Source organism: Bombina bombina, chromosome 10 (genome assembly GCF_027579735.1).
Source record: "Bombina bombina isolate aBomBom1 chromosome 10, aBomBom1.pri, whole genome shotgun sequence".
NCBI lineage: Eukaryota > Metazoa > Chordata > Amphibia > Anura > Bombinatoridae > Bombina > Bombina bombina.
Window position 1 is genome coordinate 216,627,362 of NC_069508.1, and position 72,089 is coordinate 216,699,450.

Here is a 72,089-nt window from a genome sequence, read left to right on the forward strand (position 1 = left end):
TATTCATGAAATAGAATCCCTTCCTACCATCACATTGTGCAATCACATCCTAATAATCCTGCTTACTGTGGATATATCACAAGTGCTAATGTACCTCATGATTTCTATATACATACCAAGGCTGATGGTAACTTATTGTCGTTCTGGAGCGCAGATCCTGCGTTCCATTGTGTGTGTTAACCGGAAGTTACTGAAAATACCTCACTTCTGGCATCACCGTGCCTGAAGAAATAAATACTTTAACATACCGGCAAACCACTCAATGTGCCATACTTTGTGTCTTACCATATATAATGTATGTGGCCTTAGCCAAAAGCACTACACTGTGGTAAAAATAAACTTTCTTTTAGATCTTAAGGTGGTAAACAGAAATGTTACTGACCACCAATAACTGCTAAATACTACCTAATAGGCATATTAAGAAAAATAAACTAAAGCAAGAATTGCAATAGCATGGTCTAAAATCAGTAAGGGTCAGCAAACCTGCAATCAATGTACTGATTGTTAAAAACAATAATAATAAAAATAAAACAAGGTATTACTGTTGCAGCATTATTACTCAAATGGTTGTGTACCAATAGAGCTCAAACCTATACTTGTGTGTATTCTTATCCTAACTTAGTATATATATTTGTACATAACTATAGAGTATTACATGTGTTGGTTAGGTTATGCACATCACATCTAGCTTATAGTACCAAACATGACATATCTGACATACACTGGACCCTCATGTAATGCAGGTAAAGCAATTATTGAATAGGTCCAGATAGTCCAAACCTGTATGTACCCTGTTGGTTTCTGCACATATATTGAGTGACCTATTCACATGTTCTTTAAGTATATCAAAACAATCATATATTAGTGTATCCACAGACTCATGATTATCATATCACCATTAAAGACCACCATGAATGCACTCCAGGTATGTGGTTCTAAGTCCATTGTAGGAACATGGCCATAGTTCCTGATAGATGAACACTACCACAGGGAACACCACCCATACATTTCAAATGCACATTGTATCTTCTAGAAACCGGAGTGTTGTTAGTATATGGTAACCCTCGCGGTGCGGCGTGTTCCACCTGACAAGTGTGGATCCTAACGATAAGTCCAACTCCTGTACAGGTTGAGGGTACCTAGTGGGAAAGATTATCCCCACTGGGGACAAGACCCCCACCTACCCTTATCACATGGTTCACGACGCCCGTGATTGTACCCCAGGATTGTAACCCCAGCCTAGATAAGTGTCTTAAAATCAGGTGGTGAATTTAGACCTCCCAGGTGTACAGTTCCAAGTTGATACATCTATTCCGCCTCACGTCTGAGTAATGCTTTATTTCTGTCACCTCCCCTATCCAATCTTGGGATGTGGTCAATCAGAATATATCTGATGGATGAAACCTGATGGGACTTCTGGGCACAATGTCTTGCGACAGGTTGATCTGATTCGCTTTTATCCAGGGCTTGCCGTATAGCCCGTCTGTGATTTGCCATCCTCTCACGCAATGTTCCAATGGTTTTGCCCACATATAACTGGGAGCGCGGACACAATAATAAATAAACCACATACGTGGTGTTACAGGATAGTGAATGGCCGATGGTATAGCTCCAGTTTGTGTGCGGATGGTGAAAAGTCTTAGTGACTATAAGTCCTTTGCAAGTGGTGCATCCTAGGCAACGGTACGATCCTCTGATGTTCACCTTGGTTGCAGATATGCAACAGGACTTAGGGTCTGTCTGGACCAACAGGTCTCTCAGGTTTGTTCCCCTTCGATAGGCAATCATTGGAGAAAGATTCTGTGCAAAGGGAAGCCTTGGGTCTGATGTAACCACAGGCCAATGCGTTCTCAGAATTTGGCCTGCATCCATTGTATTAGGTGCAAAAGTGGTAGCCATAATTAGTTTCTTCTGTTCTGAAGATTTTGCCTCCTTATGAATAAGGGTTTCTTGAGTAAGTGTTAAAACCTCTTCAAGGATGTCATTCACAACGTGTGGTTTATAACCCCATTGTAAAAATGTATCTCTCATTAGTTGTAATTGGAAGACCCCTGTGGGACTGTCAAAGTTGTTATCATCTGTGATTTTATTATACCTCTAAGAAGAGCAGGAGTCCTTAGCAAGTGGTGCATCCTAGGCAACAGTACAATCCTCTGATGTTCACCTTGGTTGCAGATATGTAACAGGACTTAGGGTCTGTCTGGACCAACAGGTCTCTCAGGTTTGTTCCCCTTCGATAGGCAATCATTGGAGAAAGATTCTGTGCAAAGGGAAGCCTTGGGTCTGATGTAACCACAGGCCAATGCGTTCTCAGAATTTTGCCTGCATCCATTGTATTAGGTGCAAAAGTGGTAGCCATAATTAGTTTCTTATGTTCTGAAGATTTTGCCTCCTTATGAATAAGGGTTTCTTGTGTAAGTGTTAAAACCTCTTCAAGGATGTCATTCACAATGTGTGGTTTATAACCCCATTGTAAAAATGTATCTCTCATTAGTTGTAATTGGAAGACCCCTGTGGGACTGTCAGAGTTGTTATCATCTGTGATTTTATTATACCTCTAAGAAGAGCAGGAGGGTGGCAACTTTCTGCACTGAGAATAGAGTTCCTGTCTGTGGGCTTGCTATATAGAGTAGTGCCCAATGCGTGCCTCTGGATAAAAAAATTCAGATCTAAGAAATGGATTTCTTTAACATCATAAGTTAATTTAAATCTAACCGAATTATCAGTCGTGTGAAACTCGTCAAACCATTCCATGAGTGTCTGCTGTCCCCCATGCCACACCAAAAGACATCATCAATATATCTTGCGTAGAAGACAATCGAGGAAAGGACTTTGTTCCAAAGATACTCATTCTCGAATTGAGACATGAAGATATTGGCATAGGATGGGGCCATATTAGACCCCATCGCTGTACCTGCCACTTGGAGATACAATCCCTTCTCAAAACGAAAATAGTTCTTATGCAAACAGAATTCCAAGAGGTTCAGCAAAAACTCAATAGGTGTTCCATCATTGTATACTCCCTCTGTAAGATGTTTTTTTACTGCTAATAATCCGGCTGTGTGGGGGATAATGGTATATAGACTGTTGACATCCAAAGTGGTAAGGATGTCTCCAGTCTCTATCCTAACTCCCTTCATTTTTCTAATAAGGTCCTTAGTGTCTAAAATGTATGACCTAATATTCTTGACTGTAGGTTGTAACAGTATGTCAATGTACTGTGCAATAGGCTGGGATAGTGATTGGACTGCTGAGACAATTGGACGTCCCGGTGGGTTATCCAGTGTTTTGTGTATCTTCAGTGTGGTGTATAACACTGACAGCCTGGGGAATTGTGTCAAACAGAAATCATATATCTGTTGTGTCAGATAGCCCTGTTCAAAGCCAAGTTTAAGAATACTGTCCAATTCTTTTTTGAAAATTGTGGTGGGGTCACTCGGAAAACTCCTATATATGTCAACATCAGCCAATTGTTGCATGATGTCCGATCTATAGTCACTATAATTAAGCAACACAATTGCTCCTCCCTTGTCGGCAGGACGAATGACTATAGATCAGTCATCCTGCAAAGATTTTATGGCTTTTTTCTCTGTCACATAAAGGTTATGTTTCCAGGCATGATTTACTCTTTCATGGTCCAAGTCCTGTGTGACAAGTCTAATGTAAGTCTTAGTGCTAGGACTATAGTTGTGAGGTTCAAAGGTGCTTGGTTTTTTGCACTTGTGTGTAAGGGTTTGTTGGTCAAAGTCAGTATGGGAATATTGGAAATGTTCATTAATTTTCATGTTCCTATTCAGTTTGTATATATCCAATTTGAGATCAAGTTCAGATATACTGTGGCTGGGCACAAAAGACAGCCCTCTGTTGAGTACTTGTCATTCAGCTCTAGTCAGAACATGCGTGCTCAAATTCACCACTATAACCTCTGTCTGCCGCGGCGTGAGGGTATGTATCTGCCCCCTCACCCACCTGATGTGTGGTCTATTGTGCCTGGACTGTTGGTATATATATATACACACACACACACACACATACACTGGCAGTGTACAGGCTATGGTGATTGTTTAAAATAAAGTGATACTGCAGACTTTTTACATAAAATACAAAATACTCAGATATCCTTCACTTTTCACCTCTAAATACCAACAATATGTACAGCTGTATTTTACACAGAAACAGATAGTATCACTCAGCAACACATAAATAACAGTCAATGACCCATTTGCTTAACACACCAGCCTCTCAAATAAACATTGTTTAAATAACAACCTGTATATACAAGAAGATATATTTTTGAGCATAAGATTTATATACATGGGGCTTATTTTACTGGGAGTTGTATCCCCACTATTAGAGAACTGTACTTTAGTCAATGAGCTTTTCTCTGATCCTCTTATGCGACAGAAGATTCAGACTGTTCCTTTATAGTATTGGGCACTGTTGCTTTGTGTTACATGGGAACATGGCATCAAAACACATTCAGGAGGACCAGAAAACAGAAAAGTACAAATGAAGAGACTGAATACATCACATGGACTTAATGTTAACCAGCTGCAGTTTACATACATAGACATTGTTTCACGTTATACAAATAAAGTTATAACATGCACAGATGAAATATCAACTAGATTGTGATTACATAACTATGTACATGGTTGTCAAAAATAACTATTTTTTTACACAAACTATTAAAAAAAACACAAATAAGGATGAAAGAAATCTGAAATGTGCAAAAAAAATTAAAAAAGTGTTACTATATTACAAATACATACATATTTATTTAAGAAGAATTATTTGTATAACATGTTTAAAATTAATAAAAACACATTTAAATTTAAAAATATGCTTTGACACTTCAGCTTTACTTTCTTCTTAGATGTGTGACTCATTGTTAACATTGTGATGAGAGTGGGAGGTGACGTCAGCGGATGGGGGCGTGGCCTGGGGCCGTAAGTGTCTATGTCGCAGTTACTAAGTGAGATGTATTGTACCAGATGTATACTTCCATGCTCTGCAATAAAATTGTGTTGTACCATCTTTGCTGTGTCCTGCATCTCATGACATGGTGTCAGAAGTTCTTGCCTGCGCTTCTGTTTCCTGATTGATGACGATGTTGAAGTTTACCCCACCTGAGCCTTTTGATTTCTCTCAGCCTGCAGCTTGGCCCACATGGCGTCAGCAGTTTCAGCGCTTCAGGATTGCTTCCAAGCTGGACAAGGAGAGCGGTGAAGTACAAGTTAATTCTCTTTTATACTCTATGGGGAAAAATGTGGAGCCAGTGTTCAATGCCTTTACTTTCAAAGAAGGGGACGAATTTGACTTTGACATATTTATGAACAAACTCAGTGCCCACTTTGTGCCCAAAAGAAATGTGATTCATGAGAGAGCTTGTTTTCACAAACGTGCCCAGCGTATGGGAGAATCTGTGGAGTCATTTGTGCGCAGCCTGTATGAACTAGCTGAATTCTGTGAGTTTGGTGTTGCTAAAGAGGAGCAAATCAGAGACAGAATAGTCATAGGAATTGCAGATGCTGAAGTCTCACTGAAGCTACAGTTGGAGGCTGAATTAACATTAGATGGGGCTATTAGGATGGCCCGCCAGAGTGAACTGGTGAAAAAGCAAAGTGCTGATCTGAGGTCTGAGAGTATTGTGGATGAAGTGCAGCAGTTCAGGAGAGCTGCTAGTGAAAGGCACAGTGTTAGCGGTAGACCAAGGGCAGCAGATAGGCCCAGAAGCGGATGGGTGCAGTAGGCTCGCTGTACACGGTGTAACCGTACCCATGATCAGAGTGTCGTATGCCCTGCTAAAGACAAAAGATGTAGAAAATGTAACCGAATGGGCCATTTTTAAGTGGTGTGTAAAACTGAATACATTAAGGAGATGCAGGTGGATAGTAACCAGGAGGGTCATGAAGTGTCCTTTGTAGGGTCTGCTGTTGAACGGCCAGGTTCAGAAGATGATTGGAGGGTTACTCTTACTGTAATGGGAGCCAAAGTTGCCTTTAAGATTGACACTGGAGCAGACATCACTGTTATGTCCCTTGCAGCATACCCCCCAACTGTCCCGATTTTCACGGGACAGTCCCGATTTTAGGTGTCTGTCCCGCTGTCCAGGGTTGCTAGCCATATGTCCCGCATTGCCCCATTTTTTTTTTAATTCTATTGGGCCCATACTCAGAAGCAGCTGGCTTTTCTCTCCCAGGGTTATTTACCTGTTAGATTCCTTGTGGAAAAGTAATGGTGTGTGGGTTAAGCAGGAGTAGGAAGGCTGTATACCCTCTGGCCTCAGGTAATGGTGACCTCTAACCCCTGGTAGTGATGACATCTAACCCCTGGTGATAATACTAGCATGCCTTCAGTTTTATACAATGAGCAGTGCTAACACCAGGGTAATAAACAGTGGCAGCCTCAGACTGCCAGCTAATGTGCTTGCCAACCCCAGGACCCCATACAATGAGTTACAGATACCCAAATATGATGTAGTGTGTGTGTCTATCTGTATCTATAAGTGTGTATGTGTGTGTATCTGCATGTATAAGTGTATACTACGTAGTGTGTGTGTATCTGCATGTATAAGTGTATACTACGTAGTGTGTGTGTATCTGCATGTGTAAGTTTATACTATGTAGTGTGTGTGTATCTGTATGTATAATAAGTGTATGCTATGTAGTGTGTGTGTGTCTGCCTATATAAGTGTATGCTATGTAGTGTGTATCTGCATGTGTAAGTGTATGCTATGTAGTGTGTGTGTATGTATCTGCATGTATAAGTGTATGCTATGTAGTGCATGTGTATGTGCATGTGTAAGTGTATGGTATGTAGTGTGTGTGTATGTGCATGTGTAAGTGTATGCTATGTAGTGTGTGTTTATCTGTATGTATAAGTGTATGCTATGTAGTGTGTGTATCTGCATGTATAAGTGTATGCTATGTAGTGTGTATCTGCATGTGTAAGTGTATGCTATGTAGTGTGTGTGTATGTATCTGCATGTATAAGTGTATGCTATGTAGTGTGTGTGTATCTGCGTGTGTAAGTGTATGCTATGTAGTGTGTGTTTATCTGTATGTATAAGTGTATGCTATATAGTGTATGTATCTCCATGTATAAGTGTATGATATGTAGTGTGTGTCTGCATGTATAAGTGTATGCTATGTAATGTGTGTGTATCTGCATGTGTAAGTGTATGCTATGTAGTGTGTTACTGTGCATGTTTGCTAACTTTAAAGGCCAGAATCTAGAATATTAATGAGGAAAGCAAAGAGCAGTTTTAAAGAATCTATTATTAAATGTCCAATTAAGATAAAAAATATTTAGCACTGTCTCTGCAAAGGTTAATTAAATACAGAGCTCACATAGCTATACCAGTGGTTTGAGCTTGTGTTTGATTTGCTGCCTAAGAGTATTAAAAGTAATGACTTTATTTAGAATTTTATTTATATTACTTTGGTCTTATGATTTTTTTCAAGCCCCTGCTCCTGCCCACCACATTTATTTATTTTTGCCGCGGGGGGGTCCCTCTTTTGAGTTTTGAAATGTTGGGAGGTATGCTTGCAGCATTTATAAAACTGCCTCGACAGCCTCAGCTGGCGAAAGTTACAACAAAAGTCCATAGTCCTGGTGGCCGCATTGATTGTGCGGGGAAATTTCTTGCCAGCTGCGAGTACAAGCAGAGGAAATTCACCATGTAGGTGCATGTGATTAGAGGGCAGTGTGTTAACAACCTATTGAGCAGAAAAGCAGCCTGTGGTTTGGACCTCGTCGCCAGAGTGAATGAGATTTCAGAAGATATGTTTGGTGAATTGGGCCTACTGAATTGCAACCCAGTCCGAATATCACTTAAAAGTGACGCAGTATTACCACTCCACGTAGAATTCCGTTCCCACTCATGCCTCAAGTGGAGAAGGAACTTCTGCGTATGAAGAATATGGGAGTTATTGAAGAGGTTGTTGAAGCAACTGACTGGTGTGCCCCCATTGTGCCTGTTGCAAAGAAAAACGGGAAGGTACGCATCTGCGTAGACTTGAAAAGGCTGAATGAGGCAGTAAAGAGAGAGAGATATGTGATGCCAACACTTGAAGACATAGCTCCGAAATTGGCTGAGGCAAAGTTCTTCTCTACACTGGATGCTTCCAGCGGCTTCTGGCAGATACCTCTAGATCCAAAGTGCCGCAAACTGACTACCTTCATTACACCAGTAGGTCGGTTTTGCTTCTGCAGACTCCCCTTCGGGATATCCTCTGCTCCTGAAATCTTTCAAAGAGAGATGAGTTCTCTCCTAAGGGACCACGAGGGCATAGCAGTCGTCATGGACGACATCTTAGTGTATGGGTCTTCATTGGAAGAACATGATCAGCGAATGAGCTGTGTGCTGCAGACCATTAGAGAGTCCTGGCTGAAATTTAATAAGGAGAAATGCCATTTTAGGAAGGCTGAGTTATGCTACTTTGGGCATATTAGCAATGGGGATGGCATCAAGCCGGACCCTGACAAAATCCTTGCTATTGAACAGATGAAAAGTTCTTCTGATCTAGCTGAGACAAATATTGGGCCTTGTGAATTATGTGGGCAGGTTCCTTCCAGATTTATCCACAATACTACACCCTATTACAGAGTTGTTAAAGAAAGATGTTGCTTGGGCCTGGGGACCAACACAGGAAGAATATTTTGTGCAGGTCAAGTCCCTGCTGGGGTCTGCCCCAGTGTTGGGGTTCTACGACCCTTCTAAAAAGACTGTGGTCAGTGCTGATGCGAGCAGTTATGGGTTAGGGGCCGCCCTCCTGCAATTGAATGAGAACAAACTACAGCCCATTGCCTACTGTTCCCGTACACTGACGGCTGCTGAGTCAAAATACGCCCAAATTGAGAAAGAGTGCCTGGCTGCAGTCTGGAGACTGACCATAAACCGCTAGTCCCTCTAATCAACTACTATGATATTTACAAAACACCCCTAAGATGCCACAGACTTCTGATGAGTCTGCTCAGGTTCAACGTTAAGGCAGTGCATGTGCCGGTGAAACAACTGGTAGTGGCAGATACACTTTCCAGGACTCTGCTGGCTGCTGCTGAAGAATCTTCAACGGAATCAGATGTGAAAGTATATGTAGATTCAGATCTGGCATCCAAATCCATTTCGTCAGGGAAGATAGAGCAAATAAGAAATGAGACATATTTAGATACTGATCTTCAAGAAGTTATTAAGTACATAAAAGAAGGTTGGCCCGAGAGCCGGGCAGCCTGGATGTCTTTAAGTTCTTACCAGTCAGAAAGGTCGCAGCTCACAGAGCTGGATGGGTTGGTGTTATTCCTGTTAGTATGCGGCAGGAGATGTTAAGCAGGATTCATGATAGCCACTTGGGCATTGCAGAGAAAGGGCAGCTACGGCAGTATGGTGGCCTGGGATCAGTTCCAACATTGCAAGCCATGTGTCAAAATGTGACTTTTGCTGGGAACGCCGGCCTACTCAGAGGAGGGAGCCCTTGATTTCTACTCCCCTGCCTGCAGGCCCATGGCAGAAAATAGTTGCTGATTTGTGCGAACTGCATGGGAAAAAGTACCTAGTCGTGATTGACTACTATTCCAGGTATTTGGAGATTGCACCCAAGCCGTTATCACTCGTCTCAAGAGCTTGTTCACCCAGTGGGGCATACCAATGGAGTTGGTGAGTGATAACAGAAAGCAAAGAGGCTAAAAGGGGCTATCAATTCTTCTACGACTTGCAGCAGACTCTCAATCACCTTCTTCTGTATCAGAGGACAGTTTGTGTAAAATGACATCAAGTGCAAGGGATTAGCTTTAGTTAGAGCAGTATGGGCAGAATAATCCCATGGTCACTGTGGACTAGGGTAGTCTATCCCGATGTTCAAGTCAGGATTGCATTTCATGTTGTTTATATATATATATATATATTCTCTTTAACTTGTTCTTTGTTGTATACCTTGTTATTTGATGGATTCAGAAAAAAAAAAGTATGCTTTATCCTTTGAAAAGGGGGAAGATGTGATGAGAGTGGCAGGTGACGTCACCGGATGGGGGCGTGGCCTGGGGCCGTTAGTGTATATGTCGCAGTTACTAAGTGAGATGTATTGTACCAGATGTATACTTCTATTCTCTGCAATAAAATAGCGTTGTACCTTTTATTCTGTGTCCTGCATCTCATGATGACAAACATGTTGTCTACTATTTTAATGGTTTATTTTGGGGTTTCCAGTAATCCAGTTACTCTGGCTGGCTGGATGCTAACATGAAAGTGGTGATCTATATACTGTATATTAGACTACTGGAGATCTATATACTGTTTAATAGTCTACTGGAGATTTATATACTGTTTATTAGTCTACTGGTGATTTATATACTGTTTATTAGTCTACTGGAGATCTATATATTGTTTATTAGTCTACCGGAGATCTATATGCTGTTTATTAGTCTACTGTTGATTTATATACTGTTTATTAGTCTGCCGGTGATCTATATACTGTTTATTAGTCTACTGGTGATTTATATACTGTTTATTAGACTACCGGAGATCTATATACTGTTTATTAGACTACTGGAGATCTATTTACTGTTTATTAGTCTACTGGAGTTCTATTTACTATTTATTAGTCTACTGGTGATTTATATACTGTTTATTAGTCTACTGGAGATCATACTGTTTATAAGTCTACTGGTGATTTATATAATATTTATTAGACTACCGGAGATCTATATAATGTTTATTAGTCTACTGGAGATCTATATACTGTTTATTAGTCTATTGGTGATTTATATACTGTTTATTAGACTACCGGAGATCTCTATACTGTTTATTAGTCTACTGGAGATCATACTGTTTATAAGTCTACTGGTGATTTATATACTGTTTATTAGACTACCGGAGATCTATATACTTTTTATTAGACTACCGGAGATCTATATACTGTTTATTAGTTTACTGGAGATCTATAGACTGTTTATTAGTCTACTGGAGATATATATATTATTTATTAGTTTACTGGTAATTTATACACTGTTTATTAGACTACCGGAGATCTACATATTGTTTATTCGTCTACTGGAGATCCATATACTGTTTATTATTCTATTGGTGATTTATATACTGTTTATTAGAGTACCGGAGATCTATATACTGTTTATTATTCTACTGGAGATCTATATTCTATTTATTAGACTACCGGAGATCTATATACTGTTTATTAATCTACCAGAGATCTATATACTGTTTATTAGACTACCGGAGATCTATATACTGTTTATTAGTCTACTGGAGATCTATATACTGTTTATTAGTCTACTGGTGATTTATATACTGTTTATTAGTCTGCTGGAGATCTATATACTGTTTATTAGTCTAATGGAGATCTATATACTGTTTGTAAGACTACTGGAGATCTATATACTGTCTATTAGTCTACTGGTGATTTATATACTGTTTCTTAGTCTACTGGAGATCTATATACTGTTTATTAGTCTAATGGAGATCTATATACTGTTTATAAGACTACTGGTGATCAATATACTGTCTATTAGTCTACTAGTGATTTCTATGCTGTTTATCAGTCTACCGGAGATCTATATACTGTTTATAAGACTACCGGACATCTATATACTGTTTATTAGTCTACTGATAATTTATATACTGTTTATACGTCTACTGGTGATTTATATAATGTTTATTAGACTACCGAAGATCTATATAATGTTTATTAGTCTACTGGAGATCATACTGTTTATAAGTCTTCTGGTGATTTATATACTGTTTATTAGACTTCCGGAGATCTATATACTTTTTATTAGACTACCGGAGATCTATATACTGTTTATTAGTCTACTGGAGATCATACTGTTTATATGTCTTCTGGTGATTTATATACTGTTTATTAGACTACCAGAGATCTATATACTGTTTATTAGTCTACTGGAGATTATACTGTTTATAAGTCTACTGGTGATTTATATACTGTTTGTTAGTTTACTGGAGATCTATAGACTGTTTATTAGACTACCGGAGATCTATATATTGTTTATTCATCTACTGGAGATCTATATACTGTTTATTATTCTATTGGTGATTTATATACTGTTTATTAGACTTCCGGGGATCTATACACTGTTTATTAGTCTACTGGTGATTTATATACTGTTTATTAGACTACTGGTGATTTATATACTGTTTATTAGACTACCGGAGATCTATATATTGTTTATTCATCTACTGGAGATCTATATACTGTTTATTATTCTATTGGTGATTTATATACTGCTTATTAGACTACCGGAGATCTATATACTGTTTATTAGTCTACTGGTGATTTATATACTGTTTATTAGACTACCGGAGATCTATATACTGTTTATTATTCTACTGGAGATCTATATACTATTTATTAGACTACCGGAGATCTATATACTGTTTATTAGTCTAATGGAGATCTATATACTGTTTATAAGACTACTGGAGATCTATATACTGTCTATTAGTCTACTGGTGATTTCTATACTGTTTATTAGTCTACCGGAGATCTATATACTGTTTATAAGACTACCAGACATCTATATACTGTTTATTAGTCTACTGGTGATTTATATACTGTTTATTAGTCTACTGGAGATCTATATACTGTTTATGAGTCTACTGATAATTTATATACTGTTTATAAGTCTACTGGTGATTTTTATACTGTTTATTAGACTACCGGAGATCTATATAATGTTTATTAGTCTACTGTAGATCTATTTACTGTTTATTAGTCTATTGGTGATTTATATACTGTTAATTAGACTAGATTAGTCTACTGGATTAGATTAGATTAGATTAGTCTACTGGACATCATACTGCTTATAAGTCTACTGGTGATTTATATACTGTTTGTTAGTTTACTGGAGATCTATATACTGTTTATTAGACTACCGGAGATCTATATATTGTTTATTCGTCTACTGGAGATCTATATACTGTTTATTATTCTATTGGTGATTTATATACTGTTTATTAGACTACCGGAGATCTATATACTGTTTGTTAGTCTTGTAGCAAGAAAAGAGAAAAGTGCAACCCCACATCAAGGTAGACGTTTTTCAAGCATTTATTTTACACACAGTTAATATTGCACTTACAAATTGAACGTTAAAATCAAGCCTTTATCCCACTTAGGGGAAGGAGATAGCGAGTCCCAGTCGACTGTTAATCTCTTAAAAAGTCATCAGCTTTGTAGACGCTCGTTTACTCCTTGTAGAAATGTCCCTTTGTTAAGGAGCTGTCCGAAGCTCCGCCCCCAACGCGTTTCGTCTGCACTCTGCAAACTTTCACAAGAGGAAATGACATTATGGTGCACGCTTCTGGACGTGTTTTTAAACACCCGATGCTTCACTCTCATTTGTTGAAAACCGGCCAATCCAGTAACTGTATACGGACCTGCCTTTTTTCCTTTGTCATGTATACCACTATTGCAGCAACTTAACTCATTACTTGCTACTACTATAAGAAATTCATACTGTTATATTTCACCCAAACATGGCTTATAATTCTGCTAGCAGGTTAACAGGTATATACTGCCTCATGGTACCGGACAGATAAACAATATGTTCAAGTTATCTATATCCGTTACACCATATTTCATATTTTTACATGTAACTTCATGCTGAATTATCTGTTTAGAAATTCATTTAATCTATTATCAAGTAGATGGAAACCATACCACAATCAGTGGGTAATGAACAACAAAGACTAATGCACCTTAGGCAGTGTTAAACAAAATGGATCCATGTAGTTGATTGTAGGGCTCCTAAGGGGTTAAATGTAGACATAGATTTGCAGGCTTTATGACATGAGTTTAGTGCATTTTATCAGCTTTAATATGAATTATTTCTTTTTAATTTTAATATTCTATTTTAATAATTTATTATTGTTCATTTTGGTCTCTTGTTTGTTTATTTCTAATAAGTATAAATATCTTGAGTTTGTAGTGCACTTAGGTCTATTTTATTTAAAAAAAAATGTTTACATGTAAATAATGATAATATTGTTTTTATAATAGATGAAATGAATTTTTAAATGATGATAATAATGTTTTTTATAATAGATGAAATTAATTTCTAAACAGATAATTCAGCATGAAGTTACATGTAAAAATATGAAATATGGTGTAACGGATATAGATAACTTGCACATATTGTTTATCTGTCCGGTACTATAAGGCAGTATATACCTGTTAACCTGCTAGCAGAATTATAAGCCATGTTTGGGTGAAATATAACAGTATGAATTTCTTATAGTAGTAGCGAGTAATGAGTTAAGTTGCTGCAATAGCTGTATACATGACAAAGGAAAAAAGGCAGGTCCGTATACAGTTACTGGATTGGCCGGTTTTCAACAAATGAGAGTGGATCAGACTGGCTTTATGACCTCTAGAAACTCGTCGCAGAATATACGCAAGGTTATTACGTTTTTAGATTTTATGTCGAATTTGGCACCAGAGCCTAGTAACGACGGAATTCTTGATTCAGCAGTCTTAACCCTCGACGCAGTCAAGGCTTTTGACTCTATTGTCTGGGAGCATTTATTCTGCTCACTGCAGAAATTCGGCTTTTCTGGTAACTTTAATCTCTTCATTCATAAGATTTATTGCAAACCGATTTCTTTTCTTTTGGTTAATGGGATACGCTCACAGGGGATTGTTTTACAGCGTGGCACCAGGCAGGGGTGTCCATTATCCCCCCTCTTGTTTAACGTGGCTTTAGAACCCTTAGCGGTCAGATTCCGTGAGGTTTTAACAGGAATTTCTCTGGGTCCTCACCGTTTAAAAACTCTTCTCTATGCGGATGATATGTTGATTTTTGTAGATAAGCCTTTGCAATCGATTCAAGTTATTCTCCAACTCCTGGCACAGTTTAGTTCCTTCTCCGGTTATCAGGTGAATCTGGAGAAGAGTGAACTCATGTATATGGGTAATAACTCACTTTGCCTGGGAAAATTCCCTTTCAAAGCTGTTAATGTAATTAATTATTTGGGGCTTGAGTTGCATAAAAATCCGAAATTATGGTATATTGCGAATGTTGTCCCTTTGCTGAAAAAAATTAAAATAGATCTGCAATTATGGGCTTCATTTCCTTTATCAATTTCGGCAAAGGTAAATCTAATAAAAACGATTGTTTTTCCCCGTCTTCTGTATGTGCTTCAGAATCTTCCTCTCTTCATTTCCAATGCAGATATTAGGAATTTATATAGTTGTTTTTCCAAATTTATATGGAAAGATAAGAGACCCAGGATAGCATTAGCTAAGCTTATGCAGAAATCAAACCGCGCCGGGTTGGCTCTGCCCGATGTCAGGCTTTATAACACGGCGGCGTTGGTGAAATTCGCCTTGGATTGGGTAGCGGATTTCGACAGGTTAGCAGTTAGTCAAGAGGAAGCCTTTTATACTCGCCCATTTGCGCTTAGAGCACTGTTACATTGTAATACAAAACAGCTGCCCTCTAACATCAGTAGAATGATATCTTTTAAAAATGTCGTAGTTGCGTGGCGGAAGTTTTGTATTTGTCTTGGAGTAGATCCCTCTGTCTCAGAATACCTTCCGATTCAGGGTAATCCGAACTTCATCCCGGGCTTATATCATAAGGTGTTTAAAGCATGGGGAAATAAAGGCTTGTTGTTGGTTAAGCAATTATTGGGGGCTGATAATCTGATCCAGTCTGCTGAGTCTTTGTTTCAAACTTATGATCTTCCGAGGTCCGATTTATTTGCCTATTTCCAGATCCGCCATTTCATGCGTGAGCAAAACTGGGAGAATAGTGTGCCACTAGAATGGTCTCTCATCAGAGCTTTAATTAAGAAATTTAGTATGGGAAGCTCCTCTATCTCTTTAATGTATGATATTATGCTTTCTAAACAAAGTGATAAGTATCTGCACAATATAAGTAATTGGTTGCTTCCGGTTATTACTGATATTACCGAGGAGAGGATCATACAGAGTTGTAACATGGCGCATAAATGTAGGGTCTCGATGTCCTGGAAGGAATCGCACACGAAGCTCTTGAATAATTTTTATTTGCATCCCCTGAAACTACAAAAATTTTCTGATATTGGAACAAATAACTGTCCCAGATGCTCAAATTCTAGGGCTGATTTATTTCTTATGTTTTGGTCCTGTCCCAAAATTAATCAGTTGTGGCATAAATTGGGTCACTGGTTTAATACATTATATGGGGTAAATTTTGTTCTCACACTTCAAGACGTGATTCTACTAATTACAGAAACACACAGAAACTTGGGGTCATTGACTTGTATTTTGAATACGATTATTTTAGCCGTGCGTCATCTTGTCTTATTAAATTGGAAAGCGAAGAGAGCACCGAGCCTTGAGAGGTCTTTTAAAGAAATCCAAGGTCAAATTATATTTGAGTCATATCATCTTTTGGAAGCATCTGAGAAGAGAACCAAGGAGTTCTTGCAGGGATGGTTACCAATTATCTTGTCATATCCGCTTCGGATACAAAGGCAGATTCTCGCCCCGGTGCGATCAACGGCCTGCTTTGCTGAATTAGTGTTACTAGGGAAATTCCCGGCATCCTGGTTAGACTCGGCGGTATAATAGGGCGTATATTTGTAGTTGTATTTTGGCTGGGGAGCTGGGTGCAAGGTATTATCTCGTCCGTGGGGCGCGTGGAGGAGGGATTTAGGGGCTTTTTTCCCTTTTTTTTTTTTTTTGTGTGTTTCATGTACACTTTCATATTGCAGGTGTAATGTTTAATTTAAAAAAAAAAAAAAAAAAGACAGGCTGATGATATATAATGCAACGGTGTATGTATTATTTGGTGATACAGAGTGAACATGTTTTTGACAAAAGAAATACCAGAAAATGGAGCTTGTGTTATTGATTGATTCGTTTCACTGCTATTGTATTAATGTGTTTTTTTTTTTTTGTTTGTTTTTTGCTGTTTTGTTTTTTTTTGTTTTGTTTTGTTTGTATCTGTACACTTCAGCCTTGTTTTTCTTTGTTATTCTTTGTATAATAAGAATTGATAAATCAATAAAAAGAATTATAAAAAAAAAAACAAAAAAAACAAATGAGAGTGAAGCATTGGGTGTTTAAAGACACATCCAGAAGTGTGCACCATAACGTCATTTCCTCTTGAGAAAGTTTGCAGAGTGCATACGAAACACGTTGGGGGCGGAGCTTCAGATGGCTCCTTAACAAAGGGACATTTCTACAAGGAGTAAACGAGCGTCTACAAAGCTGATGACTTTTTAAGAGATTAACAGTCGATTGGGACTCGCTATCTCCTTCCCCTAAGCGGGATAAAGGCTTGATTTTAACGTTCAATTTGTAAGTGCAATATTGACTGTATGTGAAATAAATGCTTGAAAAACGTCTACCTTGATGTGGGGTTGCGCTTTTTTCTTTTCTTGCTACAGGATTCACATTTGAGAGAGTGTTCAGGGACACACCTCTGAGAACAGCTGCATCCCACATTTCAAGGACTTTATGAAGCTATACCTGTGATTTATCCCAACAGTTATTCTTTGAACTGGGAGTTCCAAAGGACTTTTCCCTTTATGGGGTAATATTTATTACGTATAATATGAATTGTGTATTTTAATCTATTGATTTTAGTAGTCTAGCATTTTTTCCCATCATTATTACAATTGATTGTTTTTTATTTGCAGTGTATTTATATTTACTTTATAATATTTATTTAGACCTAATAGGTCCATATCTACTACCTTCCTAGTTGCGCTGTTAATACTTTAGATTGTTTTAGACTGTTTATTAGTCTACTGGTGATTTATATACTGTTTATTAGACTACTGGAGATCTATATACTGTTTATTATTCTACTGGAGATCTATATACTATTTATTAGACTACCAGAGATCTATATACTGTTTATTAATCTACCGGAGATCTATATACTGTTTATTAGACTACCGGAGATCTATATACTGTTTATTAGTCTACTGGAGATCTATATATTGTTTATTAGTCTACTGGTGATTTATATACTGTTTATTAGTCTACTGGAGATCTACATACTGTTTATTAGTCTAATGGAGATCTATATACTCTTTATAAGACTACTGGAGATCTAAAAACGGTCTATTAGTCTACTGGTGATATACTGTTTCTTAGTCTACTGGAGATCTATATACTGTTTTTTAATCTAATGGAGATCTATATACTGTTTATAAGACAAATGGAGATCTATATACTGTCTATTAGTCTACTGGTGATTTATATATTGTTAATTAGTCTACCAGAGATCTATATACTGTTTATAAGACTACCGGAGATCTATATACTGTTGATTAGTCTACTGGTGATTTATATACTGTTTATTAGTCTACTGGAGATCTAAATACTGTTTATTAGTCTACTGATAATTTATATACTGTTTATTAGTCTACTGGAGATCTATATACTGTTTATTAGTCTACTGATAATTTATATACTGTTTATTAGTCTACTGGAGATCTATATACTGCTTATTAGACTACCGGAAATCTATCTACTGTTTATTAGTCTACTGGAGATCTATAAAATGTTTATTAGTAAACTGGTGATTTAGATACTGTTTATTAGACTACCGGAGATCTATATACTTTATATTGGACTACCGGAGATAAATATACTGGAGATCATACTGTTTATAAGTCTACTAGTGATTTATATACTGTTTATTAGTCTACTGGAGATCTATATACTGTTTATTAGACTACCGGAAATCTATATACTGTTTATTAGTCTACTGGAGATCTATAAACTATTTATTAGTAACCTGGTGATTTAGAAACTGTTTATTAGACTACCGGAGATCTATATACTGTTTATTGAACTACCGGAGCTCTATATACTGTATATTAGACTATTGGAGATCTATATACTGTTTATTAGTCTACTGGAGATCTATATACTGTTTATTATTCAACTGGTGATTTATATACTGTTTATTATTCAACTGGTGATTTATATACTGTTTATTAGTCTACTGGAGATATATATAGTGTTTATTGGACTACTGCAGTGCTATATACTGATTATTAGACTACCAGAGAATTATATACTTTATATTAGACTACCGGAGATCTATATATTGTATATTAGTCTACCGGAGATCTATAAACTGTTTACTAGTCTACTGGTGATTTATATACTGTTTATTAGTCTACCGGAGATCTATTTACTGTTTATTAGTCTATTAGTGATTTATATACTGTTCATTAGACTACCAGAGATCTATATACTGTTTATTAGTCTATTGGAGATCATACTGTGTATAAGTCTACTGGTGATTTATATACTGTTTATTAGACTACCGGAGATCTATATACTTTTTATTAGACTAGCGAAGATCTATATACTGTTTTATTAGTCTACTGGTGATTTATATACTGTTTATTAGACTACCAGACATCTATATACTGTTTATTAGACTACCGGAGATCTATATACTGTTTATTAGTCTACTGGAGATCTATATACTGTTTATTAGTCTACTGATGATTTATATACTGTTTATTAGACTACCGGAGATCTATATACTTTTTATTAGTCTAATGAAGATTTATATACTGTTTATTAGTCTACCGGAAATATATATACTGTTTATTAGTCTACTGGTGATTTATATACTGTTTATTAGACTACTGGAGATCTATAAACTTTGTATTATTCTACTGGAGATCTATATACTATTTATTAGACTACCGGAGATCTATATACTGTTTATTAATCTACCGGAGATCTATATACTGTTTATTAGTCTAATGGAGATCTATATACTGTTTATAAGACTAATGGAGATCTATATACTGTCTATTATTCTACTGGTGATTTATATACTGTTTATTGATCTACTGGAGATCCATATACTGTTAATTAGTCTAATGGAGATCTATATACTGTTTATAAGACTACCAGAGATCTATATACTGTTTATTAGTCTACTGGTTATTTATATACTGTTTATTAGTCTACTGGTGATTTATATACTTTTTATTAGTCTACTGGAGATCTATATACTGTTTATTAGACTACTGGAGATCTATATACTGTTTATTAGTCTACTGGAGATCTATATACTGTTTATTATTCAACTGGTGATTTATATACTGTTTATTAGTCTACTGAAGATATATATACTGTTTATTGGACTACTGCAGTGCTATTTACTGATTATTAGACTACCAGAGATTTATATACTTTATATTAGACTACCGGAGATCTATATATTGTATATTAGTCTACCGGAGATCTATAAACTGTTTACTAGTCTACTGGTGATTTATATACTGTTTATTAGTCTATTGGTGATTTATATACTGTTTATTAGACTACCGGAGATCTATATACTGTTTATTAGTCTATTGGAGATCATACTGTGTATAAGTCTACTTGTGATTTATATACTGTTTATTAGACTACTGGAGATCTATATACTTTTTATTAGACTACCGAAGATCTATATACTGTTTATTAGTCTACTGGGGATTTATATACTGTTTATTAGACTACCGGAGATCTATATACTGTTTATTAGTCTACTGCAGATCTATACACTGTTTATTAGTCTACTGGTGATTTATATACTGTTTATTAGACTACAGGAAATCTATATACTTTTTATTAGTCTAATGGAGATTTATATACTGTTTATTTGTCTACTGGAAATCTATATACTGTTTATTAGTCTACTGGTGATTTATATACTGTTTATTAGACTACTGGAGATCTATATACTTTGTATTATTCTACTGGAGATCTATATACTATTTATTAGACTACCAGAGATCTATATACTGTTTATTAATCTACCGCCGGAGATCTACATACTGTTTATAAGTCTAATAGAGATCTATATACTGTTTATAAGACTAATGGAGATCTATATACTGTCTATTATTCTACTGGTGATTTATATACTGTTTATTAATCTACTGGAGATCCATATACTGTTTATTAGTCTAATGGAGATATATACACTGTTTATAAGACTACTAGAGATCTATATACTGTCTATTAGTCTACTGGTGATTTATATACTGTTTATTAGTCTACCAGAGATCTATATACTGTTTATTAGTCTACTGGAGATCTATATACTGTTTATAAGACTACCAGAGATCTATATACTGTTTATTATTCTACTGGTTATTTATATACTGTTTATTAGTCTACTGGTGATTTATATACTTTTTATTAGTCTACTGGAGATCTATATACTGTTTATTAGACTACTGGAGATCTATATACTGTTTATTAGTCTACTGGTGATCTATATACTTTTTATTAGTCTACTGGTGATCTATATATTGTTTATTAGCCTACTGGTGATCTATATACTGTTTATTAGTCTACTGGAGATATATATACTATTTATTAGTCTACTGATGTTTCATATACTCTTTATTAGTCTATTGGTAAAGTATATACTGTTTATTAGACTACTGGAGGTCTAAATACTGTTTATTAGTCTAATGGAGATCATACTGTTTATAAGCCTACTGTTTATTAGACTACCGGAGATCTATATAATGTTATTTAGACTACCGGAGATCTATATACTGTTTATTAGTCTACTGGTGATTTATATACTGTTTATTAGACTACCGGAGATCTATATACTGTTTATTAGTCTACTGGAAATCTATATTCTGTTTATTAAACTACCGGAGATCTATATACTGTTTATTAGTATACTGGGGATCATACTGTTTATAAGCCTACTGGTGATTTATATACTGTTTATTAGACTACCGGAGATCGATATACTGTTTATTAGACTACCGGAGATCTATATACTGTTTATTAGTCTACTGGAAATCTATATACTGTTTATTAGTCTACTAGTGATTTAGATACTGTTTATTTGACTACCGGAGATCTATATACTGTTTATTAGTCTACCGGAGATCTATAAACTGTTTATTAATCTACTGGTGATTTATATACTGTTTATTAGTCTACCGAAGATCTATATACTGTTTATTAGTCAACCTGATATCTATATACTGTTTAATAGTCTATTGGTGATTTATTTACTGTTTATTAGACTACCGGAGATCTATATACTATTTATTATTCTACTGGAGATCTATATAATATTTATTAGACTACCGGAGATCTATATACTGTTTTTTAATCTACTGGAAATCGTTATACTGTTTATTAGCCTACTGGAGATCTATATACTGTTTATTAGTCTACTGGTGATTTATATACTGTTTCTTAGTCTACTGGAGATCTGTATACTATTGATTAGTCTAATGGAGATCTATATACTGTTTATAAGACTACTGGAGATCTATATACTGTCTATTAGTCTACTGGGGATTTATATATTGTTTATTAGTCTACCGGAGATCTATAAACTGTTTATAAGACTACCGGAGATCTATATACTGTTTATTAGTCTTCTGGTGATTTATATACTGTTTATTAATCTACTGGAGATCTATATACTGTTTATTAGTTTACTGGTGATTTATATACTGTTTTTTAGTCTACTGGAGATCTTTATACTGTTTTTTAGTCTACTGGAGATCATACTGTTTATAAGTCTACTGGTGATTTATATACTGTTTATTAGACTACCAGAGATCTATATACTGTTTATTAGACTACCGGAGCTCTATATACTCTATATTAGATGACCGGAGATCTATATACTGTATATTAGTCTACTGGTTATTTTTATACTGTATATTAGACTATCGGAGATCTATGTACTGTTTATTAGTCTACTAGAGATCTATATACTGTTTATTAGTCTACTGGTGATTTATATACTGTTTATTAGTCTACTGGTGATTTATATACTGCTCATAAGACTACCGGAGATCTATATACTGTTGATTAGTCTACTGGATATCTATATACTGTTTATTAGTCTACTGGGGATTTATATGCTGTTTTTTAGTCTACTGGAGATCTATATACTGTTTATTAGTCTAATGGAGATCTATAAACTGTTTATAAGACTACTGGATATCTATATAATGTCTATTAGTCTACTGGTGATTTTTATACTGTATATTAGACTACCGGAGATCTAAATACTGTTTATTAGTCTACTGAAGATCTATATACTGCTTATTAGTATACTGGAGATCTATATACTGTTTATTAGTTTACTGGAGATCTATGTACTCTTTGCAAGTCAATTGGAGATTTAAATATTGTATATTAGACTTCCAGAGATCTATATACTGTTTATTAGTCTAGTGGAGATCTATATATTGTTTATTAATTTACTGGAGATCTATATACTGTATATTAGTCTTCTGGTGATTTATATACTGTTTATTCATCTATTGTTGATCTATATACTCTTTATTAGTCTACTGGTGATTTATATACTGTTTATTAGACTATGAGAGAACTATATACTGTTTATTAGTTTACTGGTGATTTATATACTGTTTATTATTCAAACCGGAGAGCTATATACTGTTTATTAGTCTCCTGGAGATCTATATACTGTTTATTAGTCTACTGGAGATAATACTGTTTATTAGTCTACTCGAAATCATACTATTTATTAGTCTACTGGAGATCATACTGTTTATTAGTCTACTGGTGATTTATATACTGTTTATTAGTCTACTGGAGATCTATATACTGTTTATTAGTCTACTGGAGATCATACTGTTTATTAATCTACTGGTGATTTCAGGGCCGGATTTCCCATTAGGCACAGTAGGCATGTGCCTACAGGCGCATTGCAGTGAGGGGCGCCTGTCTGTAGTCAGAGGGCATTAATCCTGCTGCTTACAGAGTCGAGTGTTTCATTGGGAATATGAATTATTTGTCCAAGGGGCCATAAAGGGGGGTGACTGAGGGGTACAAAATGTAACCCCAGGAGGCTAAAGAAGTCATGTTGAGCCTCTGTCAATAAATACACAAAATAAATTACCAGAGATATCTGCAATACATTTCATAGGTGTATGTTCCATCCATTTTTGATAACGGTCGGTTTAAATTGTATGGCCATTTGAGTTAAGTGAATATTGCTTTTTGGTGTAGCTTCCATTACAACACATATTGCAATTGGTGTATGTATTTGTGTATCTCCATAAAAGGGAAAATGTAATTACCTTAAGCTTTAATGTTTTACGTCTAATATTTATTTTTAGTTGTCCTAAATAATAATAATAATAAAAAAATCCTCTGTTTTTTTCACCTTTTTTTTTTTGGAGGGGGGGTTGGGGGCGCTTCAGGTTTTTGTGCCTACAGGCACCTGACATGTAAATCCGGCCCTGCAAGTAGACTAATAAACAGTATAATCTTCAGTAGACTAATAAACAGTATATAGATCTGCAGTAGACTAATAGTATATAGATCTCCGGTAGACTAAAAAACAATATATAGATCTCCAGTAAACTAATAAACAGTATATAGATCTCCAGTAGACTAATAAACAGTATATAGCTCTCTGGAAGTTTAATTAACAGTATATAAATCACAAGTAGACTTATAAACAGTATATAGATCTCCAGTAGACTAATAGAGGCCGAATTATGAAAGGACTTGCGGACCTGATCCGACAGTGCGCATCAGGTCCTCAAGACCTCACTGAATACGGGGAGCAATATGCCGCCCCCTGCTGACTCGCGGCCAATCAGCTGCCAGCAGGGAGGTGTCAATCAACCCGATCGTATTCCTATCTGCCTCATCAGAGCAGGCGGACATTAATGCTGTTTCTGGTGAGTCTGAAGACTTGCCAGAAACACGGCCCTTCAAGCTCCATACGGAGCTTGATAAATGGGCCTCATAAACAGTACATAGATATCCAATCATCCTATAAACAGTATATAAATAACCAGTTGACTAATAAACAGTATATAGATCTCAAGTAGACTAATAAACAGTATATAAATCACCAGTAGAATAATAAACAGTATGATCTCCAGTAGACTAATAAACAGTATATTGATCTCATGTAGACTAATAAACAGTATATAAATCACCAGTAAACTAATAAACAGTATATAGGTCTCCAGTAGACTATTAAACAGTATATAGATATCTGCTAAACTAATAAACAGTATATAAATCACCAGTAGACTAATATACAGTATGATCTCCAGTAGACTAATAAACTGTATATTGTTCTCCAGTAGACTAATAAACAGTATATATATCTCTGTTAGACTAATAAACAGTATATAGATCTCCAGTTCTCTAATAAACAGTATATAAATCAGCAGTTGACTAATAAACAGCATATAAATCACCAGTAGTCTAAAAAACAGTATATAGATCTCTGGAAGAATAATACAAATTGTATAAATTACCAGTAAATTAATAAATAGTAAATAAATCTCCAGTAGATTAATAAACAGTATATAAATCATTAGTAGACTAATATACAGAATATAAATCACCAGTAGCCTAATAAACAGTATATAGATCTCCAGTAGTCTAATAAACAGTATATAAATTACCAGTTGACTAACAAACAGCATATAAATCACCGGTAGACTAAAAAACAGTATATAGATCTCCAGAATACTAATAAACAATATGATCTCCAGTAGACTTATAAACAGTAGGATCTCCGGTAGACTAATAAAAAGTGTATAAATTACCAGTTAACTAATAAATAGTAAAGAGATCTCCAGTAGATTAATAAACAGTATACAAATCATTAGTAGACTAATATACAGTATATAAATCACCAGTAGACTAATATACAGTATATAAATCACCAGTAGACTAATAAATAGTATATAGATCTCCAGTAGACTAATAAACAGTATATAAATCACCAGTTGACTAATAAACAGCATATAAATCACTGGTAGACTAAAAAACAGTATATAGATCTCCAGTAGACTAATAAACAGTATATAAATCACCAGTTCACTAATAAACAGTATATAAATCACCAGTAGACTAAAAAACAGTATATAGATCTCCAGTAGACTAATAAACAGTATGATCTCCAGTGGACTTATAAACAGTATGATCTCCAGTAGACTAATAAACAGTATATAAATAACCAGTAAATTAAAAAAAAGTATATATATATATATATCTGGTAGTCTAATAAACTGTATATAAATCACCAGTAGACTAAGAAACAGTAAATAGATCAACAATAGATTAATAAACAGTATATAAATCACCAGAAGACTAATATAAAGTATATAAATCACCAGTAGACTAATAAACAGTATATAAATCTCCATTAGACTAATAAACACTATATAAATCTCCAGTAAACTAATAAACAGTATATAGATCTCCAGAAGACTAATAAACCATATATAGATCTCTGTAAGTCTATTATACAGTATATAAATCACCAGTAGACTAATACACAGTATATAGATCTCCAGTTGACTAATAAACAGTACATAGATCTCCAGTAAACTAATAAACAGTATATAGATCTCAAGTAGACTAATAGACAGCATATAGATCTCTGCTAGTCTAATTAACAGTATATAAATCACTAGTAGACTATTAAACGGGATGATCTCAAGTAGACTAATAAACAGTATATAGATCTCTAGTAGTCTAATAAACAGTATATAAATCACCAGTAGACTAATAAACAGTATGATCACCAGTAGACTAATAAACAATATATAAATCACCAGTAAATTAAAAAACAGTATATAGATCTCCAGTAGTCTAATAAACAGTATATAAAACCGCAGTTGACTAATAAACAGCATATAAATCACCAGTAGACTAATAATCTTATGATCTCGAGTAGACTAATAAACAGTATATAGATCTCCAGTAGACTAATAAACAGTATATAGATCACCAGTAGACTAATATACAGTATATAAATCACCAGTAGACTAATAAATAGTATATAGATCTCCAGTAGACTAATAAACAGTATATAAATCACCAGTTGACTAATAAACAGCATATAAATCACTGGTAGACTAAAAAACAGTATATAGATCTCCAGTAGACTAATAAACAGTATATAAATCACCAGTTCACTAATAAACAGTATATAAATCACCAGTAGACTAAAAAACAGTATATAGATCTCCAGTAGACTAATAAACAGTATGATCTCCAGTGGACTTATAAACAGTATGATCTCCAGTAGACTAATAAACAGTATATAAATAACCAGTAAATTAAAAAAAAGTATATATATATATATATATATATCTGGTAGTCTAATAAACTGTATATAAATCACCAGTAGACTAAGAAACAGTAAATAGATCAACAATAGATTAATAAACAGTATATAAATCACCAGAAGACTAATATAAAGTATATAAATCACCAGTAGACTAATAAACAGTATATAAATCTCCATTAGACTAATAAACACTATATAAATCTCCAGTAAACTAATAAACAGTATATAGATCTCCAGAAGACTAATAAACCATATATAGATCTCTGTAAGTCTATTATACAGTATATAAATCACCAGTAGACTAATACACAGTATATAGATCTCCAGTTGACTAATAAACAGTACATAGATCTCCAGTAAACTAATAAACAGTATATAGATCTCAAGTAGACTAATAGACAGCATATAGATCTCTGCTAGTCTAATTAACAGTATATAAATCACTAGTAGACTATTAAACGGGATGATCTCAAGTAGACTAATAAACAGTATATAGATCTCTAGTAGTCTAATAAACAGTATATAAATCACCAGTAGACTAATAAACAGTATGATCACCAGTAGACTAATAAACAATATATAAATCACCAGTAAATTAAAAAACAGTATATAGATCTCCAGTAGTCTAATAAACAGTATATAAAACCGCAGTTGACTAATAAACAGCATATAAATCACCAGTAGACTAATAATCTTATGATCTCGAGTAGACTAATAAACAGTATATAGATCTCCAGTAGTCTAATCAACAATATATAAATCACCAGTTGATTAATAAACAGTATATAGATCTCCAGTAGACTAAAAAACAGTATATAAATCACCAGTAGACTAATAAACAGTGTGATCTCCAGTAGACTAATAAACAGTATGATTTTGAGTAGACTAATAAACAGTATGATCTCCAGTAGACTAATAAACAGTATATAGATCTCCGGTTTGAAAAATAAACAGTATATAAATCACCAGTTGACTAATAAACAGTATATAGATCTCAAGTAGACTAATAAACAGTATATAGATCTCTAGTAGTCTAATAAACAGTATATAAATCACCAGTAGACTAATAAACAGTATGATCTCCAGTAGACTAATAAACAGTATATAGATCTCATGTAGACTAATAAACAGTATATAAATCACAAGTAGAAAAAAACAGTATGATCTCCAGTAAACTATTAAACAGAATATAGATATCTGGAAAACAAATTAACAGTATATAAATCACCAGTAGACTAATATACAGTATGATCTCCAGTAGACTAATAAACTGTATATTGTTCTCCAGTAGACTAATAAACAGTATATATATCTCTGTTAGACTAATAAACAGTATATAGATCTCCAGTTGTCTAATAAACAGTATATAAATCACCAGTTGACTAATAAACAGCATATAAATCACCAGTAGTCTAAAAAACAGTATATAGATCTCCAGCAGACTAATAAACAGTATGATCTCCAGTGGACTTATAAACAGTATGATCTCCAGTAGACTTATTTACAGTATGATCTGTAGTAGACTAATAAACAGTATATATATATATATATATATATATATATATATATATATATCTCCAGTAGACTAAAAAACAGTATATATATATATATATATATATATATATATATATATATATATATATATATCTCCAGGAGTCTAATAAACAGTATATAAATTACCAGTAGACTAATAAACAGTATAATCTTCAGTAGACTAATAAACAGTATATAGATCTGCAGTAGACTAATAAACAGTATATAGATCTCCGGTAGACTAATAAACAGTGTATAAATTACCAGTAACTAATAAATAGTAAATAGATCTCCAGTAGATTAATAAACAGTATATAAATCATTAGTAGACTAATATACAGTATATAAATCACCAGTTAACTAATAAACAGTATATAGATCTCCAGTAGACTAATAAACAGTATATAGATCTCCAGTAGTCTAATAAACAGTATATAAATCACCAGTAAACTAATAAACAGTATATAGATCTCCAGTAGACTAATAAACAGTATATAAATCATTAGTAGACTAATATACAGTATATAGATCTCCAGTAGACTAATAAACAGTATATAGATCTCCAGTAGACTAATAAACAGTATATAGATCTCCAGTAGTCTAATAAACAGTATATAAATCACCAGTTGACTAATAAACAGCATATAGGTACAAAAAAGAGAGAGAATTTTGACAGTACCCAGCACTCACAAAACACTATATAGTAACAGTATGCATTGAAAACCGGATTGTGTCAAGAACTGGTTATTAAAACGTAACTTTTACTAATGATAGAATAAAAAAGGTGGTAAATAGTACCAAATGTATAACATAAATATGTGAGACATACATTTAAAACTTAGATTAAGAAACAGATCAGGACTGTGTGTGTGAGACTTCAAAAACAGAATTACTTCCCTGGGTAATAGTTCAAATACACCGTAACCCTCAGGGCTCAGAGAATACACGGATTGCTCTAAAGTTAATCTAAAAAGGGGATTGACCCCAAAAACATTACCTAATCTGAGCAATACTGGTATCTAGAGCAGGAGAGGAAACGGTTTGTAAATGACTGATTAAGGAAGGCAATTGCCACATCAATATGAGCTTAGAAAGGTCCCAGGTAAACACAAATTAGCAAGTCTCATGCACACAGACAATGCCTGATGTACATTTCGCCGCTGGCACGGCTTTCTCAGAGGCTAACCAGAGTCAGGGCCCCAACCCGGTATTTGTATCGTCATTGACCAATAGAAATTGGTTCTAAGCACACACCTCTAGATGCAGCCTATCACAAGAGGCTTAACATAATTGGTTAAAGATTCATCACATGATCGTATCAAGCAGATGTCAGGCTAGTAACATGTTGAAACAATTTTGTAATATAAGATATTAGATATTCGCTACATGGTTTCAAAATCAAGTAATAGGTGTCAGGAGCATTGAAAGATGTCAGCATAGCTTACTCAAAATTGTCACTCCCACCTGGTCAAAGATTAATTCTATCCACCAATTGGATTCGAAAGTGTCTTATAATACAAAAATCTGCGTTCATTACCAATGACTGATTTTCATTCACACATTTCAACACACGTATAATGAGATTCATCCTTCCTATGTCACACGTAGGGAAAATCCTCAATTGATGCATAAATCCTCTCCATGTATGTTGATAGAAAATGTGATTGCGTTTTTCAAAAAAAGATCATAAGAGAACAACATCAACATGTCAACATCCTTCCTATATCACACGAATGTGAATTCTCTATTGATGTTGAAAAATAAATAAATAAATAAAGCCTCCTCATATATATTGATAGAAAATTTAAATTTTAATTGTGTTTTTCAAAAAACGATCATGAGAGAGTGATGTCAAAACTCATTTACAAATTGACTTAAATAAGACACACTCATCTTATCTGTCAGAGCAAAGAGTAATGTTAACACGAATAAGTATATTGACTCTATTGAAATCTAATCTTCTTGTGTGTCCCTAGTAGATTAAGTGCATAAAATAGCTTGATATCAAAAATCTATATGTAAGATTTATGAATAATATCACGTAATGCGTATCACATTTCAATAGCAAACCAGAAAAGGGGGGGACATTGTTTGCAATATTTCAGCCAATATTATCACTATAGTGCAGATCCTGCCCATTAGTGGATTAACCAAATTTAATTGCGTTTTTCAACAAACGATAATAAAAGAATAATGTCAACACTAATCCACCAATTGACTTAAATTGAACACACTATTCTTATTTATAAAAGCAAAGAGTATTGTTATGCAATCATAAGATGAAATATGCTAAAGTGTATCTCTTATTACAGTGGTTATAATCATAATTTATTTTGTACTGTAATTTCCAAACGTCATCTGCTACAAGTATAGGACTATCATTCGTGCCAGTATGGTAGTTTATCCCTATATGAGTTATTACAATAGTGTTACTGTTCCTTCTGTCATGGATTATTGATCTATATGCACATTAAAAGTCACCTATTGTTCATTTACAGGAATGCCGCAAATCCATCCTGTTCGTTAATCCCATTGGGTGTAAGGGTATTAAGACAAAAAATCCAGCGGCATTCAGATTGGAGCAGCATTTGTTCTATATCTCCTCCTCTTATGCCTGGTTTTATAACCTGTAATACAGAGACTTTTAGTCGTCTGCTACTGGAGTGAGTGTTTTATTTTTACCTATATCAGTAATGCAATTTTTAATGCTATTGATATGTTCACCTATTCTGGTGCGTAGTTCTCTGGTCGTAATACCCACATATCTCAAACCACATTCACTTACGGCTAGATTTAGAGTTGGGCGGCAGCCGTGAAAAGCAGCGTTAGAGGCTCCTAACGCTGGTTTTTACCGCCCTCTGGTATTTGGTGTCAGTCAGGAAAGGGTCTAACGCTCACTTTGCAGCCGCGACTTTTCCATACCGCAGATCCCCCTACGCCATTTGCGTATCCTATCTTTTCAATGGGATCTTTCTAACGCCGGTATTTAGAGTCATGGCTGAAGTGAGCGTTAGAAATCTAACAACAAGACTCCAGCCGCAGAGAAAAGCCAGGAGTTAAGAGCTTTCTGGGCTAACGCCGGTTTATAAAGCTCTTAACTACTGTACTCTAAAGTACACTAACACCCATAAATTACCTATGTACCCCTAAACCGAGGTCCCCCCACATCGCCGCCACTCTATTAAAAATTTTTAACCCCTAATCTGCCGACCGCACACCGCTGCCACCTACGTTATCCCTATGAACCCCTAATCTGCTGCCCCTAACACCGCCGACCCCTATATTATATTTATTAACCCCTAATATGCCGCCCCCAATGTCGCCGCTACCTACCTACACTTATTAACCCTTAATCTGCCGACCGGACCGCGCCGCTATTATAATAAAGTTATTAACCCCTAATCCGCCTCACTCCCGCCTCAATAACCCTCTAATAAATAGTATTAACCCCTAATCTGCCCTCTCTAACATCACTGACACCTAACTTTAAGTATTAACCCCTAATCTGCCGATCGGAGCTCACCGCTACTCTAATAAATTTTTTAACCCCTAAAGCTAATTCTAACCCTAACACCCCCCTAAGTTAAATATAATTTTATTCTAACGAAATAAATTAACTCTTATTAAATAAATTATTCCTATTTAAATCTAAATACTTACCTGTAAAATAAACCCTAATATAGCTACAATATAAATTATAATTATATTGTAGCTATTTTAGGATTAATATTTATTTTACAGGCAACTTTGTATTTATTTTAACCAGGTACAATAGCTATTAAATAGTTAAGAACTATTTAATAGTTACGTAGTTAAAATAATTACAGAATTACCTGTAAAATAAATCCTAACCTAAGTTACAATTAAACCTAACACTACACTATCAATAAATTAATTAAATAAAATACCTACAATTACCTACAATTATACCTAACACTACACTATCAATAAATTAATTAAATACAATACCTACAATTACCTACAATTAAACCTAACACTACACTATCAATAAATTAATTAAATACAATACCTACAAATAAATACATTTAAATAAACTAACTAAAGTACAAAAAATAAAAAAGAACTAAGTTACAAAAAATAAAAAAATATTTACAAACATTAGAAAAATATTACAACAATTTTAAACTAATTACACCTACTCTAAGCCCCCTAATAAAATAGCAAAGACCCCCAAAATAAAAAAATGCCCTACCCTATTCTAAAATTAAAATAGAAAAGCTCTTTTACCTTACCAGCCCTGAAAAGGGCCCTTTGCGGGGCATGCCCCAAAGAATTCAGCTCTTTTGCCTGTAAAAAAAAACATACAATACCTCCACCAACATTACAACCCACCACCCACATACCCCTAATCTAGCCCAAACCCCCCTTAAATAAACCTAACACTAAGACCCTGAAGATCTCCCTACCTTGTCTTCACCACACCGGGTCCCGATCTGTCCAGAAGAGCCTCCGATGTCTTGATCCAAGCCCAAGCGGGGGGCTGAAGAGTGACGTCCATCCTCGAGCTGAAGTCTGGATCCAAGCGGCGGCTGAAGAAATCCATCATCGGGCTGAAGTCTTGATCCAAGCGGGCGCTGAAGAAGTCCATCATCGGGATGAAGTCTTCTATGAATCAGCATCTTCAATCTTCTTTCTTCCGGAGCCATCATCTTCCAGCCGACGCGGAACATCCTCTTCTACCAACACCTACTTGCCGAATGACGGTTCCTTTAAATGACATCATCCAAGATGGCGTCCGTCGAATTCCGATTGGCTGATAGGATTCTATCAGCCAATTGGAATTAAGGTAGGAAAATTCTGATTGGCTGATGGAATCAGCCAATCAGAATCAAGTTCAATCCGATTGGCTGATCCGATCAGCCAATCAGATTGAGCTCGCATTCTATTGGCTGATCGGAACCCTAGGGTTAGGGTTAGAATTAGCTTTAGGGGTTAAAAAATTTATTAGAGTAGCGGTGAGCTCCGATCGGCAGATTAGGGGTTAATACTTGAAGTTAGGTGTCGGCGATGTTAGGGAGGGCAGATTAGGGGTTAATACTATTTATTATAGGGTTATTGAGGCGGGAGTGAGGCGGATTAGGGGTTAATAACTTTATTATAATAGCGGCGCGGTCCGGTCGGCAGATTAGGGGTTAATAAGTGTAGGTAGGTAGCGGCGACGTTGGGGGCGGCATATTAGGGGTTAATAAATATAATATAGGGGTCGGCGGTGTTAGGGGCAGCAGATTAGGGGTTCATAGAGATAACGTAGGTGGCAGCGGTGTGCGGTCGGCAGATTAGGGGTTAATAATAAAATGCAGGGGTCAGTGATAGCGGGGGCGGCATATTAGGGGTTAATAAATATAATATAGGGGTCGGCGGTGTTAGGGGCAGCAGATTAGGGGTACATAGGGATAATGTAGCTTGCGGTGGTGTACGGAGCGGCAGATTAGGGATTAATAATAATATGCAGGTGTCAGCGATAGCGGGGGCGGCAGATTAGGGGTTAATAAGTGTAAGGTTAGGGGTGTTTAGACTCGGGGTACATGTTAGGGTGTTAGGTGCAGACATAGGAAGTGTTTCCCCATAGGAAACAATGGGGCTGCGTTAGGAACTGAACGCTGCTTTTTTTGGGTTTTTTTCAGCTCAAACAGCCCCATTGTTTCCTATGGGGGAATTGTGCACGAGCACGTTTTTGAAGCTGGCCGCGTCCGTAAGCAACGCTGGTATCTAGAGTTGCAGTGGCGGTAAATATGCTCTACGCTCCCTTTTTGGAGCCTAACGCAGCCATTCTGTGAACTCTAAATACCAGCGGTATTTAAAAGGTGTGGGGGAAAAAAAGCATGCGTAGCTAACGCACCCCTTTGGCCGCAGAACTCTAAATCTAGCCGATAGTAAACAGTAGACCACATTTTTGGTCCTACAATTAGCGAAACCAAGCGTCCGTTTGGTTCCAGCACGTGTAGAAAATTCTCTTTCATCATGTATATATTCGCAGAAGCTACATGAGCCACAAGCATAAGTTCCACATAATCTTTTGGTACTTGTTTTTTTCCTAATAAAATGACTCTGTACCAGTTTGTTCCCTATTGTTGGTGCTCTGCGCCAGCTGGTGTTAATTCTTTGGCCTATACAATTAGCCAAAACTGGATCTGATTTCAAGATGTTAACATGTTTATTAAGTATCTCATGAATGTGCTGATGTTCTGAGTTATAGGTTGTAACGAATCTTACAGTATCATCAAGTTTTGTGTTTTTCTTATTAGGTATGAGTAAGGAGTCTCTTGAGGTTCTTTTGGCACGTTGGAATGCCAATCTTATCATTTTTCTTGTGTAACCTCTCTCCTTCAGATGCAATTTGAGCTCTTTCGCTCTTTTCATGAAAACAACATCATCTGTACAATTCCTCCTAATTCTGAGGAATTCCCCAGTAGGAATTGCTCTTTTAGTTTGTGTAGTATGACAGCTTTTTTTTGGTTTGCTATTTGAAATGTGATACGCATTACGTTATATTATTCATAAATCTTACATATAGATTTTTGATATCAAGCTATTTTATGCACTTAATCTACTAGGGACACACAAGAAGATTAGATTTCAATAGAGTCAATATACTTATTCGTGTTAACATTACTCTTTGCTCTGACAGATAAGATGAGTGTGTCTTATTTAAGTCAATTTGTGAATGAGTTTTGACATCACTCTCTCATGATCGTTTTTTGAAAAACACAATTAAAATTAAAATTTTCTATCAATATATATGGGGAGGCTTTATTTATTTATTTTTCAACATCAATAGAGAATTCACATTCGTGTGATATAGGAAGGATGTTGACATCATTCTCTTATGATCTTTTTTTGAAAAACGCAATCAAATTTTCTATCAACATACATGGAGAGGATTTATGCATCAATTGAGGATTTTCCCTACGTGTGACATAGGAAGGATGAATCTCATTATACGTGTGTTGAAATGTGTGAATGAAAATCAGTCATTGGTAATGAACGCAGATTTTTGTATTATAAGACACTTTCGAATCCAATTGGTGGATAGAATTAATCTTTGACCAGGTGGGAGTGACAATTTTGAGTAAGCTATGCTGACATCTTTCAATGCTCCTGACACCTATTACTTGATTTTGAAACCATGTAGCGAATATCTAATATCTTATATTACATAATTGTTTCAACATGTTACTAGCCTGACATCTGCTTGATACGATCATGTGATGAATCTTTAACCAATTATGTTAAGCCTCTTGTGATAGGCTGCATCTAGAGGTGTGTGCTTAGAACCAATTTCTATTGGTCAATGACGATACAAATACCGGGTTGGGGCCCTGACTCTGGTTAGCCTCTGAGAAAGCCGTGCCAGCGGCGAAATGTACATCAGGCATTGTCTGTGTGCATGAGACTTGCTAATTTGTGTTTACCTGGGACCTTTCTAAGCTCATATTGATGTGGCAATTGCCTTCCTTAATCAGTCATTTACAAACCGTTTCCTCTCCTGCTCTAGATACCAGTATTGCTCAGATTAGGTAATGTTTTTGGGGTCAATCCCCTTTTTAGATTAACTTTAGAGCAATCCGTGTATTCTCTGAGCCCTGAGGGTTACGGTGTATTTGAACTATTACCCAGGGAAGTAATTCTGTTTTTGAAGTCTCACACACACAGTCCTGATCTGTTTCTTAATCTAAGTTTTAAATGTATGTCTCACATATTTATGTTATACATTTGGTACTATTTACCACCTTTTTTATTCTATCATTAGTAAAAGTTACGTTTTAATAACCAGTTCTTGACACAATCCGGTTTTCAATGCATACTGTTACTATATAGTGTTTTGTGAGTGCTGGGTACTGTCAAACTTCTCTCTCTTTTTTGTACCTATATATCTATCAGACAGTCAGCACCCCCCTTCTCCTACACTTCACCAGTGATACTAACTGGTATATAATGAATACTGAATAGATTATATATCTACTATTATTTCAGCATACTATATTATGAAGGGGTTGATATTTGCTTAAACTAACACCGTCGCCACTATTTCCATTAATAAACAGCATATAAATCACCGGTAGACTAAAAAACAGTATATAGATCTCCAGTAGACTAATAAACAGTATGATCTCCAGTACACTAATAAACAGTATATAAATCGCCAGTAAACTAATAAACAGTATATAGATATCTGGTAGTCTAATAAACTGTATATAAATCACCAGTAGACTAATAAACAGTATATAGATCAACAATAGATTAATAAACAGTATATAAATCACCAGAAGACTAATATACAGTATATAAATCACCAGTAGACTAATAAACAGTATATAAATCTCCATTAGACTAATAAACACTATATAAATCTCCAGTAAACTAATAAACAGTATATAGATCTCCAGAAGACTAATAAACCATATATAGATCTCTGTAAGTCTATTATACAGTATATAAATCACCAGTAGACTAATACACAGTATATAGATCTCCAGTTGACTAATAAACAGTATATAGATCTCCAGTAAACTAATAAACAGTATATAGATCGCCAGTAGACTAATAGACAGTATATAGATCTCTGCTAGTCTAAATAACAGTATATAAATCACTAGTAGACTATTAAACGGGATGATCTCCAGTAGAATAATAAACAGTATATAGATCTCTAGTAGTCTAATAAACAGTATATAAATCACCAGTAGACTAATAAACAATATGATCACCAGTAGACTAATAAACAGTATATAATTCACCAGTAGATTAATAAACAGTATATAGATCTCCAGTAGTCTAATAAACAGTATATAAAACCGCAGTTGACTAATAAACAGCATATAAATCACCAGTAGACTAATAAACAGTATGATCTTGAGTAGACTAATAAACAGTATGATCTCGAGTAGACTAATAAACAGTATATAGATCTACAGTAGTCTAATCAACAATATATAAATCACCAGTTGATTAATAAACAGTATATAGATCTCCGGTAGACTAATAAACAGTATATAAATCACCAGTAGATTAATAAAATGTATGATCTCCAGTAGACTAATAAACAGTATGATTACGAGTAGACTAATAAACAGTATGAACTCCAGTAGACTAATAAACAGTATATAGATCTCCGGTTTGAATAATAAACAGTATATAAATCACCATTTGACTAATAAACAGTATATAGATCTCAAGTAGACTAATAAACAGTATATAGATCTCTGGTAGTCTAATAAACAGTATATAAATCACCAGTAGACTAATAAACAGTATGATCTCCAGTAGACTAATAAACAGTATATAGATCTCATGTAGACTAATAAACAATATATAAATCACAAGTAGAAAAAAAAAAAGTATGATCTCCAGTAAACTAATAAACAGTATATAGGTCTCCAGTAGACTATTAAACAGTATATAGATATCTGGTAAACTAAAAACAGTATATAAATCACCAGTAGACTAATATACAGTATGATCTCCAGTAGACTAATAAACTGTATATTGTTCTCCAGTAGACTAATAAACAGTATACAGATCTCTGGTAGACTAATAAACAGTATATAGATCTCCAGTTGTCTAATAAACAGTATATAAATCACCAGAAGACTAATATACAGTATATAAATCACCAGTAAACTAATAAACAGTATATAAATCTCCATTAGACTAATAAACAGTATATAGATCTCCAGTAAACTAATAAACAGTATATAGATCTCCAGTAGAATAATAAACCATATATAGATCTCTGTAAGTCTAATATACAGTATATAAATCACCAGTAGACTAATACACAGTATATAGATCTCCAGTTGACTAATAAACAGTACATAGATCTCCAGTAAACTAATAAACAGTATATAGATCTCAAGTAGACTAATAGACAGTATATAGATCTCTGCTACTCTAATTAACAGTATATTAATCACCAGTAGACTATTAAATGGTATGATCTCCAGTAGACTAATAAACAGTATATAGATCTCTAGTAGTCTAATAAACAGTATATAAATCAACAGTAGACTAATAAACAGTATGATCACCAGTTGACTAATAAACAGTATATAAATCACCAGTAGACTAATAAACAGTATATAGATCTCCAGTAGTCTAATAAATAGTATATAAATCCGCAGTTGACTAATAAACAGCATATAAATCACCAGTAGACTAATAAACAGTATGATCTCGAGTAGACTAATAAACAGTATATAGATCTCAAGTAGACTAATAAACAGTATATAGATCTCCAGTAGACTAATAAACAGTATATAGATCTTCAGTAGACTAATAAACAGTATATAGATCTCCAGTAGACTAATAAACAGTATATACATCACCAGTAGACTAATAATCAGTATATAGATCTCCAGTAGACTAATAAACAGTATATAGATCTCCAGTAGACTAATAAACAGTATATAGATCTCCAGTAGACTAATAAACAGTATATAAATCACCAGTAGTCTAATAAACAGTATATAAATCACCAGTAGACTAATAAACTGTATGATCTCAAGTAGGATAATAAACAGTATGATCTCCAGTAGACTAATAAACAGTATATAGATCTCCAGTAGACTAATAAACAGAATATAAATCACCAGTAGTCTAATAAACAGTATGATCTCCAGTAGACTAATAAACAGTATATATATATATCTCTCTCTCTGGTAGACTAATAAACAGTATATAGATCTCCAGTAGTCTAATCAACAGTATATAAATCACCAGTTGCTTAATAAACAGTATATAGATCTCTGGTAGACTAATAAACAGTATATAAATCACGGTACTGGTGAATTATATACAGTTTATTAGTCTCCTGGAGATCTATATACTGTTTATTAGTCTACCGGAGATATATATACTGTTAAATAGTCTACTGGAGATCTATATACTGTTTATTAGTCTATTGGAGATCATACTGTTTATTAGTCTACTGGTGATTTATATACTGTTTATTAGACTACTGGTGATTTATATGCTGTTTATTAGACTACTGGTGATTTATATACTGTTTATTAGTCTACTGGAGATCTATATATTGTTTATTAGCCTACCGGAGATCTATATACTGTTTATTAGACTACTGGTGATTTATATACTGTTTATTAGACTACTGGTGATTTATATACTGTTTATTAGACTACTGGTGATTTATATACTGTTTATTAGACAACTGGTGATTTATATACTGTTTATTAGACTACTGGTGATTTATATGCTGTTTATTAGACTACTGGTGATTTATATACTGTTTATTAGTCTACTGGAGATCTATATATTGTTTATTAGCCTACCGGAGATCTATATACTGTTTATTAGACTACTGGTGATTTATATACTGTTTATTAGACTACTGGAGATCTATATATTGTTTATTAGCCTACCGGAGATCTATATACTGTTTATTAGCCTACCGGAAATCTATACACTGTTTATTAGACTACTGGTGATTTATATACTGTTTATTAGACTACTGGTGATTTATATACTGTTTATTAGACAACTGGTGATTTATATACTGCTTATTAGTCAACTGGTGATTTATATACTGTTTATTAGACTACTGGTGATTTATATGCTGTTTATTAGTCTACTGGTGATTTATATGCTGTTTATTAGACTACTGGTGATTTTTATGCTGTTTATTAGTCTACTGGTGATTTATATACTGTTTATTAGACTACTGGTGATTTATATACTGTTTATTAGACAACTGGTGATTTATATACTGTTTATTAGACTACTGGTGATTTATATGCTGTTTATTAGACTACTGGTGATTTATATACTGTTTATTAGACTACTGGTGATTTATATACTGTTTATTAGACAACTGGTGATTTATATACTGTTTATTAGACAACTGGTGATTTATATACTGTTTATTAGACAACTGGTGATTTATATACTGTTTATTAGACTGCTGGTGATTTATATGCTGTTTATTAGACTACTGGTGATTTATATACTGTTTATTAGACAACTGGTGATTTATATACTGTTTATTAGACAACTGGTGATTTACATGCTGTTTATTAGACTACTGGTGATTTATATGCTGTTTATTAGACTACTGGTGATTTATATGCTGTTTATTAGTCTACTGGTGATTAATATACTGTTTATAGGATGATTGGATATCTATATACTGTTTATGAGGCCCATTTATCAAGCTCCGTATGGAAGGGCCGTGTTTCTGGCGAGTCTTCAGACTCACCAGAAACAGCATTTATGAAGCAGTGATCTAAAGACCGCTGCTCAATAAACCTGTCCGCCTGCTCTGATGAGGCGGACAGGAATTGCCGCAATTCAACCCGATCGAATACTTGCAGCAGAATGTTTTGTTTAATCCATAACCCATACTGGGTTTTTTTTGCTCCTGATTTTATCCATAACTAAATCCTCTTCTGTTTGCTAAACTCCTATCCTGTTTGTGAACAATTTTTTTATTTGATCGCTTTTGGCGGTGAAATGGTGGCATGAAATATACCAAAATGGGCCTAGATCAATACTTTGGGTTGTTTACTACACTACACTAAAGCTAAAATTAACCCTACAAACTCCCTACAAGCTCCCTAATTAACCCCTTCGCTGCTGGGTATAACACACGTGTGGTGCGCAGCAGCATTTAGCAGCCTTCTAATTACCAAAAAGAAACGCCACAGCCTTATATGGCTGCTATTTCTGAAGAAAGGAAATCCCAGAGAAGCATTTACAACCATTTATGCCATAATTGCACAAGCTGTTTGTAAATAATTTCAGAGAGAAACCTAAAGTTTGTGAAAAAGTTTGTGAAAAAGTGAACAATTTTTTTATTTGATCGCATTTGGCGGTGAAATGGTGGCATGAAATATACCAAAATGGGCCTAGATCAATACTTGGTGTTGTCTACTACACTAAAAGCTAAAATTAACCCTAGAAGCTCCCTACCTGCTCCCTAATTAACCCCTTTACTGCTGGGGATAATACAAGTGTGGTGCGCAGTGGCATTTAGTGGCCTTCTAATTACCAAAAAGCAACGCCAAAGCCATATAAGTCTGCTATTTCTGAACAAAGGGGATCCCAGAGAAGCATTTACAACCATTTGTGCCATAACTGCACAGGCTGTTTGTAAATAATTTCAGTGAGAAACCTAAAGTTTGTGAAAAAGTGAACAATTTTTTTTATTTGATCGCATTTGGTGGTGAAATGGTGGCAAGACATCCCAAAGTAGATGAATACTTTGGGATGTCTTGTAAAAAAAAAGAAATATACATGTCAAGGGATATTCAGGTATTCCTGACAGATATCAGGGTTCCAATGTAACTAGCGCTCATTTTGAAAAAAAGTGGTTTTGAAATAGCAAAGTGCTATTTGTATTTATTGCCCTATAACTTGCAAAAAAAGCAAAGAACATGTAAACATTGGATATTTCTTAACTCAGGATAAAATTTAGAAACTATTTAGCATGGGTGTTTTTTGGTGGTTGTAGATGTGTAACAGATTTTGGGGGTCAAAGTTAGAAAAAGTGTGTTTTATTACATTTTTTCCTCATATTTTATAATTCTTTTTATATTAAATTATAAGATATGATAAAAATAATGGTATCTTTAGAAAGTCCATTTAATGGCGAGAAAAACGTTATATAATATGTGTGGGTACAGTAAACGAGTAAGAGGAAAATTACAGCTAAACACAAACACAGCAGAAATGTAAAAATAGCCCTGGTCTCAAACGGTCAGAAAATGGAAAAGTGCTGTGGTCATTAAGGGGTTAATGTATCTTAATTTTCCAGCTGTCTGATTTCAGACATAAACCGGTAAAGTTGAAAGACTATTTTTATTTTTTAAAGGAATTGTCGCTAGAAAATATATAATTTTTATTGCAAAAAAATAAGCTTCTTTACAAAAAAAAGTTTTGAAAGATGGAGAGAGCTGCGTAAAAAGGGTGTTTTACTCATCTTCCTCGTACGCTACAAGACTGATTATAAATATATATATTTCTTTTTAATAGCATTCCTCTACCATTTGTTAATTTGTAACCACATTATCCAGGTGATCGTGGGATTAAAAATATAATATCGGTCCGTATTGTAAAAGATAATGCAACATTTCTCAGCTAGGTGATCACTGCGGTAACGCTGGTTACCACAGTGATCATTTAGCTAGAATATATATATATTTTTAGAACATGCATTTTGGGGTCTCTAGGCAATTTTGATCTTTATTTATGTGCCTTTAGAGACCCCTAAATATTTTGTTTTCACTTTTTGAAATATTTTTTTTAACTTTTTTATTTTTTACTGTACAAGACTTATATAATTGGAGAGGGTATAAGATTACCTTTCCAATGGTGGGTCTTGGGGGGCTGTAGCTGCTTAGATGCCTGAGATACAGGCATCTAAGCAGCATGCCCCCATCTCCCAATAACTGACAATTGTCAATTTTAAATAAAGTTGCGCAGTGACGTCATCACGTCATTGCGTGTAACATTACTGCGCAAAACATGAAGCCCCGACGATGGCTGTCACTATACAGGCCAGATCGCCGGGTGGAAGTGGATGGAGGTCCTCAGAACTCCACGAAGGTGGGGGAGTGCTAGTGACGGTTCTGAGCCGTTGTTAGCACATGAAAGGGAAACTTTGCGACGGCTTAGAGCTGTCGTTAGCACTCAAAGGGTTAAGAATATAGAGGCCGCTCTTGGACTCTCTGAAATATTAGTATGTCATAATAATGGGGGACATTGGGGGGGGAAACAATAAAATGGGCCACTCTTGGACCAGAGATGCGATTTAGAATGGTAATTAACCAACACTTATGTTTGTGGGTTTACTAAAACAGGTACCATTTGCTAATGAACCAAGAGTGAGGATAGCCCCTAGAGGTATATTCTCCTTAACTAGAAGGGGAGAAAGATGCAGGTCTATTGGGAATCTACAAATCCTATACCTCATAAGACTAAGCAGAGATTGTTTCACTAGCCAAGCTTATGATTAAGATATCTTAGCCATCTAGTGGAAAGACTTTTATTTCGCTGACTGCCTAGGGACCTAGCAAGTAATATCAATGAAGGGGAAAACATAAGGACCTAAATAGGAATATACACTGTACATATAGGAGACATTAGATAAACTTTGAACATTAGGCAGATTATAAATTGGTTACTGCATTGCTATTTGCAAAGGAATTAGCACTAATCCCACCATGTACACTAATATACTGACAGACAGGTGAAATATTCACGTTAGCCAAAAGCAGGGGAAATATTGACAAGGACAGTACTGTATAACAGCTATCTGACATTAGCCTGAACCCCCTTCTAAAGTAATACAAGAAGTCTGAGAAATACTCTAACAATAATATAGTCTCCATTTCAGTAGTATTAATGAAGGGAAAAACATAAGAGCAAAAATACAAATATATTCATATAGGGGACATTAAGTATACTTTGGACATTAGGCAAGTTAGGAATTGATTACTGCATGGCTTATTACAGAGGAGTTAGTACTGGTCACACAATGTACACCAACAGGTGCGTGCTATCATATAAATATTCACTCTGACCAGAGACAGGGCAAATATTGACAGTAACAGTATAACAGCTAGCTGGCATTAAACTAAGCCCCCATTCTAGAGTAATACAGGAATTCTGAAGAATATTTTAATAATATAATCTCCATTGCAGTGGCTTAACATCCTACCCGCCGTTAGTGCTCTCAAGCAGATCATGTCAGTTCATAAGAGTCAGTGCACAGTGAGACAATGTTCCCTTTCTTTTCCCCAAAGAGCACCCAGCGTGATGGCGGGCTTGTTATGATATGGGAACATGTCTGGGAGCCCCCAGGGTCAAAAGGCCGGCAAAAGTGAAGTGTGACCACACTAACAAAGGATTGGCACAAAGTTCCCTGAGAGGTGTCCCACTCTGATGCTCTATCTCTCAATCTCGTTCTTTCCAAAGGGAGGCCATGGTGCGCAACAGAAGATTTCACCACCGTGACCCACGCCTCCACAGTGGTGTTCATCTCACGGTAAGCGGGTTTCATCCCAGACTGTTTCAGTTCCCCCGCCGTAACCCTCAGACCGCAATGCTCCTGGTACATCTCACCGGTATCACTCATGAACTGCGAGCAGTGGGTCATTTCTAAGCATGTGGACGCGACATTCACTTCAGCATTGGCTGCACTCAATGTTTCAGTTGCGGTCAGCTGGTGCCAGGAGGTTTGTAGTTGTATCACGCTCGTGACCGGGATATCATCTGTGTCAGGTTAGGAAATGTCCAGAAGAAGACCCAAATGCTAGGGCGAACTTAAACAACACCCTTGCACTCTGAGTTTAATCCAGGACGTGACCCCACGACAACCTCTAAAAACAATGTACTCACGATATGGCGCAGAGTTAGCCTGAGTCCAAAGTAATACAAGATATCAGCCAAATAGACTTCTGAGTAAGGAACTGGTTTCAGGAAATGTCTTCCACAGAATCAGGAGAGCAGGGATAGTCCACTTATACTCAAATAGAGGAAGGATAAAACAAGAAACAGTTAATAATGCAGGAGTAGGTAACTTGTTATCAGGCAGTTTGAGGGTTAACACTGTGAAGTCAGTCCTTGCAGAGTTTGGCAACAGGTTATCAGGCAGTTTGAAGGTTAATACTGAATAGTCAGTACTTGCAGAGTTAGACAACAGGATATCAGGTAGTTTGAGGGTTAACACTGTGTAGTCAGTCCTTGCAGAGTTTGGCAACAGGTTAGCAGGCAGTTTGAGGGTTAATACTGAATAGTCAGTACTTGCAGAGTTATACAACAGGATATCAGGTAGTTTGAAGGTTAACACAGATTAATCAGTACTTGCAGAGATTGGCAATAGGTTATCATGCAGTTTGAGAGTTTACACTGAATAAACAGTACTTGCAGAGTTTGGCAACAAGATATCAAGTAGTTTGAAGGTTTACACTGAATAAACAGTATTTGCAGAGTTTGGCAACAGGTTAACATGCAGTTTGAGAGTTTCACAGAATAAACAGTACTTGCAGTATTTGGAAACAGGTTATCAGGAAGTTTGAGGGTTAACCCAGCATAGTCAGTCTTTACAGAGTTTGGCAACAGAAAATCAGCAGTTAGAGAGTTTCACAGCGAAGTCCTCACAGGAGCCACAAAGAGTTACAAACAAACGGGCACTGAAGAAACAGGAAGCCCGGAATAAAAAGCCTGGTAGTGACATCATCAGGAAGGGGCGGCTCAGACTACCTGCCAATCAAGCACACAGAGAGGACCGCCGGAGCTTCACAGCAGCCGAGCGTGACAGTGCCCCCTCCTCAAGGACCCCTCCGGGGGACCCGACCAGCCCTGGCAGGGTATTTCTTGTGAAAAAACTTGACAAGAGCTGGAGCATGAACATGAGAGTCTGGTTCCCAAGATCGTTCAGAGATAGGATAACCCTTCCAATGGACCAGGTAGTACAGCCGATTGCCCCGTAGCTTGGAATCCAAAATCTGCCTGACTCAGAAGTTCCCTCTAAGGAAAGTGGAGGAGGTGGTTTACTCTTGATAGAGTACCGGTTGTAGATGACTGGCTTGAGTAAGGAGACATGAAACACTGGATGGATCTTGAGAGTCTTGGGTAAAGCCAGGCAGTATGCAGAAGAACAAACTTTGGAAACAATTCGAAAAGGTCCAATGTACTTAGGACCCAACTTAGTACAAGTTTGTTTTAGACATATGAATCTGGTGGATAAAAATACTCTGTCTCCAGTACGAAGTAAAGGAGCCTTACACCTTCTGCAATCAGCATATCTCTTGTGTCTTAAGGAAGAGGAAAGTAGATTTTGACGAATGAGTTGCCCGTGGTTACTGAGATTTTTCACAATACGATCTGCTCCAGGGACTTCAGTAGAACTGGTAATCATAGGAAAGGTTCTAGGTTCAAAACCATAAGCTGCCTTAAAGGGAGAGATCTGTAATGAGTTGCGTGAGTTGTGAGCTAATTCCGCCAAAGGCAATAACTGAGACCAGTTGGAGTGATGATGGTCTACATAATGTCTAAGAAAAGATTCCAAGGCTTGATTTACACGCTCAGTCTGTCCGTTGGATTGAGGATGATGTGCAGTAGAAAGAGATATGTTGATTCCGAAGTGCTTACAAAAAGACTTCCAAAACTTGGAAACAAATTGAACTCCACGATCTGAGACTATGCCAGTGGGAAATCCATGTAAACGAGATATATGTAGAACAAAGAGTTCAGAAAGTCTTTGAGCTGAAGGCAAGCCTGGAAGAGGTATGAAGTGAGCAGACTTGGAGAACCAATCCACCGCTACCCAAATGGTCATATTTCCAGCAGAAACAGGAAGATCTGTAACGAAGTCCATGGATAAGTGAGACCAAGGGTAATGAGGAATAGGAAGAGGGTGTAATAGACCGAATGGTCGATGAGAAGATTGTTTGTTCGAAGCACAAGAACTACAAGCAGCAATATAAGGTAGTAAGACAAAAGAAGAGAGGCGCACAAATGTGTGTATCAATCGGTACAATTCGGCATGAGCTCCAAATATTATATGCACAGGCTACTCACACTTTGGCACAGCACACCAGTGTGCTTGTGGAAGCGGGCTGGCACTCAGAGCTGACCAGCTGGCTCTCTCCGGCTCTCTTCTGGATACGGCGGCTTTCCTGTATATTGGGCTGTCTGGTAGTGGTGTGCTTGTATTGAAACTCCAGGTTCAAATGTTTTAAAACCTTTTATTGCACAAAGTTCACAAGCACAAATTTAAAAGAATACAGATAAAATATTGCTACGCATTTCTCGGCCCTCCTGGCCGTTTCATCAGGCATATAAACTACATTAAAAACTCGGCTTTTTATTGCCGCCACTACCAAACAGTTTCTGAGGCCCTCCCCTTTCTCATTAAGTGTATACAGGTGAGCCTATCATTGCTGATACATTTAAAAGCAGGTGCTGACTAAATGGAGTATATAAATGTTGAAATACATATTGCTTTCTAGCAAACACAGTGATCTTTAGTAGCGAATTGCAACAGTGAGCATTATATAATAATAGTAACTTAATGTTGATACATTCCTTTGTATCGGAAATCGACAATTCAGAAACAAAAACTGGTCCCTTTGATAGGTGGAAAAACGGACCAATTACAAGGTTCTATTCTCGATAGATATTTACACACCCCTATTTGTTGTTTTTGCAATGCAATCGCCATTCGGTCTATCAAATTAATCATCATGATATAAGTTTTGCATCTTAACATGATTTAAAGAAATAGTTGTTACATTAACACTCTATGCTATCGGCTAATTTTGTAATGAGACACGGGTCCCAAACTAAAGAATTGGAATCCCAGATTGTTAGACTTAATAGTGAATCAATACCAGAACACATAATAATAGAAAGTCGGTAAAGAAATTTGTTTAGTATCTATAAGACTATAGGTAAACTATTATTAGATATTGGAATATCATGGTGTCACTTTATTTACTCAGCTATGAGATGGTATCGTGTGACTACATATTTCTTGTGATCGTGCGTGAATTATTACGCACTATTAGTTATGCTATCCCCCTAGTATATAATGATTATTGGCCCAAATGTGCCTATTACCAACTATCATGTGAAGCTATAGGTGCGTGTAAAATGAATGTAAAATAATTATTGAAGGGAAACATAGTTGTCCCAAATGTGCCTATTACTGACTATCATGTGAAGCTATAAGGGCGTGTACGAAAAATGACGTTTTCATGTGTTGGGTGATGATAATAGTGAATACTGGGCAGAGGGGTGTGTGATCAAAGATCCCTAAAGTCCCTTCTGTGGTCTGGAAAAGGTGAGTACGTGATGCTAGTGCAAATTTCCCCATATCAGTGATGGGTAAGTGGTGGGCTGTGGTTGTATTGTATTGGTCATATTCTGAAACAATAATGATCATGTGAAATATAATAATTTTAATTAGGTGATAATTACCCAAACGGGGAAGACGAGGGAGAGGCAACACCACACAAAAAAAGCAATTACAAAAACTAGCTAAAGGTATTTTTAACCTATCCACACACAGTTTAACTAATGACGAGATTAGAATTTTGGGTAGGGGCCTGTCTTATTGCCCACCAAACCCCCACAAATTATTTGACTTATTTGTTGATTTAAACAAGTATACTAGGAAGTTATCTCTACAGAGATATTTCTCCATAAAAAACCTCAAAAAAAGGAATGTGGAGGGTATGCCCATCATCACCAACTCTATGAATAGCCAGACACAGACTATCTATGCTGAACCAGATCTATTGATGGAAGATCTATTGGAGGGGTTCATTCATACGACATTATCACCACCATCCAACTTCAACCCCCCCAAGGATGATGTCACATACATAGATCTTTTCCAACAAATGGTAATGGAAGATTTCAGCAAACTTCCCAGTAAACTAAACAAACAAATGAGATTATGGCCTAATGAAGAAAAGGCCCTAAGATCCCTGGCTAACGACCCCCACCTGGTAATTAGGCAGGCGGATAAGGGGGGTGGGATTGTTCTACAGGATTATAAGGACTATGTCAGTGAGGCCCACAACATTCTCCTTAACAATGAATATTACAGGAAACTAGACACTGATCCTACTTCTGTATTTTTGGAAAAACTGTTGGGTCTTTTGGAGGATGGTAGTGGTAAGGGGATTCTCAACACCAAAGAGCGGAAATTTCTTACCCCCACCCATCCGTCCACCCCTTACTATTACCATCTTCCAAAGATACATAAAGATCGCTTCAAACCACCTGGTCGTCCCATCATTGCGGGTATCAATAGCATCACAGATAGGTTATCTCAATACATTGACAATTTCTTACAAAAGTACGTTCACAATTTGCCTTCATTCATCCGTGACACTACTGATTTACTATTCAAAATCAAAGATTTCAAACAAGAGGCAGGTGCGTTGTGGATAACAGCTGACGTCAGCGCCCTGTACTCTAATATATCTCATGAATTAGGTATCTATACCACTAAGTATTACTTAGATACTGATATTTATATGCCCAATATTCAAAAAGAATATATTCTGACACTCATTGATTTCATACTCAAACACAATTATTTTCAATTTTTAGATGATTTTTATTTGCAGATCAAGGGAACGGCCATGGGCACCAGGTTTGCCCCCAGCTTTGCGAATCTCTTCATGGGATTTTTTGAGGAGAAATATATTTACAACTCCAACTGGGGGGCAAACCTGGTGTTCTATGGCCGTTATATAGATGATTTGATTTTCATTTTCAAAGGTACAGTAGAGGAGGCCAGTTTATTCTGTACATACCTCAATAATAATTCTATGGGCATTCAATTCACTTCTAAGATTCAACGAGAATCTATTGAATTCCTTGACTTAAATTTAACATGGGACACTGAACAAAATATAGCCACATCCACATACTTCAAAATTGTGGATTGTAATAATTTCCTTCATTACAATAGCAATCACTATCATCAATGGAAAAAAAGTATACCATACAGCCAATTCTGCAGAATTAGAAGAAATTGCAGTTCATTAGATAAATTCTGTGAACAATCAAAAATCCTTATTCAGAGATTTGAAGAAAAGGGTTATCCTAGAGATATCATCATGACCGGATATGAGAAAGCATACCACCTAGATAGATCAAGTATCCTTCGCACTAAAAAAGCAATAAAACCTAATAATGACACTATAGAGACACTTCAACAACCCTGTTTCATGACACAATTTAATTCTAATGCAAAACGTATAAAAAAAGTGTTACAAAAACACTGGCCTATCCTATTGAAAGACCCCATTCTGAAAAAAGATCTACAAAACACACCAAATGTGATATACAAAAGAGCACCCACCATTAAACAAACTTTAGCCCCCAGCAAGATAGTCATTTCCAAGAAAGCCAGAGTAAAACATACACAAAATAACCCCAAGAGAAAAGGAGTATTTAAATGTGGTAAAATCAGGTGCCATATGTGTAAACATATTACACACAAAATCAAAACAATTAAATCACATGTCACTGGAGAAATCTTTACCATTAATGAGTATCTGACATGCAGCTCCTCATACGTAATCTATGTTCTGTCATGCAGATGTGGACAACAGTATTTGGGGCGCACCATTCGAAATGTCCGCACGAGATGGAGCGAACATAATCGAAACATCCACCCGCATTATACAGCATGCGCTGAAAATAGACACCAGGACATCACCTACTTGTTACATCACATATTATCACCTAATTAAAATTATTATATTTCACATGATCATTATTGTTTCAGAATATGACCAATACAATACGACCACAGCCCACCACTTACCCATCACTGATATGGGGAAATTTGAACTAGCATCACGTACTCACCTTTTCCAGACCACAGAAGGGACTTTAGGGATCTTTGATCACACACCCCTCTGCCCAGTATTCACTATTATCATCACCCAACACATGAAAACGTCATTTTTCGTACACGCCCTTATAGCTTCACATGATAGTCAGTAATAGGCACATTTGGGACAACTATGTTTCCCTTCAATAATTATTTTACATTCATTTTACACGCACCTATAGCTTCACATGATAGTTGGTAATAGGCACATTTGGGCCAATAATCATTATATACTAGGGATAGCATAAATAATAGTGCGTAATAATTCACGCACGATCACAAGAAATATGTAGTCACACGATACCATCTCATAGCTGAGTAAATAAAGTGACACCATGATACTCCAATATCTAATAATAGTTTACCTATAGTCTTATAGATACTAAACAAATTTCTTTACCGACTTTCTATTATTATGTGTTCTGGTATTGATTCACTATTAAGACTAACGATCTGGGATTCCAATTCTTTAGTTTGGGACCCGTGTCTCATTACAAAATTAGCCGATAGCATAGAGTGTTAATGTAACAACTATTTCTTTAAATCATGTTAAGATGCAAAACTTATATCATGATGATTAATTTGAAAGACCGAATGGCGATTGCATTGCTCCTATGCAAAAACAACAAATAGGGGTGTGTAAATATCTATCGAGAATAGAACCTTGTAATTGGTCCGTTTTTCCACCTATCAAAGGGACGAGTTTTTGTTTCTGAATTGTCGATTTCCGATACAAAGGAATGTATCAACATTAAGTTACTATTATTATATAATGCTCACTGTTACAATTCGCTACTAAAGATCACTGTGTTTGCTAGAAAGCAATATGTATTTCAACATTTATATACTCCATTTAGTCAGCACCTGCTTTTAAATGTATCAGCAATGATAGGCTCACCTGTATACACTTAATGAGAAAGGGGAGGGCCTCAGAAACTGTTTGGTAGTGGCGGCAATAAAAAGCCGAGTTTTTAATGTAGTTTATATGCCTGATGAAACGGCCAGGAGGGCCGAGAAACACGTAGCAATATTTTACCTGTATTCTTTTAAATTTGTGCTTGTGAACTTTGTGCAATAAAAGGTTTTAAAACATTTGAACCTGGAGTTTCAATACAAGCACACCACTACCAGACAGCCCAATATACAGGAAAGCCGCCGTATCCAGAAGAGAGCCGGAGAGAGCCAGCTGGTCAGCTCTGAGTGCCAGCCCGCTTCCACAAGCACACTGGTGTGCTGTGCCAAAGTGTGAGTAGCCTGTGCATATAATATTTGGAGCTCATGCCGAATTGTACCGATTGATACACACATTTGTGCGCCTCTCTTCTTTTGTCTTACTACCTTTCAGCAAACACGTTTTCCATACCGGGATCATTGTGGAGAGTGCAGCCGTGGGAAAGTGTTCCTAATCTTGAGACCAATTGGGACTTCTAGGATTTTAAGGAGCCTACATTCAATATCAACCTATTACGGACATTTAACCCAACGCCATTTAATGAGGTTCCACTTTTCATTATAAATAATTGTGATTATACATTGTATTTGGTGATTGAATAGTGTTTTAGACATTTTTGTTATTGGTTTAGGTTACCTTCCGTTTATTTATTTTTTCTTATACGTTGTGTACAAAGAGCGCCCTCTGGTGACCTAGGTCATTTATCCATAAGCAGCAATATAATCCTTAATATCCCTCCTCATAGTGGACCACCAAACATGCTGTTTCAGTTTCCACAAAGTATTGGTTACTCCAGGATGACCTGCTGAAATGTTGTCGTGAGCCCAACGTAGAAGCTTAAGACATAATCCTTTGGGTACATACAGGATACCAGAAGGTAGTTTGCAAGAAGATGGTACCCGGACTTGAGCAGCATGTAAAGCCTGTACTGGAAAAGAAGATACTTGAGCCAAAACTTTGACTGGACGTAGTATAGGTTCAGAATCCAAAGGAGAAGGCTCAGAAGATTGGAACTGCCTAGATAAAGCATCTGCCTTGGTATTTTTTGAACCAGGAACATAGGAAAGTACAAAATTAAACCTGGAGAAGAACAAGGCCCACCGAGCCTGACGAGGATTGAGACGAGTAGCTGTATGGAGGTATAAAAGATTCTTATGATCTGTCAGAATGAAAAAATGGTACTCTCTAACCAATGCCTCCATTCATCCAAAGCTAATTTTATAGCCAAAAGCTCCTTATTTCCCACATCATAATTTAACTTGGCAGAATTTAATTTTTTCAAAAAAGAACGCCACAGGATGTATCTTTCTGGTAGTCGGATCACGTTGGGAGAGAACAGCTCCAGCTGCTATATAAGAAGCATCAACCTCCAAAATAAACTGGAGATCAGGAATTGGATGACTGAGAAGAGGTGCAGAAGAAAATGCTGATTTTAGCGTTTCAAAAGCCTGTACTGCCGAAGTGGACCAGTTCTTACAATTTTGCCCTTTCTTAGTAAGAGAAGTGAGCGGAGACATGATGTCAGCAAAGTTCTTAATAAACTTTAGATAGTAATTGGCAAATCCAAGAAACCTCTGCAGGGATTTGAGAGTAGTTGGTCTGGGCCAGTCCTTGATAGCCGAAAGTTTAGCAGGATCCATCTCAAAACCTGATTCTGAAATGATATAACCCAAAAAGGGAATGGAACTCTGAAGAAAAGAGCATTTCTCCAATTTAGCGAACAGGGAATTGTCTCGTAACCTCTGAAGTATCAGTCTTACATGATGTACATGTTCCTGTAATGTTTTGGAATAGATCAGAATGTCATTGAGATAAATGATAACAAATTGATTTAGATAATCTCTGAAGATTTCGTTAACAAAGTGCTGAAATACTGCTGGTGCATTGCACAATCCGAATGGCATTACTAGATACTCGTAGTGACCAAATCTAGTGTTAAATGCCGTCTTCCATTCGTCTCCTTTACGAATTCTGACCAAATTGTAGGCCCCATGGAGATCTAACTTGGAAAAAATAGAAGCACCTTGAAGACGATCAAATAACTCAGGAATGAGCGGCAGAGGATAGCTGTTTTTGACAGTAATCTAATTCAAGGCCCGATAATCGATACAGGGACGGAGACCTCCATTTTTTTCCCAATGAAGAAAAAACCCGCACCCACAGGTGATAAGGAAGGACGAATAAATCCTCTGGCTAAGTTGTCCTTTATGTATTCCTCAAGAGAGACATTTTCTTGACGAGAGAGGGGATAGGTCCTTCCCTTAGGTAGAGGAGCCCCTGAAAACAATTCGATAGGACAGTCAAATATCCGGTGTGGAGGTAACGTCTCAGCCTCCTTTTTAGAAAACACATCACTAAAGACATAATAGAAATTAGGCAATGAATCAGGAACTTCCACCATAGCTACGACAGGACAAGATGGTTTTGAGGGATTTTGCAGGCAATGTTTGAAACAGGTAGTTCCCCAGGAAATAAGTTCTCCTTTAGACCATGAGAAGACTGGATCATGAAGCTGCAACCAAGGTAAACCCAGAATCAACGGTATGTGGGGAGAAGTGATGACGTCAAAACGGATAATTTCAGAATGCAGTATGCCCACAGACAAAAGAAGAGGAATGGTAGAATTTTGCATGATACGAGAACCTAGAGGCTCAGCGCATCGGGCCAGCTGTATAGTCACAGCCCGGCCCGACCACGCCATAAGACTAAGTGCAGCTCGCTCCTGTGACAGGTTTTATAAATGTTTGGCTAATATAATGTTATATAATTCTGCACTATGAGGAGCCCTCTGACGAAGCTGGGAGGAGCCCAGCGAAACGCGTAAGGCCACGCCCATCTCATTGACGGAGGTACTGGTGAGCTGTGTGCAGCGGTGGATCTTAGAGCCGGCTTTTATTTCAGGATTCCCACTGCCACGGTATTTACCTCCTCCTATTGCTGGATTACTGTGTCCTTGAGTTTTTCACAGCCCATTTCACTTTTGTATTCACTGTGACTGTGGAGATTTCGCTACTAGTGCGACTAGCACGCTATAAAGGGACATATATACCCTGGACAGTCTAATACTTACAGTGGGCCAAGTGTGTCAATCTCAGCGGGCATAAACAGTTTTTGGATCACTCAGCATATACAGTTTTGAATCGTTTTTGCCAAGATTTGGATATCAAAACGAAGTGCCATTACATACCTCATATGTTTGAGGGTGAAGTTTATCAGTGTGTTTCCCCTTGGCTGCGCTCCATCCCGCTTTCTGTTTCTACAGATTTCTTCATACAAACCTTTATCTCACGGAGATCACACCAGTGACTGGAAGGGAGCTGCACGGCGAACACACATAAAATACAGGAACTCTCTAAAAGGGAAGTTAACAATATATTTCTCTTTTCCAACACTGAAAAAACTTTTTCCTTTTATAAGGGGACTTTACCTATGTGGTTCATTGAAAAAATTTCATTGCTATCGTCATTTTACCATATAGGTGACACTGTTTTATGACTTTCTAGTATTAGCCTATTTGTTTTATTGTGTCATATTGCATATTTATTTTTAATCATTTTTCATTTGTGGCGCTACCTTAATATTGTATTTCAATACAGTATTTTTTTGGTGATTTATATACTGTTGATTAGACTACTGGAGATCTATATACTGTTTATTAGTCTACCAGATATATAAATATATATGCTGTGTATTTAATCTACTGGAGATCATACTGTTTATTAGTCTACTGGAGATCTATATACTGTTTATTAGTCTACTGGAGATCATACTGTTTATTAGACTACTGGTGAATTATATACTGTTTATTAGTCTACTGGAGATCTATATATTGTTTATTAGTCTACCGGAGATCTATATACTGTTTATTAGTCTACTCGAGATCTATATACTGTTTATTAGTCTACTCGAGATCATACTGTTTATTAGTCAACTGCGGATTTATATACTGTTTATTAGACTACTGGAGATCTATATACTGTTTATTAGTCTACCGGTGATTTATACACTGTTTATTAGTCTACTGGTGATCATACTGTTTATTAGTCTACTGGTGATTTATATACTGTCTATTAGTCTACTTGAGATCTATATACTGTTTATTAGTTTACTGGAGATCTATGTACTGTTTATTAGTTAACTGGAGATCTATATACTGTGTATTAGTCTACTGGTTATGTATATACTGTATATTAGACTTACAGAGATCTATATATGGTTTATTAGTCTACTGGAGATCTATATACTGTTTATTAGTCTAATGGAGATTTATATACTGTATATTAGTCTTCTGGTGATTTATATACTGTTAATTAATCTATTGTTGATCTATATACTGTTTATTAGTCTTCTGGTGATTTATATACTGTTTATTAATCTATTGTTGACCTATATACTGTTTATTAGTCTACTGGTGATTTATATACAGTTTATTAGATTACCAGATATCTATATATTGTTTATTAGTTTGCTGGTGATTTATATACTGTTTATTAGTCTACTGGAGATCATACTGTTTATAAGTCTACTGGAGATCAAACTGTTTATTAGTCTACTGGAGATCTATATACTGTTTTTTAGTCTACCAGTGATTTATATGCTGTTTATTAGTCAACTGGTGATTTATATACTGTTTATTAGTCTACCAGAGATCTATTTACTGTTTATTAGTATTCTGGAGATCTATATACTGTTTATTAGTCTACTAGTGATTTATATACTGTATATTAGTCTACTAACGATTTATATACTGTTTATTAATCTACTGGAGATTTATTTACTATTTATTAGTTTACTGGTAATTTATACACTGTTTATTAGTCTACTGGAGACCTATATACTGTTTATTAGCCTACTGGTGATTTATACACTTTTTATAAGACTACCGGAGATCTATATACTGTTTATTAGTTTACTGGAGGTCATACTGTTTTTTTTCTACTTGTGATTTATATACTGTTTATTAGTCTACATGAGATCTATATACTGTTTATTAGTCTACTGGAGATTATACTGTTTATTAGTCTACTGGTGATTTATATACTGTTTATTAGTCTCCTGGAGATCTATATAACGTTTATTAGTCTACCGGAGATATATATATATATATATATATATATATATATATATATATACTGTTTATTAGCCTACTGGATATATATATACTGTTTATTAGTCTACTACAGATCATACTGTTTATAAGTCTACTGGAGATCATACTGTTTATTAGTCTACTGGAGATCTATATACTGTTTTCTTAGACTACTGGTGATTTATATGCTGTTTATTAGTCAACTGGTGATATATATACTATTTATTAGACAACTGGAGATCTATATACTGTTTATTAGTCAATCAGAGATATATATACTGTTTATTAGTCTACTGGAGAACAATAAACAGTTTACTAGTCTACTGGAGATCATACTGTATGTCACAGATACCGGCTGCAAGGGTTAAACTCCCACCCCCCTACAACCTCACTGTCACGGATATTGGGCTGCAGGGGTTGAACTCTTACCCCCCTTTTTTGGTTGGATTATAAGGTGACAGCCCAATTCAGTATTGCCTGTCCCAACCCCCCCACTAAACTCAGAATGTTCGAGATTATTGCAACCTCCTGCTGTTATGTACCTGTACATTCAGTCTAGGTGTGAGACACAGAGCAGGAGATTACACACAGCACAGATAATTGAATGCTGAGACCTCCTGCTGTTATGTGCCTTTCTGTGATTGTATGAGTCATCCATTGTCCTTTTGTGATTAGAATCTTGTTTAACTAACCATTGTCTGATGTTTGTCTCATTGTATAATATTTGTTATAACTACCCCCTTTTCTGTTGTAAATGTATAAAAGCTGTGTTTTCTGTGAAATAAAGGAGTTCTTACTTAACCTGAATGCTAGTCTGTCAAGTCATTTAGGTGGGCTCCTGCTAGAATCATTTTCTTGGGCTACATAGCTGGAGTCACCAGGGAGGAAGAAGGACCCATTAGGCGGAACTACCCAGTCGGGGTAGCCGGGGTATCTGTCACATTGGCTGGCAGCGGTGGGATGTTTCCAACTTCCTTGGACATTGAAACCACCAGCTAGGAGTATTATTGAATGGAGACTCAAGGGAAAAATGCGGGTACCAGGAGCAGAACTACCCCCACCAGAGAAATGCTGGGGGAAGACCAGGCGGCCGGTGGGTCGGATGATGACCAGGGCAATGAGCCATCTGATACAGCACCAAGTACAGTATCCACCCCGGGGACACCCACGTCTGATATACAGCGGGAAGTGCAGTGGCGGTTGGCATTGTATGAGACCCGGCCACCAGAGGAGGTCATCACCAAGATAGTCTCAGATGTTACCCAGCTCAAGTTAGCAGAAATCCACCAGTCCATAGGAGGGGCTCCATCCGCCCATGGAATGCAGGCTCCCCGACCGCCCAAGCTACCCCATGGGGCCTTCCAAGCCTATAAGGAAGAGGATATTGACTGTTATCTTCAGGTCTTTGAGACCCAATACGAACTACAGGGGGTAGCCTACGCCAACAGACTGTCTGTTCTGATCAGTAAATTTGCATTCAAAGAGAGAAGTGCTCTACCAGGAACGAACAACAGCTCATCGGCTAGTTCTATGGCGATTTACCACCCGGAAGCAGCCTCTTTTATACCAGTGTGCTTTTCACAAAGGAAAACTTTCCTGAAGTATATCAGTCTGATCCCGCCAATTAAGGTCAGTCCAGCCCCGAAATACCAGGCAATTCTCCTCTAAACAAGGAACATGACAACCCCAGACGATCGTTTTGGCCTCCTATGGGCCTCGTCAGTGAGGTGCAGCCACATTCCTCTAAGAACACTGGTCAAGGAGTCCACGTCTGGTTTCCCCCATCACCCATAGGGAGACATCCCCAGGGTCATATTAATTTGCATACAAAGAGAGAAGCACTCTACCAGGAACGAACAACAGCTCATCAGCTAGTTCTATGGCGATTTACCACCCGGAAGCAGCCTCTTTTAGACCAGTGTGCTTTTCACAAAGGAAAACTTTCCTGAAGTATATCAGTCTGATCCCGCCAATTAAGGTCAGTCCAGCCCCGAAATACCAGGCAATTCTCCTCTGAACAAGGAACATGACGTTTTGGCCTCCTATGGGCCTCGTCAGTGAGGTGCAACCACATTCCTCTAAGCACACTGGGCAAGGAGTCCACGTCTGGTTTACCCCCTCACCCATAGGGAGACATCCCCAGGGTCATATTAATTTGCATACAAAGAGAGAAGCACTCTACCAGGAACGAACAACAGCTCATCAGTTAGTTCTATGGCGATTTACCACCCGGAAGCAGCCTCTTTTAGACCAGTGTGCTTTTCACAAAGGAAAACTTTCCTGAAGTATATCAGTCTGATCCCGCCAATTAAGGTCAGTCCAGCCCCGAAATACCAGGCAATTCTCCTCTGAACAAGGAACATGACGTTTTGGCCTCCTATGGGCCTCGTCAGTGAGGTGCAACCACATTCCTCTAAGCACACTGGGCAAGGAGTCCACGTCTGGTTTACCCCCTCACCCATAGGGAGACATCCCCAGGGTCATATTAATTTGCATACAAAGAGAGAAGCACTCTACCAGGAACGAACAACAGCTCATCAGTTAGTTCTATGGCGATTTACCACCCGGAAGCAGCCTCTTTTTGTGGTATTGTGAGCTTTGTAATTCAGAAAACAAGTATTTATGGCAATGGTTATAAAGGTTAGCCCTAAAATTAGAGCTTGTTGCTCTTTTTTGTACTAATCAGAAAACAACTTCTATGTAGCCTGATTAGACAATATGAGACATTTAATATATATGTTGTGAACAAAGACCCCATTTACGATGATCCATGTATTTTACATCAATAATAGTGTTTTTTAAGAAGTTATAGAGACTTAATACTCTATTGGGAGAAGGATTCTAACAACCTTCGTGAACCAACCAATAGCGGAGGGTTGAGTTACGGAAGTGACTACCGGATTGGTTAAATCCCAACACACCTACAGACAGCTGGGTCACTGACGCCGCACGCCACGCTAGTAAAGCAGGAGGAAAAGAGAACTCATCGGGTGATATTATACACCGCATGTTTTAATCTTTTAAATTGTGAGTGTGATTCTTATGTGTGTTTTATGTTAATTACTTAATAAATTGGTACAGACAGTCTGCACTTAGATGCGTTTTTGGGCGCTCTTTTTTTCTCTATTTTTCTTTTAAATTTTAGTATTAACTACAAATTTAAGTGTTAATAAAGATAAGGATATAATAATGAGATACATATCATATGTTCAATATATATCTAAAGGAAGCCACAGAAGGAGTAGATATACTGACACGGTCTGAATCAGTAATGATAGTAACAAAATAGAACTCCTTTACTTCACGCAATCACACACATCCTAAAATATTTACAAGTTCAGACAATCCGCAGACACACATTGTTTGTTTGTAATAGATATTGCAGATAATAGGATTTGCCCAATAATTCAGAATGGTGACAACAACATGCAGGTAAGAAGCTTAAAGGCTTTAGTTTGGTTCGTGTACTTTACCACCTTAAGGACCGTGAGTGTTCCGTTACCGCATTGGGAGATCCGTGTCTGGGACAGGCAGCGTGTGTGAATGCGGCTTACTTCCGGGTAGCGGTAAAAAAGTAGATCCGGCCGTTCAGTGATCCAGACTCGGTAATAACAAAGTTGCGACAAGAACATAAGAGATTCAAAAAGGTAACAAAAGTAAATATTGGAACGATACTTTGCACAGGATACAAGTGATAGGAGACCTGAAATAGGAATAGCTACATCAGAGTAGGTATGACTTCAATAATCAGGCAGTAAATGAATGCAACAGGTAGTCCTTAAATAGGAAGGATATCACATAGGAGGAGTTAGAGTTAAAGGTATACCACATCTCCCCCCCTTCAAGGAAGCACCCCAGGGGATTCCAAACTAGGTTTCTCAGGATAGCGGCGATGAAAATTCCGCAGAAGATGGGGAGTGCGAAGATCAGAATGAAGTTGCCAAGAGTTATCCTCCGAACCATAACCCTTCCATTTCACAAGGTACTCCAACCTCCGTCTATGGATCCTAGAATCCAACACAGCTTCAACCTCATACTCCTCTCGATCATCAATGAGTATCGGAGGTGGTCTAGACAAGGAGAGGGACTGAGGTGAAGGAAGATATGGCTTCAGCAAAGAGACGTGGAAAGAGGGGTGAATTTTAAAATCCTGAGGAAGCTCCAATCTCACAGCATTGGGGTTGATTATTTTAGACACCTTAAAAGGACCCAAGTATTGATTAGCTAGCTTTTTGCTAGGAACGGAAAGTTTAAGATTCTATGTTGATAGCAGAACTAAATCTCCAATTTAGGACCTGCTGTATGATGGGTATCATACAACCTTTTCTGATATTCTTTGGCTTCTGAAAGATGTTTTTTCAGGATGTCCAGCCTTTCATGTAAATTAGTCGCAAAATCCAATGCAGAGGGTGAGTTCACTTGTTGAGAACTCAAAGAGATGGTGGTAGGATGATATCCGTAAGTAACAAAGAATGGGGATAGTTTAGTTGATGAAGAAGTGGTATTATTATAACAGAACTCCGCCAAAGGTAGATAAGATGACCAATCATCCTGAAGATGAGATATGTAGCAGCGAAGATATTGCTCAAGGGTTTGGTTAAGTCGTTCCGTGAGACCATTTGTCTGGGGGTGAAATGCAGTCGAGTATCGTGAATCAATCTGGATTAGCTTGCATAAAGATTTCCAAAAATTAGAGGTAAACTGAGTACCACGGTCAGTTATAATAACTTTAGGCAATCCATGCAAGCGAACTATATTGTCTAAGAAAACATGAGCTGTTGTGAAAGCTGTAGGAAGACCTTTTAATGGAATGTAATGAGCCAGTCTTGTTAAATGGTCAATGACAACTAAGATAGTATTGTATTGATGGGATTCAGGTAATTCAACAATAAAGTCCATTGATATGGTACTCCAGGGTTTGTCAGGAATAGGCAGAGGAGACAAAAGACCTGATGGTCTTTTGTGAACTAACTTATTTCTGGCGCAGGTATCACGTTTTACATAATTTGTTATATAAGTATCCATGAGTGGCCACCAATAATTTCTCCTAGTTAGGTCAATAGTTTTAGAAATACCTGGATGACCCGCAAGTGTCCCATCATGGGTTTGTTTAAGGATGGAAGATCTCATTTGTTGGGGGATGTAAAGTTTAGATTTATGGTAAAAAAGACCAGTATTGGAATCTTTCTGACAGTCTATTCCATGTGGTGGTTCATGCTTTAATTCTTTTAATATATCTTCTTCCAAAGGTGTTAGTAAACCTATAATTTTTTCTTTTGGAATGATTTGGTTAATTTGATTATGAGTGTCTTATTCATGTAGTCTAGAGAGAGCATCTTTATCTCCTATGCTATAGTTTTTCTCAGCGCTAGTCAACATCTTCGAATAAAAAGCAATAGGATGAATCTCAGTCTTGTTTTTATCCTGTTGTGATAATACTGCACCGATACCTGAGTCAGATGCATCTACTTCAAGAATAAATTCCAAATCAAAGTCTGGCATAGCTAGGATGGGTGCTGTGGTAAAATATTCTTTCAACTTGTTGAAAGCTTGACTTGCGGATTCTGTCCATTTAAATCTTTGTTTTTCACTAGTAAGTGCTGTTAATGGTTTAACGATTGAAGAGAAATTTTTAATAAACTTTCTATAAAAATTCGCAAAACCAATGAATCGTTGTACAGATTTTGTTGAAGTGGGAGTAGGCCAATTCAAAATTGCTGATACCTTCTCCGGATCCATTTGTATTTTGTTGGGACTGATGATGTAACCCAAGAATTTTATTTCTGTGACATGAAAAGAACATTTTTCCAGTTTAGCATATAATTTGTGTTCTTTTAAACGAGTTAATACCCAGCGTACATGTTTTTCATGTTCCTGTGGTGTTCTAGAATAAATTAGGATGTCATCAAGGTATATTATGACACAAACGTCAATCAGGTCTCGGAATATCTCGTTTATAAAAAACTGAAAAGTTGCTGGGGCATTACTCAGACCGAAAGGCATTACATTATACTGAAAAAGGCCATATCTAGTCCGGAATGCCGTTTTCCATTCGTGACCTTCTTTGATTCTAATCAAATTATAAGCCCCCTTTAAATCTAGTTTGGTGTAAATAGTGGCACCAGTTAGACGCTCCAAAAGTTCTGGTATTAAAGGTAAAGGGTATCTGTTTTTTATTGTGATGTTATTCAATGCCCTATAATCAATAATAGGTCTTATGGTACCATCCTTGTTTCTTACTAGAAACATTCCTGCAGCTGCAGGGGATGTGGAGTGTGAAATAAATCCCTTACGTAAATTTTCGTCTAGGTAATTTCTAATATATTGAAGTTCCTCTTGAGAGAGAGGATAGATCTTACCATGAGGGATTTTAGAACCAGGTATTATATCGATAGGGCAGTCAAAATCCCTATGGGGTGGAAGGTTTTCTGCCTCTTTTAAATTGAATACTTCTGCCAAATCCTGATAACACGATGGTAAACCATTATCAAGTGACGCTATGGTTTGATGTGGGTAACAAGTCTTTGAGCAAAAGGCAGAATCTAATGTTACCTTATTTGAAACCCAAATTATGTTTGGGTTGTGTTTCTTCAACCAAGGATACCCTAAGATGAGAGTATGCTGATGTATGGATATGAGATCAAAGGATAAATATTCAGTGTGTCCTTGGGATGATGTTACAAGCAGGGGAACAGTATGATGTGTGATAGGTCCTTGTTCTATGAATGAACCATCTATTAACTTAATGGAGACAGGGTTTTGTTTGCATATAACTGGTATTTTATTTTTATATACATAGGTGGAATCAATGTAATTGCCAGATGCTCCTGAATCAATTAATGCCTTGGTTTGGATATTTTTCTGGTCCCACTGTAAAGAAATGGACAAAGTCATATGGGTATCATTTGCAATGCTGTAAATAAAGTCACTGGTTATTGTCTTACCATTCTTTTGTTTTTTTAACATAGGACAAGTGGATACTGAATGTTCCTTTTGAGCACAGTATAAACAGAGGTTTTCCAACCTCCTTCTAATTTTTTCCTCTGGTGGCAGAGGTCCTCTAAGAACTCCAATCTCCATGGGGGTAGCACTGCCATGAGCTCTGTCATGGCTTGTGGTGACTTGGTAAGGTTTCCTGGATGGGGTATCATAAGAGGCCCTCTCTGCTCTCCTTTCTCTCAAACGTCGATCCAAAGAGGTGCTTAATTTGATAAGACCCTCAAGAGTATCAGGGATCTCAAGACGTGAAAGTTCATCTTTGAGTGATTCAGACAACCCCAGACGACATTGATTCTTTAAACTGATTTCATTCCACTGAGAGTCCTCTGCCCACATCTGAAACTCAGTGGTATAATCTTCCACATTTCTCTTACCCTGTTTTAAAGACCTTAATCTCGTTTCAGCATTTATTTGAGTATTTGAGTCTTGATATAGACTAGTCAAAGCAGAAAAAAAATCCTGTAATGAATCTAGGATAGGGTTATTGTTTTCAAAAAACCTATTAGCCCAAGTCCTAGGTTCACCTTGTAAAAAAGATATTGTGGTACATACTTTAATCCGCTCAGTGTGATAAGTCTTAGGTCTAAGGGAGAATAATAAGTTACAGGCATTCTTAAAGTCCCTGAACTCAGAACGTTTCCCTGAGAAAGGTTGTGGATAATTAATATGAGGTTCAGGTGGATCATGAGGTTTTTGTGAAACATAATCTTTAACTATAGTTTTAAGTGCAGCATTTTCAGTTTGCACTTCAGTTACTGCTTTTGCCAAATAATCAAGTTTGAGATAGACATTATTAAACTCCTTCTTTATTTCATTAGGATCCATAATAGTAAATATTCCAATCAAAAAAGATTTTGATTGTCTTTTTGGCCTGATTATTATGTGGTATTGTGAGCTTTGTAATTCAGAAAACAAGTATTTATGGCAATGGTTATAAAGGTTAGCCCTAAAATTAGAGCTTGTTGCTCTTTTTTGTACTAATCAGAAAACAACTTCTATGTAGCCTGATTAGACAATATGAGACATTTAATATATGATGAATTTTAGTATTAACTACAAACTTAAGTGTTAATAAAGATAAGGATATAATAATGAGATACATATCATATGTTCAATATATATCTAAAGGAAGCCACAGAAGGAGTAGATATACTGACACGGTCTGAATCAGTAATGATAGTAACAAAATAGAACTCCTTTACTTCACGCAATCACACACATCCTAAAATATTTACAAGTTCAGACACTCCGCAGACACACATTGTTTGTTTGTAATAGATATTGCAGATAATAGGATTTGCCCAATAATTCAGAATGGTGACAACAATATGCAGGTAAGAAGCTTAAAGGCTTTAGTTTGGTTCGTGTACGTTACCACCTTAAGGACCGTGAGTGTTCCGTTACCGCATTGGGAGATCCGTGTCTGGGACAGGCAGCGTGTGTGAATGCGGCTTACTTCCGGGTAGCGGTAAAAAAGTAGATCCGGCCGTTCAGTGATCCAGACTCGGTAATAACAAAGTTGCGACAAGAACATAAGAGATTCAAAAAGGTAACAAAAGTAAATATTGGAACGATACTTTGCACAGGATACAAGTGATAGGAGACCTGAAATAGGAATAGCTACATCAGAGTAGGTATGACTTCAATAATCAGGCAGTAAATGAATGCAACAGGTAGTCCTTAAATAGGAAGGATATCACATAGGAGGAGTTAGAGTTAAAGGTATACCACACTTTTAGACCAGTGTACTTTTCACATAGGAAAACTTTCCTGAAGTATATCAGTCTGATCCCGCCAATTAAAGTCAGTCCAGCCCTGAAATACCAGGCGATTCTCCTCTGAACAAGGAACATGACAACCCCAGATGATCATTTCGGCCTCCTATGGGCCTCGTCAGTGAGGTGCAGCCACATTCCTCTAAGCACACTGGGCAAGGAGTTCACGTCTGGTTTCCCCCATCATCCATAGGGAGACATCCCCAGGGTCATATTAATTTGCATACAAAGAGAGAAGCGCTCTACGAGGAATGAACAACAGCTCATCAGCTAGTTCTATGACGACTTACCACCCGGAAGCAGCCTTTTTTAGACCAGTGTGCTTTTCACAAAGGAAAACTTTCCTGAAGTATATCAGTCTGATCCCGCCAATTAAGGTCAGTCCAGCCCCGAAATACCAGGCAATTCTCCTCTGAACAAGGAACATGACAACCCCAAACGATCGTTTCGGCCTCCTATGGGCCTCGTCAGTGAGGTGCAGCCACATTCCTCTAAGCACACTGGGCAAGTGTGATCGGTAAATTGTCAGGGCGGGCTTTGGCAGCTTTCCACGCTACCCCTTCTGAGGACCAAAAGGATTATAACTAAGTGAAAGACCATATCCTTGCCCGATATGGGCTCATGCCAGAGGCCCACCGGCAGAAATTCCGGGCACTAAGGAAGCAGGACGGACAGCCTTTCACAGAATGAACCCATCAATTCACCCGGTCAATGACTTCCTGGCTAACCGGCTGTAAGGCCACTACTGGGGCCGAAGTGGCACAGCTATTCCTACTGGAGCATTTCTATAACCATGTTCCAGTCGAAATTAAAGAATGGGTCCATGACCGTCGGCCCACCACAGCAGACCAGGCGGTTGTCCTGGCCGATCAATACGCAGATGCCCACCGCCAAGTTCGCTCTGCCCCGCAATCGACTCCCCGCCCGTCTTCGGTTGTAGCCCGACCCAAGGCAGTTACCACTAAGCCCCCAGGACGCCCAGTCTTTGTCCCTCCGGCCGGAGTCAGGGACTCCCAGGGATGTTTCTCCTGCGGGCACCCCGGCCACTTCAGGCAGGAATGCCTGCATCCGGCCCGACAGCAGCCGGCAGCCCAGCCAAGACACCCCCAGCCAACAGCTTGGGTAAGCGCTCCAGCCCCGACCTACCCAGCCGCTGCCCACTACGCTTATGCACCGGCATCGGCTGACTACCCTGAATGGGCTGAAGAGGAGGTTGGCACTCTACAAGAAGCCCACCTTGTGTCTACCGACAACCGTCAGCACCACTGCCAGACCGTTTGGGTCAATGGAAAGGCGGCCCAGGGATTACAGGACACCGGATCCACCATCACCCTGATCCAGCCTCATCTGGCCTCCGCTTCTACCGCTACTGGAAGAACCCTTGCGGTTCGAGTGGCCGGAGGTGCCACTGTATGAATCCCTATGGCCTGTGTCCATCTGGTTTAGGGCACTGGAGCCCGACTGTGGACGTGGGCATTATGCCAGATCTTCCCGCAGAGGTTCTACTAGGAAACGACCTTGGCCTACTTGTCTCCACCTTTTTAAAGGATACTCCCCTGGACACCTGCCCTACCCTTACCCATCAACACCCAACCCCGGTCCCTGCCCTCCTTCCCGACCAACTATCCTGGGCCTCCCACTCTGAATTTGCCCAAGAGACCCTGAGCGACCTGACACTTTCCCCCTTCCAAAACCGAGTAGGGACTGACCCCCAGGCTTCCTGGCAAGGGCCCTATCGGGTGGTGGAACAATTGAATAACACCACCTACTTTGTAGCAACATCTACTTTGTAGCAAAATGCTCCGATGACCGGGTCCAACGGACCTTTCATCTGAACATGCTCAAGGAGTATGTAGAAAGACCCCAAGATGTAGCCACTATCCGTGCTCCAGCTGTGGCAAACTCGGAGAGCCTCCCCATGCTGGAGCTCCCTGGGCTGGATGAGACCCCTCAAGGAGTAGCCAACATAATCCTGGATGAGAGGTTAGCGGCTGGACAGAGACAGCAGGTCCGGCATTTACTAGAGGACCGCCAGGAGATGTTCTCCAATGTCCCTGGGTACACCACAGTGGCTGGGTACCGAGTGGAAACCTCTGGGCAAGCTCCCCGGAGGCAGGCAGCTTACAGAGTACCTGAAGCTGTCAGAGACAGTATGCACCGGGAGCTCAGAGGAATGTTGGACCTCGGTGTTGATGAACCGTCCAACAGTCCCCGGGCCTCCCCGGTGGTGCTAGCCCCCAAAAAAGATGGTACTACCCGGTTCTGCATTGACTACCGTAAGCTCAATGATAGAACCACAACCAACGCCTGCCCCATGTCCAGCGTCGATGACCTCTTAGATAGAATTGCCAGAGGCCACTTCCTAACTACCCTTGACCTCTGCAAGGGGTATTGGCAGATCCCACTAGACCCTGAATCTGTTCCCAAGTCTGCCTTCATAACCCCTTTCGGCCTCTACCAGTTTAAGGCAATGCCAATTGGGATGAAGAACGTTCCAGCCACCTTTCAGAGGATGGTGGATCGCCTGCTGGATGGCCTCCAAGACTATGCCTGTGCCTACTTGGACAACATTGCCTTTAGCGAAACCTGGGAGGACCATTTGATCCACCTGGGCATCATTCTAGATTGCCTCAGAGCCGCCGGGCTGACCCTGAAGCCCGACAAATGCACCATAGGCTGCTCGGAAGTCCAGTACCTGGGCCATCGAGTGGGCTGAGGACAGCATCGGCCGGAGCCGGCCAAGGTTGAGGCAGTGGCAAACTGGCCCACTCCTCGAACCAAGACCCAGGTTTTAGCCTTCCTAGGAACCGCCGGCTATTACTGAAGGTTCGTCCCCAATTATAGCACCCTCGCCAAACCCCTGATCGACCTGACTCGTAAAAGACTGCCCCGACAGGTACTGTGGTCCCCAGAATGTGAAAACGCCTTTCAGAGCCTCAAGTCTGCCTTGATCTCTGCCCCCATCCTGGCCGCACCTAACCCCACCAAACATTTTTGTGTCCACACAGATGCCTCCATGTTTGGGTTGGGAGCAGTGTTAAGCCAGATGGAAGAGGAAGGGCATGACCACCCCATAGCCTACATCAGTAGGAAGCTGCTGCCCAGGGAGGTAGGCTACGCGGCGGTGGAGAAGGAATGCCTGACACTGGTATGGGCCCTCAAGAAATTACAACTGTACCTATATTGAAGACCTTTCACTGTCCTCACCGATCACAACCCCCTGGTGTGGCTTAACCGAGTGTTGGGAGATAATGGACGTCTACTAAGATGGAGTTTGGCCCTGCAGCCCTTTAATTTTGACGTTCAGTATAGGCCAGGAAAGGGCAATGGGAATGCCGATGCACTTTCCAGGCAGACTGAAATAGGATGCTCGTCGGACAGCCCCAAGTAGACCCGTGTGGATCTAGCCGGGTCTGCCGAACTGGAAGGGGGGAGTTGTCACGGATACCGGGCTGCAAGGGTTAAACTCCCACCCCCTACAACCTCACTGTCACAGATATTGGGCTGCAGGGGTTGAACTCTTACCCCCCTTTTTTGGTTGGAGTATAAGGTGACAGCCCAATTCAGTATTGCCTGTCCCAACCCCCCCCCTAGACTCAGAATGTTCGAGATTATTGCAACCTCCTGCTGTTATGTGTCTGTACATTCAGTCTAGGTGTGAGACACAGAGCAGGAGGTTACACACAGCACAGACAATCAAATGCTGAGACCTCCTGCTGTTATGTGCCTTTCTGTTATTGTATGAGTCATCCATTGTCCTTTTGTGATTAGAATCTTGTTTAACTAACCATTGTCTGATGTTTGTCTCATTGTATAATATTTGTTATAACTACCCCCCTTTTCAGTTGGAAATGTATAAAAGCTGTGTTTTCTGTGAAATAAAGGAGTTCTTACTTCACCTGATTGCTAGTCTGTCTAGTTATTTAGGTGGGCTCCTGCTAGAATCATTTTCTTGGGCTACATAGCTGGAGTCACCAGGGAGGAAGAAGGACCCGTTAGGTGAAGCTACCCAGTCGGGGTAGCCAGGGTATCCGTCACACTGTATATTAGTCTACTGGTGATTTATATACTGTTTATTAGTCTACCAGATATCTATATACTGTTTAATAGTCTACTGGAGACCTATATACTGTTTATTAGTCTACTGGAAATCATACTGGGTTTTTTTTACTTGTGATTTTTATACTATTTATTAGTCTACATGAGATTTATATACTGTTTATTAGACTACAAAAGATCTATATACTGTTTATCAGTTTACTGGTGATTGTCATACTGTTTATTAGTCTACCGGAGATCTATATAATGTTTATTAGTCTACTGGAGGTCATAGTGTTTATTAGTCTACTCAAGATCATACTGTTTATTAGTCTACTGGAGATCATACTGTTTTTGTTTCTACTTGTGATTTATATAATGTTTATTAGTCTACATGAGATCTATATACTGTTTATTAGTCTACTGAAGATCATATTGTTTATTATTCTACTGGTGATTTATATACTGTTTATTAGTCTACCTGAGATCTATATACTGTTTATTAGTCTACTGGAGATCATACTGTTTATTAGTCTATTCAAGATCATACTGTTCATTAGTCTACTGGAGATCATATTGTTTATTATTCTACTTGTGATTTATATACTGTTTATTAGTCTACCCGAGATCTATATACTGTTTATTAGTCTACAGGAGATCATACTGTTTATTAGTCTATTCAAGATCATACTGTTCATTAGTCTACTGGAGATCATATTGTTTATTATTCTACTGTTGATTTATATACTATTTATTAGTGTACCTGAGATATATATACTGTTTATTAGTCTACTAGAGATCATATTGTTTATTAGTCTACTGGTGATCTATATACTGTTTTTTAGTCTACCGGTGATTTATATGCTGTTTATTAGTCAACTGGTGATTTATATACTGTTTATTAGACAACTGGAGATCTATATACTGTTTATTAGCCTACCAGAGATATATATACTGTTTATTAGTCTACTGGAGAACAATATACAGTTTATTAGTCTACTGGAGATCATACTGTATATTAGTCTACTGGTGATTTATATACTGTTTATTAGTTTACCAGATATCTATATACTGTTTAATAGTCTACTGGAGACATATATACTGTTTATTAGTTTACTGGAGATCATACTGGGTTTTTTTCTACTTGTGATTTATATACTGTTTATTAGTCTACATGAGATATATGTACTGTTTATTAGTCTACTGGAGATCATACTGTTTATTCGTCTACTGGTGATTTATATACTGTTTATTAGACTACTGGAGATCTATATACTGTTTATTAGTCTACTAGAGATCATACTGTGTATTAGTCTACTGGTGATTTATATACTGTTTATTAGACTACCAGAGATCTGTATACTGTTTATTAGTCTACTTGAGATCTATATACTGTTTATTAGTCTACTGGTGATTTATATACTGTTTATTAGACTACCAAAGATCTATATACTGTTTATTAGTTTACTGGTGATTGTCATACTGTTTATTATTAACTGGTGATTTATATACAGTTTATAGGAGGATTGGATATCTATATAGTGTTTATTAGTCTACTGGAGATCTATATACTGTTTATTAGTCTACTGGTGATTTATATACTGTTAATTAAACTTCCAGAGAGCTATATACTGTTTATTAGTCTACTGGAGATCTATATACTGTTTATGAGTTTACTGGAAATCTATATACTGTTTATTAGTCTAATCAAGATCTATATACTGTTTATTAGTCTACAGGAGATCAAACTGCTTATTAGTCTACTGGTGATTTATATACTGTATATTAGTCTTTTGGTGATTTATATACTGTTTATTAATCTACTGGAGATCTATATACTGTTTATTAGTCTACTGGTGATTTATATACTGTTTATTAGACTACCAAAGATCTATATACTGTTTATTAGTTTACTGGTGATTGTCATACTGTTTATTAGTCTACCAGAGATCAATAGAATGTTTAATAGTCTACTGGAGGTCATACTGTTTATTAGTCTACTCAAGATCATACTGTTTATTAGTTTACTGGAGATCATACAGTTTATTATTCTACTAGTGATTTATATACTGTTTATCAGTCTACCTGAGATCTATATACTGTTTATTAGTCTACTGAAGATCATACTGTTTATTAGACTAGTGGTGAATTATATACTGTTTATTAGTTTACTGGTGATTTATATACTGTTTA